This window comes from Meriones unguiculatus, chromosome 3 (genome assembly GCF_030254825.1).
Source record: "Meriones unguiculatus strain TT.TT164.6M chromosome 3, Bangor_MerUng_6.1, whole genome shotgun sequence".
Taxonomy (NCBI): Eukaryota; Metazoa; Chordata; class Mammalia; order Rodentia; family Muridae; genus Meriones; species Meriones unguiculatus.
Window position 1 is genome coordinate 90,288,307 of NC_083351.1, and position 60,948 is coordinate 90,349,254.

General features: G+C 46.8%; 1 protein-coding gene across 1 annotated transcript; it reads right to left on the reverse strand.

Annotated features, from left to right (window-relative positions):
• Positions 1 to 29,597: 29,597 nt before the first annotated feature.
• Positions 29,598 to 58,672, reverse strand: Hsd17b3 (hydroxysteroid 17-beta dehydrogenase 3). Its single transcript, XM_021649082.2, has 11 exons — positions 58,531 to 58,672; positions 56,899 to 56,945; positions 43,900 to 43,975; positions 41,710 to 41,817; positions 39,968 to 40,035; positions 38,369 to 38,404; positions 34,560 to 34,594; positions 33,262 to 33,343; positions 33,055 to 33,120; positions 30,445 to 30,594; positions 29,598 to 29,708 (listed from the first exon to the last, which is right to left on the reverse strand). Exons 1-11 carry the CDS (start codon positions 58,670 to 58,672, stop codon positions 29,598 to 29,600), a joined length of 921 nt encoding a protein of 306 aa, XP_021504757.1.
• Positions 58,673 to 60,948: the final 2,276 nt, after the last annotated feature.

The window sequence follows — 60,948 nt, forward strand, 5'->3', positions numbered from 1 at the left end:
TGGTGACTTGGCCTTCTGCAATGCCTTCATCCCAGTCTTCACACCTGTTCTCTTCACATCTCTCATCATCCCTTCTCCTTGCTCCCATGACTTTGCTGAGTCTCTCATTAACAACTGTTCCTCATTGGCTTAAGCAGAGACAAGAGGCTGGTGAATCCTGACTTTGCCTGGCTGTTGGCTCCCTTTTGAGGCACTCCGGACAAGTCCCTTTGGCTTACTTCTGTCACACTCAGCTGGAGAGCCGGATGGCAGAGCAATTCTTCCCCATGCCCCAGAAATAAGGAAATCTCCAAGCTCTCCTCCACGGCTGTAGCTCACCAAAATGCGTTTCTGTTGCCAGGAAATGCATCTTGTGTCAATCACTAGCTGGAGGGGGCCGCCTTGTGCAAAGCCAGAGTAATTCTTGAGGGAGAAGAAAATTGCCAGAAAGAAAGAAATGAGAACATGCAGGAGGCCATGTTGAAACAGTGTGTGTGTTTGTGTTTGTGTTTGTGTCTGTGTGTGTGTGTGTGCAAGAGAGAAAGGGCAAAAATAACCGTAAAGCCAAAGGAAGGGAAGAAGAGACACACTATGTACATGGGAGAATGGAACCTAGTAGAGGCTAGAGAGAAAGACTTAAAGAAAATGAGGATCCAAGGTGCACCCATTCTTTTCACTTAGCAGCTAGACTATGCAACAGGCATGGCACACCAGCTCCACACTGCCTTCTTGAGCAGCGACGCTCATCGAGACAGAAACATAGATGAGAACTTCACTTTCTGTCACTGTATCGGAGCACCAGAGGCCAGCTAAGCTGTAGGGCAAACAGGGTTATCTTGTCAGTGTCCACCAGTATTGATAAGCAGGGGGCAAAAATGGGAGAGCAAGTGTGTCACAGGGTGGAGGAAGCCCGAGAAAACTGACTCGGGTAAATTTGCTTTATAACTGTAATGAAAACCAAGCTATTCCCGTGACAACTAACCAGACTTGAGAAAAAGACAGGAATTCTTCTCTAAAGGCCCCACATCCCAAACACAGTAACTGTATGAAACACAGCCAAACTGTTAGTGCTCGCTCGCTTAAGGGTTTGTGTCGTTGATGTCAGAAATATGCTTAGGTGAACAGTTAAAGAGGCAAGACAGGAGGCTGGAGAGATGGCTCAGAGGTTAAGAGCACAGCTTGCTCTTCCAGAGGTCCTGAGTTCAATTCCCAGCAACCATGTGGTGGCTCACAACCACCTATAATGAAATCTGGTACCCGTCTCTGGTGTTCAGGTGGACATGCAGGCAGAACATTGTATACATAATAAAATAAGTAAACCTTTAAAAAAAAAAAAAAAGGCAAGACCGAAGAATATGACTTCTGTTTTTTGGCATAAACACATGCCTATGTGTATATAGACAAAGAAAATGGATAGAATGTTTTAAATTTTGTTTCTATTTATGTATAAGTGTCTGCATCTGTGTGTGTGCACATGTGTGCAGTTACCCACTGAGGTCAGAAGAGGGCGCTGGATTCCCTGGGACTGGAATTACAGACAGTTGTGACTCACCTCATATGAGTACCAGGAATCAGACTTGAGTCCTCCACAAAGGTAGTACATGCTCTCCAGTCCCCTACGTAAAACATTTTGAGTTCCTTAGAAGAACCCAGGGAGGACAGAGCCCACTTGGGACATTTTATTCCAAACCTTGATTACCTCCTGTTACCTCCAGACCTCACCAGAGTGATCTCTGAGATGAGGAAGCACAGAGCCGTGGACGGATGGATTCCATCTCTCTTCCTTTCGATCCTCTTGGGAGCAAATCTTGACTTGAAGATGTATTATGGAAATCAAAATGATCTGCTTAAATGTGAATTTTCCCTGGGTTTGCACATGTGTCATGTGGAATAATAAATCATGAACTCTCTACCATGAGCAGAAACATGGTGCCACTGTGCCTGCCTTTTTTCCCCCTAAGCATCTAGTTGTGGTTTCTTCATCAAAGTCAGAACTCCTTAAACTCTGCATTTCTATAACCATTTAAGTAAATCATGGTTCAGACAACAGTAAGTGACCACATGTTTTTCTTTAAAAAAATTATTTTACTATTATCCTGTGTTACATAAGGGTATTTTCCTCTAAGTATATAATATACTTTGATGTATATTGTTCATATATGTAGTCGAATAATATATCACATTCCTCCATACCCTGCTATCCTCTTCTTTCTCACTCCTTCTTCTTCTATAACTACCTTGTTTCTTGTGTCTACATGTTTGGGGTGTGTTTGTGCATGTGTGTGCACATGTGTAATGAGGAAGCCAGAGGTTGGCACTGTTTATCTGCCTCAATCTCTCTCCATCTTATCTCATGAGACAGTCTCCCACTCAGCCTTGACCTGTGCTGAAAGTGAGTGCCAGGGGTCCGCCTGTCTCTGCCCACCACCTCCAACTGCACCAGATTCTGCATGGGTGCTGGGAACTCAGACTCAGGTCCTCACGCACTGCAAGCACTTTGCCACCTGAGCCCTCCCCTGAGCCCCACTACAAGTTTCTCCTAACTCATCCTGCATCCTCATTTCTTCCTTGAAGCTCCAGTTCTATTTCGCCACACCAGCACTTACTCTTCCTCCCCTACTGAATGTGGATCCATGTGTTCAACACGCAAGGCAACGCAACCTCCCTGGCTACGTCAGTCCGGGCTAACGGGGACATGGAGATGGCCTTCACCTCACCTCTGTGCCTACCTGAACTGGGTTTGCTGCTCTTTGGGTAAATAACCAAACTAAAAAAAAAAAAAAAAGACAGACAGTAGATTAAGTGAGAATGTGCCTTCTCGAAAAAAAATTCGCTGTCGATAATGTGAAAATGGGCTTGTGTCTAACAGCTCTCACACTGTGTGAGAGGGCATATGGTGGGCGGACCCTGGCTTTGGGCCTCTCCCCCCATCAATACTATTTTTGGTAAGCAGTAATTCACACGGTTTTCTGGGAGTTTTTTGGACTTGGCTGTGATGTGAGACAGATGGCCTTGGGATGTTCCCACTGCGGGTGCCCCTAGGAGCTTGGGCTCCTGGCTGCTAGCTCTCCCTCAGTGGGAAATCTTCTGGGGAAGCTTGGCTGCCTTCTGATCTTGAGGATTCTTCTTCTACGAGAAGAATCTTCTTCTACGAGACCATATGCGAGACACCAGAGTAACGTGACTTAGGCAATGGCAGGAAGGCTGCCCAGCCAGCAGGCGCTACAGATGTAAAATACAAAACAGTCCTGTAGACTAATCAGACTAGAAATACCAAACCCTAAGGAGGATCCCCCCATGCCAGTGAGCAATACCAGAAAGTAAAAAAAAAACAAAAAAAAAAAATAACAAAGAGCATTTGTAGAATAGTTTTCCTTTGGTCCCAGATAGTTTCTTGAAAAACAGTGAGAGGAGGCTGATTTCTACCACCAGCCTGACACTTGAGCCCCTGCCCACTTTTGGCTACCTCCCCAATTCCACACATTTTAAAAAAATTCTTACCTGGAGACTGTGGCACCTTTCCAATGGGTCTACTTGTCTTAAGTGTTTCTACATTTCAGTATAGCCAGCTAGTGCCAGTCTGTGCCCAGAGCACAGCCTTTTATAAATCCTTATTCCGTCCCGGTGGAGTCTGTCGTCTCGTCACAGCTTGTAGAACCACCCATCGTTCCGTCTTATACAAGCCACTAACTTTTCAGTGGAGACCTCATGCTAGAAGAGAGCTGAGCAAGCACAGTCCAGGCAATGGGGAAAGACGCGCAGTTTCGGAAGCTTGGGAGGCCTTTGGTAAATTGGGGACTCCAGGAAGCCAGCACTGATGGCAAATAATGAAGAAGTGGGGTCTAGTGGCTCAGAATGGGGCAAGAATGAGAGAATCTGGTGGCTTGGATTAAGTGCCCCTAGAGAACCATGTCCTAAAACCTTGGTCACCAGCTGAGGGCACTATTGGAAGATGGGAGGACATTTTGGAGGTAGAGCCTAGCAGAACTGTACGTCACTGGTGGGGTATACACTGGAGCCGCATGCCTCTCCTGCCTCTCTCACTGCTTCTAAGCTGCTGTGACCTGAGCGGTTTTCCTCTTCATGCCCTCTTCATGGCACACTGTCCCACCACATGTGCAAAGCATTGTGGCCAGGGGACCATGGCTGAAGCCAGGAGCCAAGGTAAACCTCCTCGCAGGTTGTTGGCCCCGTATTATTTGCCAGAGCAACAGCTAGCTGACTGAGATAGCCGTGGATCTGTTCATGCAGCCAACGAGAAGAGCTTGGCTCTCTAGTCCCTGACAAATGTCATGCCTCCTAGGGCCCAGTCCAATTTTTGTTGGAAGATTCCAGAAGAAGCTGAGAGGAGAGTGGATTTCAAAAGGGGATAGCACAAGGGTGGGGGTTAGTGACTAGTCCAGGAATAAAAATAATAGCAGGGAACTGGCTGCCATGAGGGCAAAGAGAAGTGACGATGGGCACCTAAAGAAAACCAGGGAGCGTTTTCTGGTGGATTGGATGGATGAGGTATAGAGTACATTGAGGAGAGGAAGAAGAGAATCAAAACTCATTCCCAGGTCCCTGCCAGAGTTTGACAAAATAGTGAAGACTGTGGAGAAATGCAGGCTCCAGGACACCTTCTTCATGGTTGTGGATGTGGGAAGACCAAGACAGATACACGATACCTGATGGAGGTATTTGGAAGGTGATTAGCTTTACTCTGAGACAGAAGTGGAAATCTTAAAGCTGTTGGCCAATGAATAGGCTTTCAAACCATGATAATGAGAGGGGATGGGTTGGGGCAGCCCAACACTGAGACTCTGGTCAGCTGTCCTGCTCACAGCTGAGCGTTCTGCTTAACCCATATGCTACTGTCTTGAGGTATGGACCAGACTCCCCCAAGTCCCCTCTCTCTTATTAATCACAAGAGCCTCTTCATGCTGTCTCTTCCAACATGCCTGAAGTGTCTTAAGGACTTGTTTTGAAGGACTGTTTTTTGAGATTTAAAGTGTAGGCGAAGCCCAGCAATAACAAGCAGGGTGTAATCTTAGAAACCCAAAATGGTTTCCAGTTGCCAGAGTCCTTTCTAGATCCCCTTGTCCACACAGGAACTGTGATGGGGGCTAACAGCAGACCACCTGTCCAATCGCATATGATACCAGTGCCCAGACTTCCTGCTCTTCCTTAGAGATGTCTCTCCACACACACACACCAGGCCTCAGAAAGAGACTACATGGCAATCACAAGCCAGGCTAGAAAGGATCCCGGCTGGAAGGACGTGCTGAAAGCAGCAGAGAGAGATTGATGTGCAGCCCAGCCGCCCCAGGCATGTGTTCACCATCTGTCAGGCGGAGGGAGCCGTGCCAGCCCTACGTGGTTATTCAGTACTAAAAGAATATTCTTTAGTTTGACTGACACCCTGGGTAGCGTCCGCCAAGATTGCTGGGCTCTGGGATCCAGATGGGACTGAGGGGCCTCTACTCTCCTCAGGGAGATGCCTCCCTCCGGAGGGCCAGGCCACCCAGGGTACGCAGAGGGGGGCAGGGCTCTCCAGGGCTTGCGAGGAGAGTGTGGCTTGGCTCTGGATGGGCAGGCCTAGGCCTGAGCTGGGGCTTTTATGTGTGGCTGGGCTTCAAGGATGAGGAAGATGTAAGAATGTTCTCCACACATTAGCTGCCCTCCCCCAACCCATCCTGAAGAGAACGCTGATGCCAGCCTTAGGTCGCCACCCACAATGAAACAATCAAGTTTAGGCTTTTTCCTAGAAAAAAAAAAATATTATATATAGTCCCATCCATTCACTTCAAGCCAGACAAGAACAGACAGATGGACCCTGTTAACATCTAGGTTTCCCTCCCTGAACAGACCCTCCTCCAAGAAAGCCTATGCATTCCCATTGAACACAACCAAACCCAAGTGACTGCTTCAAACCACAAAATACAGACAGATCTGAGCTCTGCTGTGTCCAGGTAGAAACAGTCAAAGCCAGCATACACCTAGCCATGGGTCTTTTCCAGAGAAGTCAGTCCAGAAGCCTGGATCCCAAGTAGACTTTACCTGGAGCAGAAGAGCACCCAGCCTGCCTGCCTGCCTGCCTGCCTGCCTTGGGGTCTGATTGTTTATGCAGCAAGTTCCAACTTATCCTGACACATAGGTACACCCATTTCTGTTGCCACCATGGTCTCTCACACATTTATGGTGTTCTGGAGCTGGGGAAAAAATACCCTTGAAACTACAAACTTGAAAGGCAAACCAAAGGAGGTCTAACTCAAGCTGATTGTGATGTCAGGTTTTCACAATTAAGTGAAGCACCAGGCCTGGGGTCACACTGAGGCAACTTATGTAGGGGATCTTGGGCAGAAATGAACAAAACCTTAGGTCCCAGACAGAACAATCTCGGGCTGAAAGACAGCTCAGTGTTAAGCGCTCTCGCTGGTCAAACATCATGACCTGAGCTCAGATCTCCAGCAGCCACACGAAAAGCTGGCTGTGGCTGTGTGTGCCTGTAGGTCTCGCCCTGTGAAGAGCAGAGACAGAAGGGTCACTGGGGCTTGCTGGAGAGCGATCCTGGACAGCAGAAATACTCTTCAGGCCTCATGCATACACCTTCACATCAAGAGGGGGAAGGGTTGGGGCATGGGGAAGGAGAGAGAGGGTGGGGAGGAGAAAGAGAGGGAGGGGGAAGGGAGAGAAAGAGAGGGAAAGAGGTGGAGCTGAAGAGCTGGAGATTCAGTGCAAGACAAGGAATTGGGCAGAATGTGTTCCTAAGTTAGTTAATACAGAGCTCTGGGCTTTGTGGGTGACTGCTTTTCCTATCAGACTGAATCTAATCTCTCTAAAGAGAAATTGGCAAAAGAGCAAGCTTTAGCATTTGTGCCTATTTGATTAGTGAAAAGGGAAAGAATTCTACTCCATTGAGTCCTTCCGGCTCGTCTGAGTGCTCCAAGCGGGAGCACCCCCACCAGCTCCCCGAGCATGAGGCTGGAAACACTGGGACTGGCCGCGGATGCAACTCCAGGATGTGGTTGCTAAGCGTCCCCATGTCGTCCTAATGTCCCTTGAGATGCCCAACTTGGCTTTCACAACCAAATCTCACATTTTCCACCTTGTCATCAGTTACCCAAAGTGCAGGTCTGCTCATCCAAGTGCAGTTCCAAGAAACCTGCGTTTCCTTTAGTGCTCGGCTCACAGCTTAGCGCTCCCAGCGAGCTGTGCTCAGATGCGTCGGGCACACGTGCTACTTACACAAACACACATGGCTGTGTGCGTCACAGGGCAAACGTTCTTTCTGCCACGGGGTGGGGTGAGGGGAGTGAGAGCTGCTCCAGGGTGTTTCAGATCCTTGCCCAGGACACATGAGATAGCCTAGCACGCTAACGATGGCACCAGTGACAGAAGCTAGGACGTGTGAGTGCCAAGTAGCTCTAGAGTGAGGAAACATTTGCTTTTCAGGAGAACTCTCATTTAAAACTAATATGATGTGTTTTACCCTTCTTTCCTCCCTTCCTCCCTCCCTTTGGTCTCCTTCCTCCCTTCTTCCCTCCATCCTTTTCGCCCTCCTTTCTTTCCTTCCTCCCTTCCTTCCTTCCTTTTGTCTCCTTCCTTCCCAATGTAAGCATCATATGTTTCTTCAGCTCCCACCCCACCTGTTTTTTTTGTTGGTTTGTTTTTTGTTTGTTTGTTTGCTTGCTTGTTGGTTGGTTTGGGATTTGTTTGTTTGTTTTTTGAGACAGGGTTTCTCTGTGTAGACCAGGCTGGCCTCAAATTCACAGAGATCTGCCTGCCTCTGCCTCCCTGAATGCTGGGATTATAGGTGTGCACCCATCTGTTTTTAATGCATGCACCATATAGAGCTGGGGAGATGGCTCCACTGGAAAAGCGCAAGCCTGAGACCCTGAGTTCAGATCTCCAGAACCTACATTAAAACAAAACAAAGCAAACAAACAAACAAAAAAACAGGTGAGGTGTGTTATGTTGTGCAGACAATTCAATTGGCCTTCCCTTAGGGACCTTCAGGGTCCTGACAACATCCTATGTCAGTACCTATGTCCTGTGACATCATCTGGACCAGGTACATAGTGTCAGCCACTCCCACCTCTCTTGCTCTTTTGCTCTTTTGCTTTCTCTCCTCTCTCTCTCTTGGGTGCCCTCCCATGTCTCTCTCTGTCCCTCTCCCCATCTCTCCATCTCCATCTAATAAACCTCATTGGATTTAAAGTTGGTTGTGTGCATGGCATTTTTATCTAAATCCTAACAAGGGGCCCCAACCCCATTATTCAGGGTGCACATCCAAGCAGATCCATGGAGCTTACTGACTAGTCTAGTAAATCAATAAGTTCTAAGTTCAGTGAGAGACCCTGTCAGACAGATAGATGATAGATAGATAGATAGATAGATAGATAGATAGATAGATAGATAGATAGATGATTGATAGATAGATCAATAGATAGATGATAGATAGATGACTGATAGATAAAGTGGAGAGCAGCTGAGGAAGACACCTGTATCAACCTCAGCTTCTATACTCAGACATACACAGCACCCACATGCAAACATGCATACACATCTACACACACACACACACACACCATGCACCGTAGACTCTGCCACCTGAACTCTAAACTACCCCATAGTCCTGTCTTCCATGCCTCCCACCCACACACACACAAAAAGCCTAAATTTCAGACAAAAAACAGGCACTTGTATGCAAAGTTCAATGCTGTCATTAAAATTAATGACTAGAAACATAACGGAGAGTGTTTTAGAGAGAACGCGCACCTGTATCAGACCTTGAAACACTCAGACAGAAGCCTTGGTAAATGGGAGATCAAGAAGGAAATTAGCGCTGGGGCATGTATGGTTACATGCTGAAGACGGGTCATGTCTCACACTCACCTGCAGATTTATTAAAAGGGTCTCCCCGGGTGTGGGGAAATTATTCAGTCATGGTTTGCCGCACAACTGTGAGAACTGAAGTTCAATCCCCAGCGTCCATGTGAAAACTGAGTGTGGTAGTGTATGCTTGCATTACCACACTGGGGAGACAGACAGGAGCATACCTTGGGCTCGCTGGCAGGCCAGCCTGGCCTATCCAGGGACAAGTGAGAGACCCTGTCTCAGAAAGCAAGAGGAGCAGTGTCCAAGGAACAACACCCAAGACTGACCTCTGCCCTCCGCGTGCACACATGTGCACATGCATTGCTGAATGGCAAAAGCATGAGCAGGAAGCAACAGTATGCCCCGAAGACGAGGACTCTTCCCTAAAGGACACTAAGACCCACTGCCCTGACCTTCAGCACGGGAAGGCTCATCCCTCTGGGTCTTCTGTGGTTTACTGTCCCAGGAGACTTGCAGGGGCCAAAGGCCAAGTCGGAAAACCCTGGACTACACAGCCATGGTGGGACAGGAGAGTCTAGTGGTTGGGGCTGAGAGTCGGAAATCAAGGCCTGATTTTGCGACTTTCGTCAAGTAGCATAGCTTTTCTCTTTTCTTTTTGTAAAACAGGTGCAAGGGTACCTATCCTTTGGGCTTGGCAGGAACAAGAGACAACAGAAGGTATGCCCCAGGCCTATCACTCACACAAGTACCATTGGCCTCCAGAATGGTGATCATCAGCAAGGAAAGCTTTAGCCGGAGGACGTGAAGGCGGCAGGAGAGGAGCTTCCCCTGTGTTTGCTGTGGTCCGATGGCCGGATATGAGGGACCAGCACCAGCCCTCAGAAGAAAGGAGCCACTGGCCAGGACAGTCACTAAGTCTAGCTTATTACTCAAGGAAAGGGAATAGAGAATAAAAGCTATGGAGAAGGCAGATGTAGAGCTTCTGGGATCCTGGCTCTGCTAACACTTGCAGCGCCTCTCCAGGGTCAGTGTGAAAACTAGACAGGACAGTGTCAGGAGGGCGGCCCTGGCGCACTGAGCACCGCTGCTACAAATGTTAATGGTTTCGTGATGCAATGAATCCCTGGGGACAGGGCCGGTCAGCGGAAGTTCAGGGCTGAGGAATTTCGCAAATGCCGCATCAGCCATCCCCATGGTTTTGCTCCTCTCTGTCCTCGCCTTTCCTCCTGGGGTTTTGTGCTGACACGGGAAGCCTTGCCCGACCTTCCAGCGAGTTTACCCCAACCCACCTGGACTATTTTCAACATTTTCTCAGATTGAAATTCTTAAGCAGAGTGGCTTCGGAGGCCTCAGCCCACAGCCCAGGATGGGGGGGGGGTGCTTCTCCACCAGGGACGGCTGTTAAACTCGGCTGCCAGGTTGTTGGGAGGAAGAATCACCCGGAAGATGGGCCTGTGGGGTTATCTTACTGAGTTAATTAGCGGGAAAACACCTGCTCTGAGCGGCCCTGTTCCCTGGTATGGAACCTGGACTGTCTAAAAAGAAAGGTTTCTGCGTCCGGCATCCGGCACTTCCCGCTTTTCGAGCGTGGACCCGAGGTGTCTAGCTGCCGTGTCCTGCCGCTGTGACACCCTTGCACATGTGGCCTATAATTTGAACTTCTAGCCAAAATAAGCCTTCTCTTCGTAAGCAGAGTTTGAAGTAGTGTCTCCGGGAGCCTTAGTCTGGGTGGGAGGAGCAGGTGGTGAGCGGAGGCGCAGTCAAATGAGGGCTGGAGACCAGAACAGTGGATACAGTGGACTCGCCCGCTCAGCCGGAGATGTTTCCGCACGGGCTCACGCTGGACGGTGTGACGGTGGGTACCCTGCGCCCGTCTGAAGCCTGGGCGGGAGTGTCCAGCACGCCCTCCTCTGATAGGATGCCGCCCACGGGCTTTCAGCTACGTCCTCTAGCAGATTAAGGAAGGCCCGCCTGTTCCTGACGGGAGAGTGGATTTCTTTCTTTTAATCATAACTAGGTATTGGACTTCATATACATTTTTCAAGCTTTATTGAAATAGTCAAATAATATTTTGGGGATCTTTGCTTTGTTTGGTCTCATTTACTCTGTTAGCATGATGGCTACCCTGGGACTAAACTATCCTTGCATCCCCAGGGAACACCCACTGGCCACAGCGTATTACTCTTCATACACCACTGTGCTCTCTGCTACAAGCTGCCCGTGAAGAGACACAGGCCTAGATTCTCCCTCCTTTGCTATGTCCTTGTCACATTTGACTTCAGTGTGGAGGGTTCATTCTTCTATTTTCTGAAGAGTATCTATAATGTTGCTCTTCAACTTTCCTCATACATTTATGCTTCTTATTGACACCTGCTAGTTTTTATATCTGCCAATAAATGTCAGAGCAAAGAGAGAAAGCAAAGGGAAATCACTTCCCGGAAGTACCCACCACTCATCCCAAACTGCTGGACATAGAGGTCATTCTGGTCCTGGCCACCTCGACTGACAGGAAGCAAGCGATGAGGGGTAGGCAGAAACCCACACATGACAACTAGAATTTGACTCCTGGCAGATGCTCGAGGGCAGAACAGGATCTGTAACCATGGTCTCTAGCGTGAAAGCCTCAGTAAGGAGTTGCTGCGACCACTATGGGCTGTGAATTAATGCACTTTCCCAGTTAAAGGCACCTGAGACACTGAAATAAAATGTCTTTACCTGTTAAAAAGCATAAAAAAAATAAAAAATAAAAAACACCTCTGATGCTTATCAAGCCAAGCCTAAGCAAAGCAGAGACTGCTATGGTTAACGGCCTTCTGCCCTGCAGGGTTAGCAGAACTTGGCACATCTGAGCTTCAATTTTCACAACCTCCTAGAGCAGCAAGGAAGAGGCTGATGATAGCTAGGGACCACCCACGGTAAGAAATGTAACCCAAGTATCACCCAGAGGCTGCCCAGCCCTTCACTCAGGGAACTGGGGGCGGGGGGGGGCAGTAACTTAACACACCCCTGGAGGGGTAGCCTCAGTTCAAAGCATTCCAGGTGGAGAGCGGCAGAGGCGAAGTAGACATAGGTGCTCTCCTAAGAATGAGGCCTGGTTCCAACCCTCAGCCAAGTCCTTCTTACCACCTACTAAAAATAACTAGCGATACAATGATTGCAAAATATAGTGCATGGTGCAGCGGCTAGAGTGCTTGCCACGCAAGCAAGAGGACAGGAGCTTGGGTCTCCAGGCCCATATAAATGCCAGAGGGTATACCAGACTGCCCTGGATTTCTAGCCTCAGAAGGCAGAGACAAGGAAATGGTCTACGTGGCTGATGGGTAAACCACATCTGTGAGTTCTGGGTTTGACTGAGAGCCACCTCAAAGAATAAGACAGAGGATCAATCAAAGAAGATTCTCAACATCAGCCCAGGGCTTCTACACACATAGGCACCCACATGAGTATACACCACATACACACACACGAACAGAAGACAAGGAGGAGAAAAAGCACCCAAAAAATATGTGAGCTGGGTGTAGGGGTGCACACCCTTAATCCCAGCACTCAGGGAGACAGAGGCAAGTGGATTTCTGTGCCAGTCTGGTCTACAGAGGGAGTTCAGGACAGCCAAGACTACACAGAGAAACCCTGTCTCGGAAAACCAAACAAATAAAGCAAAAGATGTGTTTGGGAAGCCCTGCAAAGGATGAGCCCATCTGCGGGGCAGGAGGGAATGTGACGTAGGCATTGAGAGTGCGAGAAAAGCCTCCTTAGTGCAGCTGGTTCTCAACCTTCCTGACACTGCGACCCCCTAATAGAACTTCTCGTGCTGTTGACCCCCAAGCACGAACTTATCTTGTCGCTACTTCATACCTGTAATTCTGCTACTGTCGTGAATCATAATGTAAATATCTGTGTTTTTTGACGGTCTTAGGCAACCCCTGTCAAAAGGGGTTTTGATCCCCAGGTTGAGAAGGGCTGCTGGCTGCTATGGTTGGGCTAGGAATGGAGGCATGGGCAAGCTAGACCAATCACAGCCAAGCAGCATAGCCCAGTCTTTCCTCTGCTAACACCATGGAAAAGAGAGAAGTACGGGCTTCCCTGTAAGGGTTCCCCAAATAGTAAAATGAAGTCAGAGACAATTGTTGCTACTAGATACAAAAAATAACTTTCAAGGAAAAAAAAAAGCTATACTAAAGAGTGAAAGAGAGAGCCAATAATTGGGAAGAACAGAATATACTTAGCAAGCATGAAACTCTAGGGCTCTGGGTCCAAATTCTAGCACCCACAAATAACAACTAGAAATAAACAATGAAAACAGAAAGAGCTGGATAGAACTAATTGAGGTCCAGGAATCAATCCCAGGACCATGAATACAAACAAAAGATATTTGTTCAGTTCAGGAGGCAGCTCAGTTGCTGGAATGCTTGCCCAGCAAACAGAACCCTGGGTTGATCTCAGCCCTACAGAGAGCAGGCATGGTGGCACAAACCTGTAACCTGTCACTCAGAACAGGGAGGCAGGAAGATTAAAAGTTCAAGATCACCCTCAGCTTCATAGATGGCTTGAAGCCAGCCTTCAAAAACAAAACAAAACAAAAAAAAAAAAAGAAAAAAGAAAAAAAGAAAAGACACCTTCCTGACTGCTGGGTTTGATTTTTCCCAACCTAACCCTGGCTGGATGGTTTCCAGTCATCTCTATCACAAAAGCAAGGCCATCCTTGCCCTCCACTGTCTGGGCTGGGAAGAAGGGGATCTTCAGTATGTCCCAAGTGCTGGCCCCAACTCCTCTAGCCCTCTGATTTTTCCTAATGTCTTCCTTTCCCGAAGCACATCCCTGTGGTCCTGCCTCCAGACAGATGAGGGCACCTGGGATTGGTGTTCTCCCAACAACAGGACCCACAACGGCTTCAGGGTGACTCCAGCTGTGCTTTACCTCTCCGCCCTCTTGATTACTTTGGTTCATGTAGTTTGATTATGAACAGCGCTCATAGGCTCGTGTATTTGAGTCCTTGGTCCTCAGTTGGCGGCGCTGTTCTGGAAAGCTGTGGAACCTTTAGGAGGTTAAGCTTGGCCAGAGGAAGTGGTCATGAAGAGATCTGGCTTGAGTTTTCTAGTCCCAACATACCTCCCCACCACAATGACGATACTTGCTCTAGTTGTTGGGTGAAGTATATTGCCCTGCCTTTAAGTTGATGCTTGTCAGGCATCTGGTCAGAGGGATGAGGAGAGAAATGAATGTTGTGTCCTGTCATGCAGTTGTTGTTGTTGTTTTCTAATAAGATTTATTTATTTTATGTATATGGGTGCTCTACCTGCATTGACGCCCGCCAGAAGAGGGAATCAGTTCACATTGTACACAGTTGGGGGCCACCATGTGGTCACCGGAAACTGAACTCAGGACCTTTGGAAGAGCAGACAGTGCTCTTAACTGCTGAGCCATCTCTCCAGCCCGCAAATAGTTTTTGACTAGCCGTGATGTGAGAATGCGGTGAACCCTGGGGAATCCGGCAACTGAGGAAGTCCACATCAATGTCCTGGGTCACAGCTGGCCAATGAATAGAAAAAGGAATAAAGAAATTGGCCAATGGGGGGAACAAGAATCTTTCAGAAAATGACAGAAGCTATGAAAGACATAAAGCTGTGAGGTAGGAGACAATCCAACATCCCCTAGGATGTCCAGGAAAGGGTGCTTTTCCAGGGTCACCATGCTTTGAGCTGAGCCCTGAATGACAAGTACTTGCTGCCATGTGATTTTGGGGCAGGAGTGTTTCAGGTAAAGTAGGAGGCAGATAGAAAGGTGGAGACAAGTTGAGCAGGTCCATGAAGTACACAGGAGGCCAGGACCCTTGGAGGAGATGAGGGAGGGAAGAGTTGTGCTGTTCCCCTGTATGTGGGTAAGTGTTGCTCAAGTTTTGATACACTCAGTGGGATTTTCAGGCGTCTCCTTTGGTCAGTGGTATCCACACCCTCCCAAGATTCTTGCATTGAAGTCATAGAAGGAAGTTATAGAAGTCAGAAAGTCCATCTGGGTCACACGGGGACAAGAAGAGCAGAGCAAAGCAGCAAACTTCACCCGGACCCCACAGAAAAACTAGTGGGGGGTTTAGACAGGGGTGGCTAGACTGAAACTCATTTGTTCTTATTTATGGTGTTCTTATGCATGAGCATGTGTGTTTACTCACGGAAGGCAGAAGGGCTGTGAGATCCTTTGGAGCTGGAGTGACATGCAGTTGTGAGCTGACTGACACAGGAGCTGGGAACGGAACCTGGGGCTTCTACAAGAACAACGGGCACTCTTAAGCAGTGAGGCGTCTCTCCAGCCCGCCAAAGATTTCTTCCTCAGAAAGAAAACGTGTCTAGGTTATTTCTGTGCATGGTACTTGGTTGGAGCATGAGTCTCTGAGAAGACCCCTGTGTTCAAATTTCTGGTTCTGTTGCTCTCCTTGTGGAGTTCCTGTCCTCTCCAGATCTTCCCATTTTCCACTTCTTACATAAGATTCCATGCACCTAGAACCCCTGCACAGATGCAGCCCATGGTAGTTTAGTGTCCAAGTGGGTTCCATAGTAATGGGAAGAGGGACTGCCTCTGACATAATCTGATTGGCCTGCTCTTCGATCACCTTCCCCTGAGGGGGGAGCAGCCTTACCAGGCCACAGAAGACGACAATGCAGCCACTCCTGATGTAATCTGATAGACTAAGATCAGAAAGAAGGAGAGGAGGACCTTCCCTATGAGTGGAGCTTATGAGGGAATACAAAGTTAATAAAGTGTAATTAATAAAAATAAAAATAAAAAAGAAAGGAAAAAGAAAAAAAGAAAATGTGTCTATAGTCATGGCACAGCCCTGGTTCATCAGAGTTCATCAGATAGTTCGGCCATTCTGCAAGGACGATAAGGAACAAAAGCATTGCTGCCTGCCCTCCAAGCTGTCAGAGACCCAGACGCCAAGCTCAGCCTCTCTGGAACTTTGTTGAAAGATAAACGCTGATAATGCCTGCAGGTCATCTCCAGCAGCCAATGACCCCCAAGCTCGCTAGGAGGGGCTGGTGTTCCCAAAGCTGAGTCGACAGAAGCCAGAAGGGACTGTGTTTCTCTTCAAAGGAAAGCTGCTGCTGGCCACCCACCCCGGGTCTGAGCTACCTTTCAGTGGGTGCCCCTGCCCCCCTCCCAGAGGGAAAGCATTGTTGGAGCCCTTCTCTAAGAGGCCAGGAGGTCATGGACAAAGTCTCCTGCAGACTGACAGATATGGGAGCTCCATCTATTCGCTGTGGCAGAATCTCAATCTCTCCAAAATGTACCAGCGGCCGCACCATGTCCAGGACAGGGTAAACTTAGAACTCTGTCTGAATTTAGCAGTATGAGGGGTGCCTACTGGGATGGTCAAGCCTTTGAAGGTAGCTTCTTACAGGGAAACAAACAACACCAAGCCCACAGATCCCTATAACTAAACTATTATTAGAATGTTGTGGCGTCCCCCCAACCACACCAGTCACCTCCGTAGCTGTGGGCTCTGCTCCACAGACCTAACTCGCCAAACATCAACGCTTCCACACTGGGGACTGCAGGTGGAGCTCAGTTGGTGGGGTGTGTGCTTAGCAGGCGCCAAGCCTTGGGGTTTGAGCCCAACACCACCAAGACAGGGCATGGGGTGCACCCCTGCAGTGCCAGCCCTCGGGAGGAAGAATTGGGGAGACCAGAAGATCGTCCTCGGACACACAGGGAGCTCAAGGCCAGCCTGGCCTTCACTAGACCCCTGTCTCGGAAACAAGAGTGGCATCTGCACTGAACATGAGCGCTTTAGTCTCTGACAATACGACATAACAGCTCTTTATGCAACATCTGGTCATTACTTTTGTTCTTTGAGTTACCTAGGGATGGTTGCTGGCACTGAGGGATGAGTGTCACAGACGCTGAAACTGTTCACGCAGGGCATGTGACCTGCCTCTCTATAAACAGCGGGCGGGGGCTGGGAGTCTCTGTCTGACCCTACTCAATGATGCCTGTAATCAAACTCACAACTCTCTCAACAGTTTCTTTTTTTTTTTTCTTTTTTTTCTTGTTTTGTATTGAGACAGGGTCTCAAGTAGCCCAGGCTGGCCACAAATGTGATGTGCAGCCAAGAATAACTTGGAAGTTGTAATCCTCTAGAGGGCTTGGTGTATGATAGGCAGGCACTCTGAGCCTCAAACCCAACCATTACACCCAACTCCCCCAGACCTCCCAATCAAGGGGAAGCTAAAGGCTTGCGCACAGGCCAGCGTTCACACAGAGCCACACTGCCCCCTGGTGGTGACTAGAAGCTTTAACTCGCCAGTACCGCTCACTGGACAGGTTCTCACCAGGGACTCTATCACCTCCTCGCCTAAAACAATGTGAAACTGAAATTCTAATTTCTGCCTTCCTGAAATGTGGTGGGAGGTGGATTCCCGGCATCGGTGATCCAGAAAGGAAATATTCCAACCGAAGCGCTGTGGGGCGTCTCCTCTCCTGCTGGAAAGTCTGGTCCGCCTTGCTGGGTAAGTACTGAGAGGCTGTTCCAGCAGCACAGAATTGTAGCCTGTGCTGTGCACGACATGGGGCATTTGCAAAGGCTGCAAATGATGAGTGTTGATAACTACGGGGGAGGGGGGGAGAGCAGGGTTGAGAGCAAACGTGACTTTCTGGTTTCAATGGGATTTTCTGGGCCAATGAGAGGGTTTTGTAGGTAGATGTGCTCGCCCTGAAGTCTGAACCCCTGAATTCAGTTCCCAGTATTCACATGGTAGGCAGAGAGAACCAACCAAGAGTTGTCTTCTGACCTCCACATGTGCATTTGGTGCTCACGCGCGTGTCCACACTCATACCAAATAAATAAACGTTAAGAAAACAGGAGGAAGAGTGTCTTCAAAATGCCATTCCTTCCAATGCTTTCCAAGCCAGCCCAGTCTAGCCCTGGAATCTAACCGCTGCATTTCGGGTGCTCACACAGAGACACCCCAGCCCTGCCTGTGTGTGGCTCGGGGTCTGGGGCCAGCCTGGGAAGAATCTGCCCTTGAGCCCAGGCCAGCTCTCTGCAGGGCCCCTTCTCCTGGGTTCTGACTGGGTTCCCTTCACGTGGCCCTGCTCCGTCAGCGTGCCCGTGGCCCTGTGCCTCCTGGCTTGGCTGTGCTCCCAGAGTGCAGAGGTTGTGCTCTGTTCAGCGTCCCTCACAATTCCAAGTTCTCTGGCCTCTCTGAGTCCCATCCTCCACATCCCGAATAACACACCTGTTCACCCCTGCTGATCCTCTGGAGCCAGCTCCTGGGGTCAGTGGCTGGCCTGAGGGAGGGGGTACAGGCCATCCCCTGCTTACACTGACTCTGAGCATTGTCTTTTTTAAGATTTATTTATTTATTTATTTATTTATTACATATACAGCATTCTACCTGCATGTACACCTGCACACCAGAAGAGGGCATTAGATCTCATTACAGATGGTTGTGAGCCACCATGTGGTTGCTGGGAATTGAACTCAGGACCTCTAGAAGAACAGTCAGTGCTCTTAACCTCTGAGCCATCTCTCCAGCCCCTTTGTGGGCATTTTCTAAGGCAATTGTTGCACGCATTTTCCTTGAACAAAGAAACTGCAAAAGCAGTGGAAGCACAGGCAAACTTTATGACCATAAGGACAGAGTGGAGCACCAGGCTGCCACAGTCCAGCGAGCCTGCGGGAGCTGCTCCTCAGAGACAGCAGAAGGTGGCGGGTCTCCAGGAGGCTTCCGGCAGGTCTTACCTGCGGGGTACGCACAGGGTGGCCATGCTCCTCGAGGGCAGCATGCTTTAGTAGAACCTCAGGAGTGCTTTCACACCAGGCTTCCTTCTGGATCAAGGGCTTCCTCTCACTTAGAACCATAAGAACACAGGAAAGCAGCTTGGGAATGTGAGCCTTTCAGAAACGCTGCACCCCACACCCTTAGCTTCCCAGTAATGGGAAACCCCCCCAAAGGGCCGTCTAAACTCCGCTGCCACCAGACGACTGCCTGTCAATTCTAAGCCCTAAGGTAATTTTTCTTCTTCAGAAGCAAGCCGTCTCTTAGGCAGTGAGTGACACTTCAGCCACTGTCACCACACAGCTTGAGGCCTCCTCCTCTGCTGGCCTCACTCAGGGAGAACAGTGGCTGGACCTTACAGGCTGTCCCAGGTAGAGAAAATGACCCTGCACATGAGCTTCTCCAGGACTGTCCCATATTTCAGACCCGTGCTGAATGCTCTGGATCGCCTCCACCTCTTTGGGCAGATTTCCATCCAGCAATCATGCTGAGCTCACAGACTCCAGATGCCACTCTCTCTTTGATTAGCAAGGTCTGTCCTCAGGGCTGGCTACCTAGAGCACTTCTGCTTTGGCACAGCAAGGCCCTCAGCCACGTCTTCCTTCACACTATCAATGTCAACGGCCATCCTTTGAGATATCTTACTGCTTTCGTCTTACGGCTTCGGGAGAAGTCAGAAGCTGGAGAGCAGTTCAGGTAAGCAGTTCATCTCACCCAGATGCCAGCACCCTGTCAAGGGCCAGGCCGAAAGTGAGTTCCACAACCTCCCTTTTGGTGTGCTGAGGGACAGACTTGACTAGGTGTATTATTAGTCCAGGCTTCTGTAACAAAATACCACAGATTAAGCGGTTTATCCAGTAACAATGTATCCATGTGATTTATAAAAAGAACAGAAGAGGGGCGCTGTCCAAGGGAAGAAACAATGTAAGCTTGAAAACGGAAACCTGAAAACCCGAGTTCAATTCCTAGAGCCTGCCTATGGGTGGCAGGAAAGAACTGACTCCATAAAGTTGTTATCTGGACTCCACAGTGGGCTGGGGTACATGTCAACACGCACACACAAAACAGAAACATTCTTTTTTTTTTTCATTCACTATTAAAATGCTTTCCCCAGAACTTCGAAAGCTCAGCATCTTCGGTTTGAATCACGATCTGGGCTCACAGGCTTGCTTCTGTGCATTTGTATATTTTAAAGGAGGAAATTTCATTTGCACATTACAAATCCGCAGCCTCTGTGTTTTTAAAACTGGGTCTTGGATTCTGGGTGAAAGTCCCTGGCGACAGAACAACTTTTACTGATGGAAACGGAACCTGCTCGTTTCCTGGAATCCCGCAGCCTGGGTGGGAGGGGGATTGTTACAGACATTGCCATTCCCCCGAGCAGAACATCATTCTTCAGCCTCACTAAGATATAATAAATTACAATGTGAAGGATGGGGCCTGCTAAATGTAAACATCACCTAAGCCTGACTCCAGGCTCTGCATCACTGCCCAACAAGCGAGAACTAAGCAAAAGAAAAAGAGAAAAGTGTCCAGCTAACAACCGCAAAAAAAAAAAAAAAAAAAAAAAAAACACAGGTACTAGCTGAGAGCCGGCTCTGTAGCATATACTGACTGGAGCAGCTGCAGAAGCAAGTTCTTTCAAACCCCCAAGGAATATAAAGTTTTGGGCTGGTACAATTTTTGTTTCTGTTTTGAAACAGGGTCTCATGTAGCCCAGGTGGACCTCAAACTCTCTAAATGGCCAAGGATAAGTTTGAACTTCTGATCTTCTGCCTCCCCCCCCCCCGTGATGGCGTTAGAGGCAGTACCACCACACCTGGGGTTACACGCTGCCAGGACAATAACTAAGCAAGCACTCTGCGCCCGAGCAAACCCCTACTGCCCTGTTTGCTGCTACTTAAACTATGCTTTTGAGGTAGAAAGAAATGAAAAGTGTCTGAGTTTGTGGTGATACAACGGCAAAGCCGTGGCCAGTGGTGGGGAAATGAGTAGATGCTTTTCTTAGGAAACCAAGGGGCGGTGTCCTGAAGCCACAAGAAGAAACTGTTCCACGAGCATCAACAAGTAACAGCTAAAATATGAGCCAGAAACTGACCACATATGATTTCTCTAACCTTGTCAATCTCCATGGAGAAGCGAGACTTACTGGGGATGGAGATCAAAGAGTAAAGAAATAGAAAGTGATACCAGAAAACTCTGCATGCTTCAAGAAGGGAGAGAGAGAAAGAGGAGGTATTGAGTAACAATTACCTCTGAATTGAAAAAGTCCCTCCTAGAACAGGAGGGAAGCTCCAAGACTCAGGAAGTTAACAACGCTCAAGTCTCAGGAAGCTTCTGAAACTAACAAGATTTGCAAGGCCCATCCCCACCTCTACCCAGACCCTTATGGAAGCAGCAAACAGTTTCTAGGGGAGGAGACTCTGGCTAGCCCCAAAGTCTTTAAAAGAGACTCTCTTATCTGTCAGGTCACCTGCAAGTTGTGCAGAGAGCTTCGGTCTGCCCTCTCATGAGGCGTCACTCACAATGGGATGGGATTTGGTAATAGTGGTGGTAGTGGTTCATGTGATATATCAGCCTTTGAGTCATCCTTGTTCTTGCATGGAACCCCAACAAATTCACTGGTTCTCCAACATTGACTCTGACTAAATCTTTTTTATTTTTTCTGTTTTGGGGCTTATGTGGGGTGAGGAGACATTTGTTCACATCTCCCCAAGACACAACACATAACAGGTGACAGCAGATGAGGGATGGTGCAGACATGTGAAAGGAATCTCTACTAATGGCACAGAGTGGACACTTGGCATACTGTACAAAAAGCAACTCAAAATAGATCATAGATCCAAAGGTCAAATAGCAAGTTATAAAAGAGAAAGCGTTTGTCCCCTCGGGTTAAATACAGAATTGATGACTTTGACACCAAGGACATAATCCACAAAAGAAAGTTCTGATCAATTTAGGCTTTACCCAAATTTAAATGTTTTCTCCCAAGTATGCTGAAAGCTTGTGTGGGGTCAGTGAAGTGCCTCAAGGGTAAAGGTATTTGAGATCTGAGTTTGACCCTCAGAAACCACTCAGTGGAAGCAGGGACTGACTCCTGAAAGTTGTCCTGTGACAACTTAAGCATGTGTATCATCATGGCATGTGAAAAACTACACACAATAAATAAATACGTGTAATAATAATAATGAAGCTTGTAGAGCCTGGCAATGCATTTGAAGGGGATATTTCCTTTTAGAAAATCATCCCCAACCTTTATCCAGAACACTCTAGACTCTGCAACAAGAAAAAAAAATCCAGTTTTAAAATAGACTTAAAAGTTGACACAGCGTTTTATTAAAAATGCATGAATAGCTAAATAACAATAACAGCAAAATTCCTTTAAAAATCCTGAGTGAGCTGTCCCAAAAGCAAAAAGACACACACAGTATATACTCACTCATATAAACATACAACATAGGATAAACCCGCTAAAATCTGTACATCTAAACAAACTAAGCAAAAGAGAGGACCCTAACTAAAATGCTCAATCCCCATCCTGAAAGGCAAAAAGGATGGACATCAGAAGAAGAAGAAAACAGGAAACAACCTAGGAACCTGCTACAGAGGGCCTCTGAAAGCCAGAAGAAGAAAACAGGAAACAAACTAGGAACCTGCCACAGAGGGCCTCTGAAAGCCTCTGCCCTGCAGACTATCAAAGCAGACGCTGAGACTTATGGCCAACTGTTGGGCAGAGTGAATGGAATTTTAGGTAAGAAGTGGGAAATAGCAAGAGCTGGAGAGGACAGGAACTCCACAAGTTCCACAGGGAACTTCCCAGAGACTCATACTCCAACCAAGGACTATTCATGGAGATATCCTAGAACCCCTGCACAGATGTAGCCCATGGCAGTTCAGTGTCCAAGTGGGTTACATAGTAATGAGAAGAGGGACTGCCTCTGACATAATCTGATTGGCCTGCTCTTTGATCACCTCCCCCTGAGGAGGGAGCAGCCTTACCAGGCCACAGAAGATGACAATGCAGCCACTTCTGATGAGAACTGATAGACTAGGATCAGAAAGAAGAAGAGGAGAACCTCCCCTATCAGTGGACTTGGGGAGGGGCATGCATACAGAAAGGGGAGGGAGGGTGGGATCGGGAGGGGAGGAGAGAGGGGCTTATGGGGGGAAAGAAAAAGAAAAAAAAAGTTAATTATCAGCCAGGCACAGTGGCACATGCCTGTAATCCCAGCACTTGGGGAGGCAGAAGCAGGCAAATCTCTGAGTTTGAGGCTAGCCTGGTCTACAAAGTGAGTTTAGGAAAGCCAAGGCTACACAGAGAAACCCTGTCTGAGAAAAAGAAAAAAGAAAAGTTAATTATCTATTTGTAACCAATAGAAGTCTTTATGCTAGGTCTGAAAAAAAAAAAATGACAGTGCTGTTAACTACAAATTAACTTTCTTTTGAACTCACTGCTGAAGCCCCAACTGGCCATAGAAGATCTGTAGGCTGTGATGAAGTTCAGGCCTTTGGAGGGACTTTGCTGGCAGCTCCAGTCTCATCAGCAGTGGGATGTGTGAACAAAGAGAACCAGAGGGTCCTAGTCGCCACTCGGGGCCAACCTTGTCCCTCACAGGCCTCCAGCTGAGGCAAATGGGACAGCTTCTCACCATCCCTTGTCTAACTTTATCTATCACCTACAGGATCCACAAGCATGGGGGGGATCTTTGCTTTTAGTTACTATGCTGGGAAATAATTTATCACACCGCATTAGGAAGCCAACAAACTGGCATTCTTTGCTCTCGCTGACACCCACTGGCTGCTTGTTGGTGAGCACCCTCAGGTCTCTGCTGTGTGCCCTTTCGCTTCCCTGCTGACAGAAGAGGCACCACGTCCCCACACTTGTCAGTCTATGATTGACAGACCAGTTCTATTCATTATTATAGTTACATCATTGAATTAAAGTATCTAAAATAATGATGTCGGGGCATCAGAATAAAGTAATTTTGAAAACCAGAGTGAATACTTGGGGACTCAACCACAGCATTTTGTTGCTGCTTTTACTTTCTGTAGCTATAACGAATTGCCTGAGACCAGGTGTACATAAGGAATAGAGGTTTGTTGATTGCTGGCCTGAGGCATGCTGCCAGCATCTGCTGGGCATCCCAGGAGAGCCTTCACTTTTAAGGGGCCGCTTCCTTGCTGATCTGTGGGTTCCAGTGATTATGAGGACCGTCCTCATGACCCAACCACTGCTCACAGGCCTCACTTCCAAATGTCAGCATGACTTTGGGGACTAACTTTTCAGCACATAAATTCAGGGGTCACATCCAAGGCACAGACAACTAAATGAAAGTTAACATTATACACATTCAGATGGGCATGACAACTGTAAGGGATTGCTGAGGGGATTCTGAAGACTCAAAAGGGTTCTGCATTTTGATTGCTCTCAAATAGCACTGAGTTCTCATTCTAGCTTAAAGAATTCAAAGCTGTGTGCTGCAGCTGACACATTCTATGGGTATGATTTAGGTAAGAAAGGCAAGCTGTGATTCTAGGCAGTGGACCCAGAAGGAAAGGAAAGGGGTTGGCCCTACATCAAAAGATTGGCACAAGAATGTAATTTTGTATGTTTTAAGTTAAAATAAAACGTTTAATGTACCAACCCCTTGACCCAGTAAATCCACTCCCGAGGATAAACCTAAAAGAAATAGAAACATATGTCCACAGAATTCTTAGGCAAGCATGTTCATAGGCCTGAGTCCTGTTACCCTACACTGGGGAACCAAACACCCATCCAGAGGAGGAAAAGAGAATGAATTGGTGTATAGTCTTGTATGAGACAGATTCAACAGAAAAGGAATAAATACAATAGTATGGGGAACTCTCACAGGCATGACACCAGGTAAGAGAAGACACACACACACACACACACACACACACACACACACCACCACTACCACCACACACAAAAAAGCTCAGGCTTCCTAGTTTCAACCACACTAAAAGGAGACAAGTCCAGGACACTCTGGGATAATGGTAGTGTTTGGTGTTTTCACAGGCTTCGGGATGGCACACCTGTTTAGACATTCCTATCGCTGTAAAGAGACACATATGTCAACAATGAAAAGAGAAGGAATGTCAGTGTTTAAAAGATTTGCCTAAAGCCTCTGGCCTACAGGTTCCAGACTAAATTGAACCTGTTACAACACCTAATTCTCTGGACGCAGGGATGAGACAAAGTATCTGTGTCCGCAGCACTCACCGCTGTGGACAGCAGCAGCTGCTGGCTAGCTGGAGCTCGGGGGCTTCCTCTGGGTCTAGGATCATGCAACATGAAGGAAGTTCTCTGCAAACACCAGAGAAGCAAATGGAGTGTGTCACAGATTCTACTGACAGAAAACAAGCAGCCTGAAGGGAGAGACTGCTCAGCGCATAAGAGACTTGCTGCACAAGCAGGAAACTGAATGTAGAGCCTTGCACCCATGTTTAAAAACAAACAAAAAAAAACAGTTAGGCATAGCCATGTGTCTGAGACGCAAAGCTATTGGGGTGGAGACAGGAAGATCTCTGGGGCTTGCTGTCAGTCTATCTCCAAGTTCAGTGAGCAACCCTGTCACAAGGAAATAAAGCCAGGATAGCCAGCTTCTTCCTCTGGCCACCTGTATACCACTGTAGTCAACACCCATATCTTCTTCAGTCCCTCTCCATGAGCTCCAGGTGTCCATCGTTCCTGTCCTCTGTGCCAGGGTCACTGATGCACATGATGGGGTTTTCCGTAGGATCTGGGACCTTAAACTGGGTCCACATGCTTACGTAGCAAGTTCTTCACCTAACCTAAACCTACTGCACACAAAGGAACTAGAAAAATCAATTTATAGGCTGATGAGAGAGTTCAGCAGATAAGCATGCCTTCCACTAAGCCTGATGACCTGAGGTCCGTCTTCATGATCTGCACCGTGGAAAGAAAGAACTGGATTCTGCAAGTTGTTCTCTACTCTCCACAGAGAGGGAGAGTAAATAAATGTAGTTTAAAAAAATTAAAGTCAATTGATCGTGAGTGAAAAAACATAGTTAATTCTGAGAGGCGGCTTTTTTCTACTTTTTTCTATAGTTTCTGACCTACTTACTTGTTTGTAACTAAGAGATTTATCTTTTAAATATGGTTTCAATATAAGTTTATTTTTTAAAAATCTATTTGAAATCTAACCAATGAAAGAAAGGTCACAAAGCCAGCCTTCTTCCCTGAGTAATGAGGTGAGCTCAATTCAGAGAGACTATGAGGCTTGTCAGGTTTCTTTTCAGAATCTATGCCACCCTTCCTGTTCCTTCTTGTAATGAATGCACACACACACACACACACACACACACACACACACACACACACACACACGAAAGGGATTGAAGAACATCCTTTCCTCCAAGTTGGATTCTACAGTGAAAATTTGTTTCTAGGGCTCTAGGCAGAAGCAACCCCACAGTTTCTCTCCAAGACCAGTAGAGGGCAATGTGGAGCCAAGGCTCAGAAAAAAACGCATAGCCTAGTGGAGGACTGAGAAGGCCTGTCTTTGGCAGCACAGCCTGACTTAGGTCCCTCTGGTCCCAGGATGGCCATCAGTCAGCTTTCTCCGGCCAGAGCCAGCTAGCTGGCTTTGAAATAGAGTTCTCTGCCTCCCAAGCAGGCAGGTCCAACCTGCAGCCTCAAGGACACGTGTCCCAGCATCCCTAATACATCTAGACCATGACATCATGCTGTTATGTTAGTTCTCTGTTGTGTGACAAAACCTAAGAAGGAGGGCTCCAGGGAGGCTCAGAGTTCTATTCCATGATCAGCTGGCTGCACTGATCATGGACTGTGGCCAGGAAGAATATCATGGTGTGTGCATGGCCAGAGAAGAAACTGCACACTCACTTTCCCAGCCAGTGAAAGGGAAAGGTATGAGGAGACTAGCGCCCCACAATCCCCTTCAATGGTGCACTTCCTCCTAAAAGCCCTGTTACTTCTCGGTAGCACCACAGGCCGGGGGCCAGAGTTTTAACAGGTGAGTGTTTGGGGACACTTACCCAAACCATAGTAAGTGTGCTTTTCTATTGCTATGACAAAGCATTGGCCAAAACTTAGGGAAGCCAAGGATTTGTTCCATCTTACAACTACAAGGCCACACTGCATCACTAAGGAAAGTTGCAAAAGGACCTTAAGGCAGGAACCTAGAGGCAGGAACTGAGGCAGAGGCCCTGGAGGCCAGCTGCTTCCTGGCTGGTTCTCTGTGACTTGCTCAGCCTGCTTCCTTACACAGCGCAGGCCTCCCTGTCCTCGGGGGCATCAGCAGGAGTGGGCCAGCCTCTCCTACATCAATGATTAATCAAGAAAATGTTTCCAGAGATGCAGGCAGGCCTATGACCCTGGGGCAACCCTTCCACTGAAGTTCCTTCTAAGGGACTCCAGATTGTGTCAAGCTGACAGAAAAACAAAAACAAAAACAAAAAACTAGACAACACAATTAACCCTTTATCAATTTGACACACATGTGTATGTGAGCAAGGAGGAGCGCTCCTTACTGGTTTGCATTCCATGGCTGAACAAGTCTGCTTTCTTGTACAACCCAGGAATGGCACCACCCACTGGGCTGTGCTCTTCTGAGTCCATTGCAATTAAAAAAAATTTAAAGAAAATTAAAGAAAAAGTTTATTTCTATTAAGCCATAACCTTTCCTTCTTTGTTTATCCCAAACATCATGTTACTATCACAACACAAAAGAATACAGTCTAACTTTAAAAGTCCCTCAGTCTTTTAAAAGCATAGTGATTTAAAAATTCAAGTTATCTTTAAAAATCCAAAGTCATTTAACTGCAGACGCTTTTAAAATTAAAAACTAAAAAAAAACCAAAACAACAAAAAAATTTAATAGTTTCTTAGCCAGGCACAGTGGTACACGCCTGTAATCCCAGCACTCAGGGAGGCAGACGCAGACAGATCGTTGTGAGTTTGAGGCCAGCCTGGTCTACAATTCGAGTCCAGGAAATCCAGGGCTACACAAAGTAACTCTGTCTCAAAAAATAAAACAAAGCAAACAACAACAAAATTTTCTTACACCAGTCACAGTAGTTCAAAACAAACCAAAAATTCAACACTGTAAAAAGCTCAGTGTTTTAGTTCCACTTCTCTGGCTCTGGCATCCAGAACACACACTGCTTGCCCGCCTGTTACTGTCCTTGGTGGTCATCTAACATCCTGCCATCTCCAATACGCTAGGATCTCCACTACAACTGAGGCTGCCCCTTCACCAATGTCCACCTCAGGGACTCTAACCCTGCCACGTGGTACCAACCGCCAGCTTCTCTCCATGTTGTCCTCCTAGCTTGCAGGGTCCATGATGTTAAAACCAGTACCCTGTGGGGAGACTCTTACACATTCCAAGTTCAGCTGCCAGCTTGGCATGCAGCCTTGGGCCGTCTGGACCATAGCTTCTGTGTGCTGACCCTGAAGGTGCTTCCCTTATGCTTATTAATCTGAGCTAACTCTTCAGCTACAGCCAAGCACCACCAACTGTCCCAGTGAAACAAAGGTTTCGCCTCAGTGGTACAGCGCTCTTGTTAATAAGCTGATTCTTCAGCCTCGTCTGATAAAAAGTCACGGGTTCTTAGTTCAAATATACCACACACATGGCTCTGATAGAATCTTTGCTTCCCCTTGAAACTTCATGAGCCAGGCCACCACTGCGCACTTTTCTCAGCATTATCTTCCAAGTTCCCACAAAACAGCTCCATAAGATCCAAACACTCAACATTTTCCCCAGCCCAAAGTTTCAAATGCTTCCACAGTCCTCCCTAAAAAGACATGGTCAGGTCTGTCACAGCAAGACCCCATGCTCTTGGTACCAATTTCTGTCCTAGTTTGATGTTCTCTTTTTGTGCTAAAACTAACTTGGGGAGGAAAAAGTTTATTTCGTCTGACATCTCACAGAAAACAACCCATCACCAAGGGAAGTCAAAGGAACTGAAGCAGTGAGCAAGGAGGAGCGCTCCTTACTGGTTTGCATTCCATGGCTGAACAAGTCTGCTTTCTTGTACAACCCAGGAATGGCACCACCCACTGGGCTGTGCTCTCCTGAGTCCATTGCAATTAAAAAAAAAAAAAAAAGCCTCAGATTCGCCTACAGGCTAATGGAGAGGATTGGTGTGTGTTAGGACAAAACTTGAGTCTAAGATTGACTAATTAATGTGGCACATTGCATGATCCTATACATTTATACCCCTCCCGCAATTGAGAGGTATCATGTACGCTTGCTTGCCATTCTGGGGATGCAACCCTTGGCCTCATTCATGCCAGGTGAGTGCGCAACAATTAGCTGCATTCTCGGCTGGAGATTCAGGCAAGCTACCGTCTGCCTGGCTCTTGTGGAAGTCGTGTGCACTCAAAGCCCCGTTTTTGTGCCTTACCCACAGATCCATCTCTCTAGCCCCAAAGCAATTTCTTGAAACTTCCTTCTGAGCTCTTATCCTTACCAGCACAGTGTACATAGACTCTGCTTTGAAAAAAATACACACACCTGGTGATCTCATTGTTGAAATGAAGACACTGGCCCGAATCGGCTGTTACCCAGTGTCCTGGACCTATGAGAAGCCATATTTGAGAAACTGTGGTCCGGGCCCACAGAGGTCCTGGTGAAGTTCAGCAGCAGCAGGTATTGTTTGAGTCTTGAGTTCTACAAACAGCTATAAAGTGGCCCTCTAGCTGAGGCCTTTCTCAGTGTTCTGAGACTCCAGGTTTCTTTCCAGCACGTTTATTATGTTTAGCATTACCCTTGATGCCAGCCCCACCCCCTTTCATAGAAAACATATCCTATTACATCCCAGCTTTTCCTGAGATCACCAAACTCAAGCCACAGTGCTGTGTTCATGGCACAGCAGGCTCCCTTCAGCAGGGCGATGACGTGCTTCGCCGCCCACCCGCTACCACCAATGAAGGTTTCTGGATCACCCCTTCAACCCTCCCTCCAGCCCCACCTCCCCCCACCCTAGTCCTAACTCTCACCCCACCACTCCCTATCTGTTGCTGATGTTGTGCTTCAGGTAATCTGAGTATTGTGTCAGGAGGAATCTTTGGAAGGTGCTGCTATAGAAGACTCTGGAAGGGATCAGGTTCAGAATTATTGCCTGGAACAGGAAGAAAAAAAAAAGTGCATCTGAGACAAGAGCAGAGCAAAGAAATTACAACTCAGACAGTCTGAAGTCAGTTGTTTACAGATTTTTTTTTTTTTCTGAGCAGGTCATGTAATTTTAATGTTTGAGGTGTGACACTCCACAAAGGTAAACTCCTTAGACACCCAGCATGTCCCTCTAAATGCCCTTTGACCATCCTACCAGGGTCATTCTGAAGGACACGTTCAAGCAAGGGGGCCCACTCTGTGCCAGCCAACTCCAACACCTCTTTTTTGCCCTCTGGAGCATTTGTTATTCCTTCCTGAAGCCCCCTTTCCAAAGTACCTTGTACTCTTTCTATCATGCTTTCTTCCCTGTTCATTTGTAGCAAAGGAAAAACTGATTAACATCTCTTTAGAGGCCCAACTTTACTGAAACACGAAGCCAAAGAAGGCGGGAGCTACTACATGGAAAATGCAGGCATTTGTCTCCTACCCAGGAACTTCCGGGGACCACTAAGTGGAGCCATGCTGAGCAGAGAAGTAGAGCTTCAGGGTTGTTTATAGGCTGAGCACACAGGCTTACTTTCCCCTACTCCTTTTGCTGGCTATACTGCAGCAGGCTAGTCCTGTGAGCTTGCAGTGAGAGAAAATGGCCGACTGTCCCACTAGCAAGGAAGAGCAAGCCCCACCCTGAGGAGGATGCTGGCCAACAGCCTTCTTCCCTTGCTTTAAACGAAGTCACTGATTACCAAGATCTCATGAGCAAGGCAGCCACAGGTTTCAGCTCCAATCGTGACGTATTTCAAGGACTCCTTAACAAACTCATCAGCGGTCTTGGTTACCAGGTTGGTATTTAGGTACTTGGTCATTGGGGTTGAAACAGCATAAGGGGTCAGCACCTGCAGAGAAAAATGAAGAGTGGGACATATACCCCAGCAGAGACTGAAGCAGGAACAAACATTTCGCCATCATGCCCAACTCCCTTCTGCCTGCGAAATGTTCTAAGCTCCTTGATAAAAGACACAAGGCTGGCTGGCATGAAGCTGGAGAACAGGGGGTGTGATTGCTCAAGAGGAGGCCTTAACTGCCCAGGTCAAGGTGCTCGAAAGCAGGGCAACCAACCGGGAGAAAGGGCAGGGCAGCAGTTAGAGCCATCTCTCAGGGAGGGCCAGGGGGAAGGGCCTGCCTGAGTCCCTGAGTTCAACTCCCAGAACTGCATTCACAGATGAACTCAGAATTGCAATAGAGACAAGCATAAGTCATTCAGCATAATTTTATCCCAAGTATTGCATTGAATGGATTCATGCAATAAACACAATCAGCCAGGAGAGGTAGCACATACCTACAGTCCTGGGGCTGAGGCAGGAGACTCAAAAGTTCAAGGCCAGCTGGGCTAAGCAGTAAAACTCTGCCTCAGCAGACACATTTACTCACACTCCTTTGAAAGTCAAGTATAGTTGCACACCTTGTCTGGCAAAGCTGAACGAGCGAGGCCCCTACTTCTGACACACGTAGCCAAAGCTGGAGCCCCTTGAGGGACTCTGGACTTCCTCCCTCGTCCCTGCTTCGGGTCCTGTACAGAATCTGTTCTGCTGTGGTGGGAACATAAACCACCACACTGATGGTGCCCTGGGCATCCAGGAATGTGCTTCCACCCGTGTCTAAGCCTGTTGCAACCTGCTGGAGGACTTGAAACCAGGACTCTGATGTTACTGTGGATGCGGAGACCTTCAAATCTTCAGTGTGTGGGGGACCCAAGGCTGTCAAGATGGCTCAGGAAGTGAAGGTACTTCCTGGGACCTCATAGTACAAAAAGAAATGGACTCCTCTGACTTCCACACTTGCATATTTGTTCTCTCTCTCTCTCTCTCTTGCTCGCTTGCTCTCTCTCTCTTGATGGTAACCTAAAAGGTAAGGTGCTAATAAAGGCCCATTTCATGGATGGAGAAACTGAGGCTCACAATTTAAGCAAGCTATTCAGTATTTGTTGACATAACTTAGATGAAATTCAGAGCCAAGGGAACAAGAGGCAACTCAGCTGGTAGGAGCTGTCTGGGTTGCCCTTAGACTCTGCACATATGCATGCACACACACCCATTCATAAACAAACATGAGACACATACACACATGCTCACACACACACGAACATATGCACATACATCCACACATACACGTAACGTGTACAAAAAAGATGCTTATTTCATCTCTGTAGTATGTCCTAAAAATGCCTTTCCCAGACTCTACTGCTAAACCAGGCGCATGTAAATCACTGACACACAGACTGTCTCATCGCAGCCCAGACACGGTAGTGACAGCCTGTTTCAGTCAGTGCAAGTAGTCTCCACAATGACCCTGTTCCTCCTCCCACTACCCAAGGCCAGAGTGTTGGGGTGCCTGTTCAGCTGGAGTCCACTGCTCACCCCTGCACGAGCTGGGAAACCCCATCTGCTTTCCTTCCCTCCAACCCTGCCCACATTGAAAAACTTTAAACAAAGGAATGGCGCCAGAAGCTCAGTTCTGCATTTCTGGCCAGCTGAGGCAACTGACCAGCCCACCCGAGCAGTCCCGGCTCCTGGCTAGCTAACGGGTCATCACCCCTTGCCTGAGAACTAGAAAACCTCCCTGCCATAGCCTGGACCCCCAGCTTCCTCAGCCCTGTTCTTTGCCTGGGAGCAGCATCTAATAAACCTGCATTTATCCACTTTTAATCTGCTCTGATCTGTTCTAAATCTGCATCACCGAGAAAGAAAAAAATCCCTAATAGTGCCCATAGCCTACCACAGGTCAACACTCATCTAGGGAAGATCCCCTTCTTTCCCCTAGTCCCAGAACAGAGCAAATGCCCAGCCTCCTTTTTCTTCTCCACATGTCAGAGCAGGAACAGAGCAGACCTCGTCATCTAATACAGTACCACACAGCCAAGGCCAATTGTTTTCCAGATCTCACATAGCCCAGGCTAACCTTAAACTTGCTGTGTGGTAAGGATCATCCTAACCTCCTGATGCTCCTGCCCTGTCTTCTGAGATCACAGGAGCGCACCACCATAATCGTCTCCACACAGTGTCACTGATGAAACTCTGGGTCTTGTGTGTACTAGGCAAGCACTTTGCTGAGTGAGCTCCATGCCAGCCTTCCACAGCGTCTGTGAGCAGCCTCATCCATGCTCAAGTCCCCTCCCCAACCAACGTCCAGAACAAAGGGGGGCCAGCAGAAATCTCAGCAGCAGGAGGGGCTGTGGAGGCAACCGTCGGCCTGGTCTTGGTCAGGGGGACCTGATAGCACCATCCAGCTGCCTATGCACAGTCTGTTTTGCAAGGGATGATAAAAGACCACCCAGCCAGCCACGGCTCCCACCTCACCTGAATAATGATCCCTTTATCTCTGTATTCCATATGCAGGGCCTTGGAAAATGTGCACACAAAAGCCTGCAGTGAGAGAGAAAACACCTCAGGTCCTAGAGTTTGTTTCCTCTGGCCTTACAGCCTCCCCCCACCTCGGGTTCCCAAGAGTATCATAAATCCTTCCTGCTTGGAGGAAAGAGGAGACTTGGGTAACTTGTCACTGACCTTGGAAGCCGAGTACAGGGTGTACAGGGGCCAGGGACATAGGGCCACCCCAGAAGAAATGTTCAAGATGAGACCCTTCCGCCTGAAAGGCAGAGGAGCAGAGGCGAGGCTGTTGGCTCCTCCATCCCACTGAGGGCTGGAACTGTCAGAAGCCACCCTCCAGGTTTCCATGGCTCATGAGAGTTGGTTTTGTAAGAATTGTGAGGGAAACATTCCTCACTGTCTGAAGGAGGACGCTATGTAGTGATGTCACTCTGCAGTCATGTGACATAAATGGCTTGGTACTCTGAACAGCAGCCCTGTTAGGACAATGGTCTCCCTGCCAAACTTCAAAAAGACAAATTGGCTCAGTCATAGGAAAGGCAGAGCAAACTCTCTAGTCTCAATGGGACCACATGCTCTGGTCCCTTTGGGCTCCCAGGGCTGACCTGTCACAGCAGGACATGTGTCACGTGGTGAAAGCAATCTTAGATGGGATGAGCTCATTCTGACACCCTATGTTCTTCAAGGTTTTTACCTACATCTTTTGAAATTCAGTATTTTTTGCTTATTGCATTTTTTTGAAACATAGCTTTGTTGCTATATAGTCCAGGCTAGCCTCAGCCTTACTATGGAACCCAGACAGATCTTGAATTTGTTTGTGGTGATACTCCTGCCTCAACTTTTCTCATTACTGGGAAAAATTGAATCATCCTTAATCTTCCCAGTTAGATGCCTGGAGTGGGGTAGCAAGAAACTGCACATTAGAATACAAAGCTACCCCTTTCTTACTCTAGAAAAAATTAAGCCATCAACTATTTGCTCTTAATGAATAAGAGGTGATGAAAACCAGCCCCTAACAACTGTTATAATAGGGTGACACAGAAACAGACTATTGGAGAAACTGAGGGGGGCAGTTACCAGGAAAACAGAGTACTTGTTCGAACAGAAGATGGAATTCGCAATAAAAAAAAAAAAAAGACATTGGCTTAGTCTGAGGCCAACTTGCTTCTTTCATGTTCAACATGACTTAATTTTCTTTTAAAGTCAATGTGTTTTGAAATGGTTGCTCTCAGTCTCCCTCTAAAACATGTTACATTTGACCTTCACATATGCACACATATGTGAAGAGCTGGCCTGGGCCTGAATGAGCTGTTTTACCCTGTAATCCCTGTGTTCTGTCTTCATAGGTTTTAACCATCAACTGAAACAGCAGCTTGATGGGACCAAGGCCCTTCCACCACCATCAACTCCCCCAGGCAAGGTGGCTGCCAAGGCAGGAAGGCCCCCGGGCTCTGTCCTACCAAGAAACGCCTTACCTTGATTCCATGTGTTTGAGAACAAGTTGTGTCATCTGTAAGAGAAGGCCAGGGTTAAGCCTTGACAAAGCAACTAAGTAGCAATGAACAGGGTCCTTGGAGGAAGTTGGGGAAGTTTAATCTTCCCAGATGACCTTGAAAATTGCTGGCAAACCTTAGAGGCCATTCTGGCGACCTGAGAATCTGGCTAGAAGCCACAGCATGCAACCTAGACAGATGGCGAACTGTCTAGCAGCCTCTGGTTTCTTCCCCATGAAGCCTCGCTGGAAACAAGCCAGCTGGAACAGGGGGCATTGGCTTAAGGTGGAAGGATCTATTTCTGAGTTCTCAAGACCTCCCCATTACCAGGAATGAAGGAAAGGTATGCCAGCCATCACACACTTCACCCATGAGTCAGAACTGGAGACTCGCAGAACACCAAGCAAGACTCTAGCATTTCCTATCTATCTCCTGCATTCAGCCTTCTCAGTGCAGATCTGAAAAAGGGGGCAAGAGAAAGCAAGGAGACCAATGGCCACATGCAATGTGCCCCCATGCCTATTTTGTGGGGACCCTGCAGCAGCTTTGAGAGACTCTCCTGTCACATACAGCAGTCCTCTGTGTCAGCCCCAGAGAGCATCCAGATGTTCTTCCTACGGCTGGGGGTGAGGCTGTGGCAAGGAAAACTCAGAACTCTGTTAAAAAAAAAAAAAAAAAAAAAAGAACAAAACTGCCTCTGCCTCAGAGGGAACTGAGAGAAAGATTAGACTGAGTCTCATGCACTCAGGGGTACCACTTCCATCTTGCTGGACACACCTGAGCAGCCTCAGTGTTTCCCATGTGAGTTTTCTAGCCTTAACAGGCAAATGATCTCAGTTACACAGACAACATGGGACACCACCAACGCCTGCCCCAGAGTTCCCAGGGTCTAGTCTCTGCTGGTGAATCTTCGTCAGTTTGACAGGAGCTGAAGTCCCGTAAAGACACACATCTGGGTGCGTCTGTGAGAGTATTTCCTCCCACCCTGAGTGTGGGAGGCACCATCTCACTGGTTGGAGTCCTGGGCTGAATCAAAAGGACAAGACTCCGTGCTCCTCTCCTTCTGCCCCTGACTTTGGACACGGTGTGAGCCCTGCCTCATGCTCCCTCCACCCTTCCTGAGACTATACAGTCCTTCACCACAACGGACTGTACCTTCAAGCTGTAGCAGAACTAATCCCTTCCTCTCTCAAGTTGCTTCTATCAGGGATCAGGGGTGGGATGTGTGTTCTTGTGTGTGCATGTGTGTATGTTTGCATGTACCCAGATACACATGCACATACCTCAGAGACCAGAGGATACGAGGAGTCTTCCTGCATCCCTCTTCACCTTTTTCCCTCCAGACAGGGCCTCTCACTGAACCTTGAGCCCATTTGGTTTTTCCTAGGCTGGAAGCCGGCAGGCACCAACAATGCTGTCCCTGCGTCCCAGCCCTGGGGCTACCGAAATGTGGGTGCTAGGGCTCCAAACACGAGTCTTCGGAGCCACTTCCTCAGCCTCCCTTGCACAGTAACAAGGAACCTAACTGTGAAGCCACTCTCCCACCATCTCAATCCTTCAGACTCTTCCATCTCTGCCCTTGGCCAGCAAGCATGTAGACTTGCTTGTACAAACTGCTCTCAGATGACACCTTTGAAACAACTAAAAGCTATGGGTCATGCTTCCAGCCAGCCAGGCTCACAAGTGTATATTTAGAAGCTGACTTTTGGGTTATTTTCTTTGTTGCTTAGAGAATTTAGTGTCTAAAATAAATAAAACTCTTTAAAATTACAAACCAAAGCATTTCTTCACAAAAGGAATCAGAAGGTTGTCAAATCTCTTTGGGGGAAACCTAGCTGATCAAATACCCCAAGATTGGAAGATCAATCTTTAAAATAATGTAAAAAGGTTTTAATGGCAAGGCTTCAGCAACAGTTGATCACATAAACCTTAGAGCCACATCAGCTGGGGCCTTTAAAAAGCCACCGATTGCTCAGCATATAGCATCTATAAGCACTGGATAATAAGCAAAGCAGGAAGCTGTAACATGCCAGTGTGCCGACAGAAAAAGCAACCAATGCCAGAGCCTCGGTTGCCAGCCCAGCTCTGAAATAACTGCCTGGGAGACAGGTGCTGGCCAGCTTTCATTCCTGATAGCAGAAAACTCCTCCATAACCAGTTTATGTCTCAGCCTCTGAACCCACGACTTAGTCAACCCACGACTCATGGCACTCTGCAAGTTCGTGCTTTGCTTCACCCACAGGTCTGCTGACTGCCGAGAAAGATCAACAGGGCTACCCCATATAGCTGTGAACTTTGAGGACAAGCCAGATGCCCAGCTACAGGCTAAGTTGGGCAAAAGGCTCAGAGCCCGTTCAGTGTGCAGCTCGCCGGAGAGGACAGTTCAACACACTCAGAGGAAGGGGAGGCTTTTTGTCCACACTAAAGCACCAACCGTTCACCATGTCACGTGGAATCTGGCTGCATCCATTCTTAAGCAGCACCTGTTTCTAAACCGTCTTTCCCTTTCTTCTTCACATGCAGGTATAAATGGGCTAGCTTTGAGGGAATCACAGCATAAATGATTCTGCAACCGACACAAAGGACCAAGAGCTCGATGTACCTAAGACGTTGCTTCATCCAGTACGGTTGTGCATCTCTGTGTGCTTGTGGTTGTGTATGACGTGAAGAGTCAGAGGACAACCTCAGAGTCCTCAGGCACCTTCCATCCACCTGCTATCATGCCGCTGACCCACATGCTTGGAGGGATCTGCCTGTCTCTGCCTCCTGTCTCACCATGCCTGGGATTACAGGCACATAATATCACACCTAGGGTTTAAATTCAAGTCCTCAAGGCAGCTCATGTCTCCCCAGCTGCCCCATCTAACACTCTTGTAATGGATGCAGACTTGGAAATTCAAGATGGTTGGACAACTGGTCCATGAAATCCAACTACTCAGTGGATGAGCTGAGCTTAGAGCAGAGTAGAGGGCTCCCAACACCAACCTGTAAGGGTGCAATCTCAAACCCTGAGCAGTTATAAAGCCTGAAGCCAACACAGCCTATGGCGAGATTAACTTAAAACTAGACATAATAAGAGATTAAGGAGTAATGATAAAATACAACAATTATAATAATAAATGGTAATAAGGACTGTGTGAATGTGGCCTCTGGTCTCTTCCTTAGAGTAGAGACTCTTTCTTTTAATAGTCTGGGGCCATGGCTGACCAGACAACTAAACCACAAAGAAGAAGAGACCACTGGGCTGAGGCTGCTCAGGAGTTCAGAGGAGGCACTGCTCCTCTGGAGCACCGGAGCTCATCCCGAGAACCCAGGTCAGACAGCCCACAACCACCTGTAACTCCAGCTCCAGGGGATCTGGCACAGCTGGTGTTCATATGCATCTACCTACCTGCGAGTATACATGCAATCACATAGTTTTAACATAACAAAATCATCAATTAGCTAGATTTTTAAAAAAGAAGAAGAGCCTACTCTACAGATGACTGAGCACCACAAACACTGAGCGGGCCTCTGTCCTCTTTCCTGACGTAGTGAATGGAGACAACTAAACAATTAAGAAATATTAATTTTAAAAGAATTGTTCTGAAATCTGAGAAGGGTCAGTATCTTCAGGCATGATGTAGTCCAAATGCAACAACAGGGCTCAGATCCTAGAGAGAATGAGCCCGCTGGTGAGGACAGCAAGACAAGACCAGCCCAACCCAGCCTGTGGGCAGGGACAGTTTCATTTCAAGGAATGTTTCAGCCTCTGTACTTTAACAAGCTTAGCACACGCGCTCACCACGTACCTTGACTACGGAGGTAGTGTTGCAGTGGATGAGACTCTGAAATAAACAATGAGACACCAGTCAGCCAGTCCTTGGAGAATTACCCCAGGAAGAGTCGCGTGGGCAAACTCCCAGGGGTTCCATCTTGAGCACTCCGGCTCCAAGCTGAGGCTCAGCGACATCTGTCCTGGGGTCCTACCTGTATGTGAGCCTTAGCAGGAGAGCTGCCTTGAAAACCTTGGAAGTAATAGGATCGTAGGGTCAAAGGAAGATAGATAGCCCCTGATTTCTGATGGTTGGACTAACTTCTGATGAAGCAAAAGCAATGTACACACAATAGAAATCACACTTTATTTAAGTTTAGAAAGGGCAGTCTCTCCAGGGACAGTGGCATGCGGTCTGAGACCCTTCTGCCATGCTGGACTGTGGTTGCATCCCATCAGCCTGAGACCCAAACCCATCCTTCCCTAGCATGCCATGTCTGGACCTGGGTTGGCCAGGAGCTTAGACGTATTGAGCCGTTTGTCTTTTACTTTGGATATTTTCAACTACGGATAGGTTTATTGGGGGGAACCTCATCATCATGGAGGATAGTGTTGGCTTCAGCAAGAGGAAGAAGGTTAGCACGGAGGGTCTCAGAGAGGATAAAAGGAGGATAAAAGGGTGGACAGTCACATAACACGAATGCTGGTTCTGGGCTACAGAAGCCAGGAAAAGAAAACACTGGTGGAGCAGGCAAGCACAGGGCTGACTAGCAAGCTGTGAGCATGGCTTCTGTACACAGCCCTCTGCCAGGGCTACACTCAGAAGCCTGAGACTCCCACCTGGACGGGCTGCCTCCACCCCGCTCCACATGAGGGAATACGCTACTCCTTAACCAGCCCTAGGGGACTGTTTCCACTCAGGTATGTTCTGAGACATAACTGGGAATAAGAAAGGAACAGAGATACATAGATACATGTAAGAAATTGTCAAAGGGAATACCTTAAAATTAGAGTAAAACTTTAAAATTTTCAAAGAAAAAATATTTAATAAACTAGATTTACTTAACTAATTTAACTTTTTTTTTCAAAAACAATCACATGTGTACTGAACATGCAGAGACTTGGATTGCTTTGTCTTTTTTCTGTAACCACTATTAACAGCTGTTCTCACACATTCCCACCACATTAGAGATACGGAGCCTTTGGGAAGACGCGTGCAGCCCGGCACTCAACATGATGCCATTTTATCAGCAACTTGGAGGCTCTCAGACGTCAGTATCTAAAAGCGTCAATGCCCTCAGACACTGTGGAATCTAGACTTCCCTCTCACTGAAAGTTTGAAACATTTTATCACATAGGAAGACAGATATGGCCAAAAGCTGGCTGCTCCCATGATACTAGAGCTATGAATTTGTCGGGCAGAACTCCCCCTTTTAGGAAGCAGAGCACAGGTCTCCAGAAGCACGGTCCAATGCTTAGGAAGTTCTGATGGGCAGAGAAGAGCAGAGCTGATAAGGCAGTCACCATGCAGCAGAGTCTGGCCTGATGAAGTTCCCGTTTGTTTTCCTTAGTCCTGGTGATCAAGCCAGGGGTCCAAACCTGACCGGGAGACAAGCAGACACAGGCAGATGCTCACCTGGATCTCACCGGGTGTGTTCAGGAAATGGCTTGGGAACAGGCTGGGGAGCATTCCAACATTGTTGACTGGCATAAAAAGGCAAAGCAAAGGAGGTCAGAACTGGTGGGAAATCTTCCAACAGAAGCATGTAGAAAGTGATTCCTCTACACGGGTGCTCATTGCAATATGATTTAATAACAACAAGGAGAGTGAACACAGGCTAGGGAGATGGATATTTAGGATAATAAATAAAGTGAATAAAGTGACTCGCACACAAAGATGGGGACCTGAATTTGATCCCCAGCACCTATATTAAAACAGAAAGGAAAGCAGAAGGAAGGGAAAGAGAGAGGAAGGGAGGAGAAGAGGGAGGAAGGAATGAAGGAAGGAAGGAGGGAGGAAGGGAGAAAGGAAAAAAAAAGAAAAAAAAGGGAGGAAGGGAGGAGGAAGAAAGGGAGGGAGGAAGGAAGGATGAAAGGAAGGGAGGGAGGAAGGATGAAAGGAAGGAAGGAAAAAAGAAAGGAAGGGAAGAAGGAAAGAAGGAAGGAGGGAGGAAGAAAGAAAAGAAGGAAGGCAGACAGACAAGTAAAGAAGCTGGGCACTGGAGAGCTGCTCATTGTTAAGAATGCTTGCTGCTCTTGCAGAGGACCAGAATTCAGGTCCAGCATCCACACTGGGTGGCTCCCAGACACATGGCAGCGCACAGTATGATCTTAGCACTGCTGGAGCTCAGTGGACAGTAAGCCTGCCAGATCTGTGCGCTCCAGTTTCAGTGAAAGACCCTGGCTCAAAATGGAAGGTGGGGAGTAAGAGAAAACACTGACTGGCCACTGGGCTCCACATGTACACACAAACACACACACACACACACACACACACACACACACATACATACGCACACGCACACAGTGGCTATTTAGAATTTCAAGGCATTAGGAAACAAAGTGATACAAGGGTTTTGTTTGTTTGTTTGTTTTACTGTATACTATTCCCTTGACTTTTGATCTCTTCCTCTGCCTCCTGAGTGCTTGGACTGCAGGTGTGCACGCCGTGTTTGGCTGTAAGGTGCTGAATGGAACAGGCCCTCCACCAGCCCAGCTGCACCTCCAGCTCTGTGTTTCTGGTTTAATGCTGCAAAACAGTATGTAGGTGCAATCCCGGTTCTGAAAGTCCCCATTTGTCCCTGGAATGATGTGTATCAAAATGCTGTCACAAGTTTGGGGGACTTTAAGATATTTGTCCTTCATGGGTTTAACCATCCTTTTCTATTTTTTTTAAATGATGCACTTTTTATATTTTTACTTGTGAAAATATTATTATGGCTTAAATTTTATGGGAAATTTAAAATTCAGGTCTTACTCTCTTCAATGTAATGCTGACAGCATGTTCTGCATGTGGCTGCAAGATCTTGTCTGTAAATACAGAAAAACTTCTTGATTCCTGAGTAAGAAGCAAGTTCTTTTATTCCCCTCTGTATGTATTGAGTACATGTATGCCATGGCTCATGTATGGTGAAAAACTCAGTTCCTGCCTTCCACCGTTTGGATCTAAGGGATCAAACTCAGGTCATCAGACCTGGTGAGAGGTGTCTTTAAGCCGCTAGCCATCTCATCAACCCCCTCCCAAAGGGGGCTTCAGTGTTCACTTTAACATTACAACATGGTTGTGGGTTTCGTGTAAGCTAGCACAAAATAAAGTATCACTGGATGATTATCATACTTATGTGTGACACCAATATTTGGACTTTTCAATTTACTTACCTAAAATTCCAATTTCTAAGCCCTTCAGTTTTTCCTTAATATGGTCATAGATGTCTTCTCTGGTAAAATCTGCTTGTACAATCTTCACACGGCTTCCAGTCGTCCACTCTGCGTGAGAGATCACAGAAATTTCTAGCAAGTAGACGTACAATCAGCACTCTTGACTGTGAAGCTCCCAGCATTAAAAACACATCTTGTGAGACTAGATAGAAGGTTCATCAACTAACGGTACTTCTGCTCTTAAAGAAGACCTGAGTTCCAGTGCCCAGTGCCCACGCTGAGTGGCTCACATCCCCGGTAACTCCACCCACAGGGCATCTGACAGCCTCTTCTGTATCTTCAGGCACCTGCACACATGTGTGCATACACACATTCACAATTAAAAATAACAAGGTAATATTTTTAGAAAGAGTTAGAACTGTGCTTCTCAAAGCTGCATCAAAATCACTGGGAGTCTTGTTAGATAATCCAGATTTCTCTCTCTACCCCAGAACTGCTGGTGTAGACACACTTGGCTGAGCAGACTGGTCTCCACAAGCCACCATTGACACACACTCATCTTTGAACCCCTGGAGGAAGGCTCCACCTCACCAGTCTGATGCTTCCGCAGCTCAGTAGACTCAGGTTCCCTGAGCAGACACAAGTATCTTTTGCACGTGTCCTCCACAATCCACACATGTGGCAGCTTGTCTCCCTAAAACCCTGAAGAGTAGACACTCTTCTTTCCATTTTCTAGAGCAGCAAACTGGGGATCAGAGCAGCTGACTAACTTGTCTAAGGGACCTATTCATCACTCCTAAGGTCAGGGCCTTGTCAGCTGTTTTGTGCTGACTTGCCTGGGGAAGGTGTTTGCAGGTAGCAATAACTGCTGCAGGTAGGGTGTCCCAGTGTCTCTCTGAGAAGTACCTCAGCCCTGGGTCTAGACTCTGATCCTCTGGATCAAGCAATCATGACACATAGCATGAGAGTCAGGGTTCCTTTAATGTAAAAGACATGACTTGCTTTCCCAGAACCTGACAAACAGCACATTTAACACCACGAGGAAGATACTCGGGAGTACCTGGTCCTAACTGGAGTGACTTCTGATATCCAGATGCAGAACAAAAGCCAAACTCACCAGTTGAGGGCACTGGGGCTCCACAGTTTGCCTATGTGGCATCCACCCCACAACCGTTTTCTATTCTGAGTCTCCCTCAAACAAGACTGTTAGGCTTAAGTCTTCATAATGAAAGATTCATGCCTTTGATAAACTGGCTAATTATTAAACTTAAAAATTACTAAAAGTTGAATACAAGGATTATGGTCATTTTTACTAAGCAAATATAAATTATTTAAACTAATAAAACATTATCTACAAAATATGTCTTTTAGGGTTGTACTATCGTACATAACCTCTGTGACTATTCACGGCAGCCCTCACTCATATTTCTTTCTTTCTTTAATAATTTATTTATTCTGGCTGGAGAGGTGGCTCAGAGGTTAAGAACTGTTGCTGTTCTTTCAAAGGTCCTGAGTTCAATTCCCAGTAATCACATAGTGGCTCACAACCATCTATAGTGAGATCTGGTGTGCAGGCAGAATGTTGTATAAATAATAAATAAATCTTTAAAAAAATAATAATTTATTCATTTTTAATCTCATGTGCATTGGTGTTTTTGCCTGCCTCGTGTCTGTGTGAGGGTGTTGGATCCTCTGGAACTGGAGTTCAGACAGTTGTGAGCTGCCAGGTAGGTGCTGGGAATTGAACCCATAGCCTCTGGAAGAGCAGCCAGTTCTCTTATCTGCTGAGCCATCTCTCCAGCCCCGTCTTTTTCTTTTGTTAATGTGATGACCATTAGTTAACATTCTCTCACCCTCCTACAAGGAGAAAAAAAAATGGACATGAAGAACTGACACGGTTCCTGGCTTTAAAGGGAGAGATAGAAACTAAGCCAGCTGAGCAGGGCTGATTCTGAAGATGACAGCCCAGAGAAAATGGCCTCCTGTGCCTAAGCCTCTTCAGCTTCACTTGGCCACAGAACTCAGTGCGAGTGACAGCCTTGTCTCATATTTTGTCCTTCTCTTTGTACCCTGGGCCCCATGGTGTACAGAGGAGAGATGGCAACCCAGGCTGCAGGCAGCAGATGTCGCATAAACAGGCAGGACAGTGCCATGCCTGGCCAGCTCTGTCCACATACCTGCCTTACTCACCAATCTCCTCTGCAACAGCCTGGAGCTTCTCCAGTGTCCGGCTGATGAGTACAATGTTAAGCCCATGTTTGGCCAGCTGCAGGTAGGAATGGAAAAGACCAGAAAGATGTTAAGTGAATGGGGGGCCTAAGAGTGACAGACCTGTTTGCAGCCTGAGCCGTCTGCTGCTTCCCTGGGCTAATGTAATGGAAATTCCGAGCCCTGAGTGAAACAGCCACTGTGGGTGAGGCTGAAGCCAACTGTGTAACTGTCACGTTGTGTGTCTGTCACACGGCCAGAGCCACCATGAGAAGCCTTGTGTGGCCCACTGTCTGAGAGCGCCTATCTGAACTGGTGGGATTCACTCTGGCCAGGTACAGAGCCTGGTGGTTGTACCTCAGTCAGAGACTAACGGGACCGAGATTCATCAGCTGAGCTCACCTTCCCGGCCAGCAAGCCCCAAGGTTCTCCTGCTCCCCACCTCTAGTGCTGAGATCACAAGCATGCATAACACCGTCCAGCACTTTCATGTGTGTTCTGGACTCAAATTCGGGTTCTTGTGCTTGCATGGCAAGTGCTTTTATGACCGAGCTATCTCTCCACCTCTTTCTAAGAACCACTGGGAGGCCATCAGGGAAGAAGGGCTTATATGCAATGCAAAGGCACTCTGAGCTCCGGTTACCTTCTGACAAAGCATCTCAGAGAGCTTCATGGTACCCAGAGACTCAAGGTGCACATCAGAGACTATTAGACTCCGATTTCTGGATGTTCTGTCTAATAATATTCAGGCATTTAAAAAAAAAAAATCTTCCTTAGGCCCATGGCCCTGCACCTGTTTGCAATTCCACAGAGCTGAATTTTACTTCCTGGCAATAAAATGATTCCTTAGTCATTCAATATGAGTTACCATTCTCCTTCCTTCTTTAAAACACTGATTTGAAACTGTCCAAATCTATTTTCCCAAAGTGCAATTCATAAGACCCTGATAAAAATCCTTTCACTTTTGCAGTTCTGAGTCCAGACTGATCATTAAGGTTTTTACCTGGTGCTGGTGAAACCCGTGTGAGAGGGTTCTCAGAACCCTGTAGTCTTGGTTATGTCTTCCTTACATAGTAAGTTGTGAAGGTGGATGTCTCAAGAGAGCTGCTAAGATAGAGCAGGCATGGCGGGCTAGGAGAATGCTCAGTCGGCAAAGCGCTTGCCACACAAGGAGAAGGACTTGAATTCAAACCTTGGTGCCCATGTAAAAAGCCAGACACAGCAGCACCACCAATAATCCCAGTGCTGGGGAGAGTGAGCCTCGAGGTCAGTGAGAGACCTTGTCTCAAAAAAACTGGATAGAAAGAGACCCTCGGCATCAGTTTCTGGCCTCCACACACATGTTCATACACGTGAGTATGCGTCTGCATACACACACACACACACACACACACACACACACACACCAAATAATAGGAGATTATAATATGTTTCTAGAGAGAGAACCAAAAGGCCAATGTTTGTGATATTGTGATAAGACAAAAAGTTTACATCCACTTCTTGCACCCAACTGGCACAGAGCTTCTAGGCTTGAGATCTTTTGGCTTGTTGGGGATGATAAGAGTGTCTTTCCCTCTGCATGAGAGAAAGATAAGAGCATTACTCTGCAAAAAACATAGATGGCAGGAGCATCCCTGCTTCTTCCTTGGGCTTGATCCCTCATTCCTGATCCCCTGAAATCCTTGGAATATTCTAAGTATTACGTGTACCTCAGCAGACCAAAGAGTCAGCTGCTGTCTGCAGACCCTGATAGCTTCAGGGTACAGGGTAGAAAACTGTATAACTTTGGCGTGTGTGTGTTACAACAAGAGCAAATGAAAGCAATGAAGACCAACAAAAAGAAAAGAAAAAGACATCTCTGTTAATGTCAATCAAAATCAGCATTAAAGTAAATAAATATTGCTAGAAATAGACATCTTTATGATGGCTCCAGCCTCCTGGAGACATACGAAGCCAATCCTAGATGAAAAGCTTTACATGAAAAGTTAGAACAACAGGAGGTAAAAAAGGCAGCAGCCCGGCTGAAGGTTTTAACTGCTGGACAAAGCAAGCAGACGCTTGGCAGGAAAACAAACTAAATAAACCATGAAGACAATAAGCTGGCTCTTGGGAACACATACAAACATGAGACAAGGGTCTGTCCTCTGGAAGCTGTCTCTGTGTCTCTGTGAAAGACTGGAGAGAGGGATCAAGCATTAGGAGCATTCGCTGCTCTTCCAAAGGACCTGAATTTTGTCTCCAGCTCTAGGAGACCTTCTGGCATCCACAGACCCCTGCACTCATGTGCACACACTCCTTCCCCAGCCATAGACATGATTTAAAAATAAATGTTATATATAATATGTTACATATTATACATTATATATTATATATATATACATGTGCTGTTATATGCATATAATCATATATAGATAACATATGCTCCTTTTAATTGACACATAGTAATTTTAATGTAACTTTTCAGTACATGTGTCCAGCGTGTAATGATCACCTCTGGGCCCTAGCACATCTGTAATCTCAAATATGGATCATTTGTGTTTCAAATATGCAAAATCTCTCTCCAATTTTGAGATAATCAATGAAGTTGTTATCAAAATCCCTGAACCTTTTTAAACTCACAGGCCCCGCCAGCACCAGAGCTGGGGCAAAGAAGCCAGATAAGGGTGCTGGGTTCCAGTTCTTTCTAAAGCCATTAGCCCAAGAACCTCTCTGTGCCCCAGAGCTGAGCATGGGGCACAGGACATGAGCCTTGACATCAGCCAAGATGAGTGAGAGAAGACTCTCCTCTCCTCCAGGCTGCACCAGGATGGCACAACAGTGCTGCATGCAGCCTCTTCCTCCCTGAACACACCTGTGGAAGGCAGTGAAGGGCAGAGTGAAAGGGAGAGACCAGCAGGGAAGAGCCTCTAGAGACCTTTTAAAACAAGAAAGGCCACCATCCTCAGAAGAGGGACAGAAAACCAGCAAGCCTTAAAGCTGCATTGAGCAACACAAAAGGATTCTCCGAAATGGGAGGCACTCTTGATTTCCTTGGGAAAAGGGGGCAATTACTTAGTAATTCTAGCCAGGTATGCTGTATGCGCCTGTAAATCCGAGCACATGGGAGGCAGAGGCAGGGGGATTGCTGCAAGTTTGAGGCTGGCTTGAGCTATGTGGCAAAACTCTGCCTCAAAAACAAACACAATTTTAATTGAAGCATATACACCCTGAAGAATCTGTCTTTTTTTAAAAGTTATGAACGTTATTCTTAATTTTTCCATTGAAAAAGAACATAGTAAAATAAAACAGGCTGGAAGGATGGTGTGGGGAGGCAAAGCCATTGCTCTGCAAGCATGAGGGCTAAGTTTGGATCTGCAGAATCGTGCAAAGCCAGACCAGGTAGCGCACACCTGTAATATTGCTCACGCAGCAAAGCTGAGATGAGATAGTTGGTGGAGAAAATCAAATCCCTGGACACTCCAGCTAGCTTGGCATACAAAGCATCCAAGATACCCTGTCTCAAGCAAGGCAGAAGGTGGGGCCAACACTCAAAAATGTCCTCTGACCTGCCACTGTGGCAAACATTTGCCTGCATGCACACACACCTGCACAAACACTCATGAGCACACACTCTCGCATACACACATGTGCACACAGAGACGAACACACATACAGGCATACACACACATGAACACACTTATGTACACACTTGCAAACACACACACACATAAACACACACATGTACAGACACAGAGATGCACACACATACTGTGGCAAACATTTATTTGCACATACACCCCCGCACACTCATAGGAAGACATTAAATTAAAATTTTATTTTAATTAACGAAACGAAACACAACAGTTGAAAGGTTGGCAGGTAGTTACGGCACTGCTTTAGTAGAAACAGAAAGGGGCAGAGAAATGGAGGCTTCTGAACCTGGACACTAGCTCTAGAAGAGATCCGAGCAAACATCCTCACACGAGAGTCCCAGCGAGCACCCACAAGACGGGGGAGGCTGACGGGACACTGGCTGCACTGCCCGTGGCCCTGTCTCTCCTGGGGTCCTCTCATTTTCTGAAGTGGGGGTGGAGCCTTCCTCCTGAGTCCTGGGAACTCGATGAACACTATATTTCATAGTGCCAGGACTATGTAGAGAGACTCAAAAAAAAAAAAAAAAACACAAAAACAAGCCCAGAGTGGTAGCACACGCCTTTAATCCCAGCACTCCAGAGGCAGGAGCAGGCAGCTCTCTATGAGTTCAAGGCAGGCCCGGTCTGCAGAGAAAGTTCCAGAACAGCCAGGACTCTGTTACACAGAGAAACTCTGTCTCAATAAATAAATAAATAAATAATAAGACAATAAGATTATAAATACATATTTTAAATTGTCCCACAAAGAGGATTCCAATCACAGATTATCCTCTGGGTAAATTCTACCAAACATTCCAAAAACCAATCATTCCAAAATTGCATAATCCTTTAAAAGAATAAAAGGAGATCAAGTTCTCTCTTTTTGCGGAATGCCTATAACCCTGGCACTTCAGCCTCTCTAGAGAACAAACACCATCATTGATTAATGCTGACCACCAGGAAACACAGCCTCGGCAGTTCCTTTCTCAGGGATGTCGTCAATTTTCATGCCTGTCCTGAGACAGGAACAAACATAAAGGAAAAACGTGAGTTTCTCTTGACTGACGAAAGCATAACTAAAATGGGACACCCTGGAATGCTCTTAAAGAGTGATAATGGTGCTCTACAACACTAAAAAAATCAGTGGACCACATTCAGCATGAATGATTTTTAAAACAAGGCCAGATAGAAAAGGTAAACTGGGGGTTGGGGCAGCTGCAGTCACACAGGCTGGATATTGAGCTTCTCTGCTGGGATAAGACAGACCTGTTCAGAGCCAGGGAAAGAGATGATGGTCTCCAAGGCCAGGGCAAGACAATTCTTTTCCTTGTGTTGGTGGCTTTAATGCAAGGATGGACGCTGGGCCATTCCCTGCAGCCACCAGGAACATTGCCCTCGTAATGGTGACTGTTCTCGTCTGCCACACTGTACTCGGGGGCCCTCCTAGACGCTGGGGAGTGGCCCTCAAACCACCCAGGTAAAGAGGATGAAAGAAATGACCTTGCATAGTGTTTTTTGCTTCTGGAATTCCTTGGCCATCAACAACCAAGAATACATATCAATGTGGCAAAAAGCTGACTCTATATTTCAGACTATAGTCTGGTGAATAAGAGACCTCAACTTCTCCTGGGTGGCATCAGATCATATCAGTCTCATAAAAAACAAATTGGCAGTGGAGTACAATATGGAAGTTCAATACTAGCTAGCTAGAGGCTTCCTGATAAGGTGGTACTCTTGGCTGGCACTATAACACAGACATACAGACACACACCACAGCACAACAACAACTGAACTCAACTTTTAAGGGCCATTCCTGAAGGCTGGCAACAGGCGTGCGGTTTCCCGGAAACAACATACCACAGAATCTTTATTTGGCCTGTCCAAATGTCCACCCTAGGATCACAGCTCCCCAAAAGAGTAGAAGAGTCAAGTACCTCACACTAAATACACTCTGTGGCGTGTTTTGAGATGGCTTCTCAGAGAATCTGCAGACCTTTGAAAACAAGCCTTTCCAAATGCTGTCCTTTTGTAAAAATGAACAAAGGAACTGAGTAATTAATTATTTAAGAAAAAAATAAAAACAAGGGGCAGGAGAGATGGCTCAGTGGTTAAGAGTGCTTACTACTCTTGCAAAGGATAGGAGTTCAGTTCCCAGCACGTACATCAGATGGCTCCAACCACCTGTAACTCCAGCTCCAATCCAAGGACGTCCATGTGTACATTAATGTACACAAACATGACACACATAAATATTCATAAAGGAAACGAAGATGCGGGCAGAGGCCTTCTTGTCTCTCTCTCACACACACACAGGTCGAAGTGTGACAATTCCCCAGGGGAGACCTGGAAGACCCTCATCTCTATCACCAATTCCCTGCCCGGTACCATCTCTTTATGCCCTGCATTAAGTCCAGCTGTCTTGTCCCCTTGTGGGTCTCTTACATGCATGGATTAGGGTGGTTTGAGATCCAGGTTCTTCTGCATGTTATCTGACTTTGTCAGTTTATCTCACTGACTGAAGTATCGAGCCTTCTAAAGGAAAAGGTCTCTTTAGGATATAAAACACACACACACACGCACACACACACACAAGAAATAATTGAACTGGGGGCAGTGGTGGTGCACGCCTTTATTCCCAGCACTCAGGAGACAGAGGCAGGTGGATCTGAGTTTTGAGGCAGCCTGGTCTACAGAGTGAGTTCCAGGACACTGCGTGTGCGAAGGGTGGGTCTAGAGGCGTGAGAGAAGCTGAGAGCAGGGTATAGGGGCCCAGGGCCCTCACTCCTGCTCAGGGAAGAGAGGCTAAACCTACAGGGTAAATTCAGACACTAGAGCTTGCCTCTTCTAGGCAGGTGCCGCAGCTTTAGTTCTCTGTCCAGGAGAAGTGAGACACTCACCCTGGAAAACCTGGCATATGCGGTGGTTTCTTTACTCAGAGCAGACTGAAAAGTTTCACCACATGGCTGCAATGTGGACAGGAGGGAAGGAAGGAAGGAAGGAAGGAGGGAGGGAGGGAGGGAGGGAGGGAGGGAGGGAGGGAGGGAGGGAGGGAGGGAGGGAGGAAAAGAGGGAAGGAAAGAAGGAAGGAGGGAGGGAGGGAGGAAGGACACTCACCAAAGCTCCAGACAGGAAAGCACCTTCTAAGAACCTTCTAAATGGTCCCAAGTTCTCTTGCTACTGTTGCCATGTTTCCAATATCTTTATCTACATATAATTAAGAGTTTTCTTTGGGTTTATTTTTTAAAGAAAGATTTGTTTGCTTTTATTTTATGTATAGAAGTTTTTTGTTGTTTTCTTTTTATCTCTTCAGATCAAAAACATACACAGAACTATTGCCACCCTTCTGGGAAACGCAAACTGAAATAGGATTTCACCAAACAGTTTTAAAAATAAGACAGCATTTAGAAGGAAACACCGTAAACCCAGAGTTATGGCATTTCTGGACTGATGACGCCGTTCGGAATCCCCACCTCCACCGGTACTGAGAGTTAGAATCTGTCACAGAGGTAACTGAAGAATGAAGGACTTTTGTATCCCAGCTCACTTCATCGGCTTCGTGAAGGGGAAGCTGTCTATTAAATGGAAGACAATTTGCATTTCTAGCACAAAGGGTGCTCTTTGCCTAGTGGGCTCCAGCCTCTCCTGGGTGGCGCCTTTTCCTGGGCAGAGTTTCCACGCAGCATGTGAAGTGGTCTGGGCCAAGAGAGGGCTCAGACGGCACTGTGCTGTCTGGGCGGCTTTGTCCCCTTTGTCTGCTCAAGCACAACTCAATCTTACTATGAGAGAGTCTGGGCTGATGGGCCCCATATGGGGACTTCAGCCCCCTTTCAGAGAGTTAAGCCCCCAGAAGCAAGGGATTTCCCAGAATGCACTGCCTGCCGGTCCGGCTCTCTGCAGCAATTGCTGGCTTGAATGGGGGCCTGGGTCAAGGAAGGTGCTTGTGGCTGCTAATCTATGCCTGGTGGTTGGAGCAAGACAGGGCTTCCTCTGTGTGCGGGAGAATAGAAGACAGGGCTGGAATTCAGGTGCAGATGGAGGCGACAAGGGCGTCCGAGGCAGAATCCTACCCTGTGCCTCCCAGCCCAGCCCTTCTAAGGTCTTGTTTGACCCACACACACACCTGCTTTGGTTAATACTTGACATTCCTTTAACAGGACGCAAAGCCTCTCTGACCACTTTGAAGATGAATGTGGATTAAACTAAAATGTGCACAGAACAGGCTTCCAGAAAGCCGGAAAAGCACATTCCCTGATTCCCGCCATTAAGCACTACCTTGAAATTTCCAGAGTCATTTAATTAAGCAGGAGCAAACCAAATCCCAAAGAAACTCATTTTCTCTGATCAAAGGATCAGAAAGGGGAAAGCCTAACAAGAGAATTAGTGAGAGTCTAGGCAGGGACTGGGATAAGGCTGGGTGTGTCAGGTGCCTTGCTGTCTGTACAAGCATGAGGAACAGAATTCCCAGCCTGGATGGCAACGAACGTCCGTAATCCAAGAACTGGGGAGGCAGAAACAGGTGGATGTGCAGGATTAACTAGCTAGTTCCAGGTTCAAAGAGAGACCTTGTCTCAAAATACATACATACATACAAATACATACACACACACATATACGATAAAATTTCTATAAGACTGATAAGTAAACAGTTTACTTCTTGCTGCAGGAACTCCGTTAGAGGAAACAATTATCACAGTCAAAGAGACTGCTGGAAGGAAGCATCAACACAGAAGCTAGAATATAACATCTTTTTTTAGAATACAACTGCTTTTTGCTAGATTGACAAAAACCTTGTGGGTGCATCCTCAAGCCGGTGTTTCTTTTCTTTAGTTTTCTGATTTTATTTTATGTGCATGGATGTTTTGCTGGCATGCCTGTATGTGGTGTTCACGGAGGCCAGAAGGTGCTAGAGTCCCTGGAGCTGGAGTTACAGGCAGCTGTGAGCCACCATGTGGGTGCTGGGGACAGAGGCCAGCTCTTACAAATAGCACCAACACTCTCAACCCTGGCTGTCTCTCTAGCCCCACGCCTGTGATTTCTATGATACATTTTGATATCCAGAACTGCCAAGACCAACACCAATACACAGTCTAAGAACACAAAACTAATAACATGTAGGATGCCCACAGAATGCACATGACACCAACCTCTAGCCTCCACACATACCCACGGAGTCAGCACACACACACACACACACACACACACACCCCACAGGTAATAACTACCCCATCTCAAGTATACACCTTAGAAAAAGAACTATGACCTCAGCCCTGACCCCTCAAAATGGCTCCCATCTGCTTAGGAGGCCTACCGTGTAGCCCTGTCCTAGCAGTGGCAAGGAGGAAGAGCTTTTAGTGGACACCAAGTGGGAAACCTGGTCCTTTCCTCAACTGAAATGTCAGTAAAAACCTGTATGAACAGATTTAAGTCAGACCCAGATTCCCATGACGTCTTACCAGAAATGTCCAGGACCCAATAAAAAAGTTTGTTTTTTTACTTAACATACAAAGAAGTTTTAGTAAGAAAAAGATAATTAGATGCCTATATTTTAGAATTCCATGACAATACTTTCAAGGATAAAAAAAAAGTTTTAACAAGAGGGCTGGAGAGATAATTCAGAAGACTTCCCAATACCACACCAGGCCACTCACAACTAACTGCCTGTAACTGCAGTTCCAGGGGATCTGACGCCCTCTCCTGGTCTCCTCAGGTACCTGCACTTACACAGTGCTCACACACACACACACACGTATGACATGCAAACTTAAAGAATAAGAATAGCTCCTTTTAAAGAGTGCCTTAAAGAATCCTAGTGAACACACGAAAAACAAAAGTTTGAGGGGGAGAGTCCTATCTGTTTGGTGAGGAAGAAAAGGAGGAGGACAAGACAGGGCCATGTGTAGCCCAGGCTGGCCTCAAACTGAGTACAATGGTCTTGAGCTACTGATGCCCTGCCTCCACTTCCAGGATAGCAGGATCACAGATATGCAACTGCTTTTGCCAAAGTGGCTTTACCCAGAGGTGACTTTGGTAGTAGAATGGGATGAACCAAAAACAGAGCCCAAGAGCGTGTAAAAGTTGCCTCACACACGGGCCTCTCAGAGATGCACGTAGGCAGTAAAGAGGCCTGACAATCCTGTCCCAGAAGAAGCAAAGAGGACAGAGCTAAAAGGGTATTCAAGGAAGTAACAGACGTAATTTTCCAAGTACATGACAAGACAGAAACCCAATTTCAAGAGGCTGAATGACCCTCAGGCAGAACAGCATCAGAGAAAGTTACACCAAGACATGTCAGAACTATAATTCTGGCAACTAAAAACAAAGAAAACATACTGAAGGCAGCCAAAGAGAAGCAATACCCTACCCACGGATGAAAAGCAACTCAAAATCTATCAGACATGTCCCTGAAAATCAAGGCCAAAACCAAGCAGTACAGTGTTCTCTTCAAGTGCTGAAGGGAAGGGGCTGTCCTCTACAAACTCTACACCCAACCAAACTATCCTTCAAGAATGACAGGAAACGCAGAGGGCACATAGTGAAGAAATCAATGAAGACTTTCCCTAAGACCCACCCCACCCCCCACCCCCAAAAACAACAGCAGCAGAAGTTCTCCAAGCAGAGAGGAAGTGACTAAAGGGATGTGAGACACAGTGAGAAAGAAATAACAGAATGGGAAACACAGGTAAGGCCCAGACACGCCCCTCCAGGACAGCTTGCTCCAGGCGCCAGATCACGGTACCCAGACACGGGGCAAACCTTAGCTACTCTGCAGGCTTCTGTGAAGGGGGTGTATGTTTGTATTCTTTACTATTGACTTTTGATTTTTATTTGTTGGTCTCACGTAACCCAGGACGACCTCAAAATTGCTATGGAGCTGAAAGCAACTTCTGCACATACCTCCCAAGTGCTGAAATTACAGGCATACGCTGCCACAGTTGGCATGTCAGTACGTATGTTATTTGGGAATAATACAGTTGGAGGATTTTAACTGAAGTATCTGTTCTCCACAGTGTGGGTAACCCTCATGCCCAGATCTGGAGCCTACCCCTCTACCCTGCAGACTTGAACCAGACTAAAGAATAATGTGAACCAATTTCTTTTTTAAAGATTTGTCTCCCACAAAACATACATATGCTTGCTCTAGCATTCACTCTCTCTCCTCCCTCCTTCCATTATTGGTTTGATTTCTCTAGAGAACCCTAACAGAGTCTCCAGTGAAAGAGTGAGAGAATGTATGTGAAATCAAATGTCCGAAAAGGAAACAAAATTTTAAATTTTATTTATTTTTTAGTTTATGTGTGTGGGTATTTTACCTGTCTGACTTTTCTGTGCTCCATGCGCATGCAATACCCATGGAGGCCAGAAGAGGGCACCTAATCCCCTTGAACTAGAGTTGCAGTTGTATGTGAGCCACCACATGGGTGCTAGGAACCAAACTCCGGTCCTTGGCAAGAGCCGCAAGCGCTCTTCAACGAGTAAACCCTCTTTCCGGCCGCAGAAATCATAATTTAAACATTTACTACAAATAGGAGCTAAACGTAAAACGTTCTGTATGTAGCATTCTGCCCTCCTCGCCCTGTCTAACACTTACAGAAGCCCAGGGGAGAACTCCATCATCTGCTGACATAGATTCTGCCAGCGACGGCCAGAGGCAAGCTCTGAGGACTCAGACACCCGGCCGGTTCTCCGCCGTGGGGTCCAGACCACATTACGCTAACCCTTCTTCTCTGGAGCAGCAGTTAGCAGGAAAGAAGAATGGAATCTCCGAAAGGGAGAAAAGCCTCCTTGAGGAAAGGTTGAAAGCCCAGAGGAAAAAAAATTAATTAACTTCTTAAAAGGACACAAGGAAATATGAAAACGTTTGTACAGAAGAACAAAACAAGAATTAGTCAAGGACAGAACAGAACACGAGGCTCGCAGAACTCCCCGACGCGGGCAGTGACTCAGCCGCCCAGGGGTGGCGTCAGCTGCCAGAGGCTGCGGCAGGTCCTGTCAGGTGGGGGCTGCCACTCTGCCCAGCCCCCGGCTCCTAACTCCTCACCCTTGCTCTACAAGACGGTAAAGACAGTAATGGCTTGGGCAGCTTGGACTTGGGATCTCCTCTAAGCACAAATAAAGAAAGAAATGGGAAAAAATAAGTTGGAGATAATTTTTGACATAAAAAAATGCTAACAACTAAAAATAACTTTAAAAAATAATGGTATGTGTCACATGGGGTTTGAAAGTTATGAATATCTGTCTCCCCTGTTTAGGAAACTTACTCCTTCCATTGGAATTTTAGGATCTTATTTATAAGCACACGCTGTCTTGGTGTGGCTTAGGGGAGTGTGTACATGAACTTGGGCCTCACACATGGTGCAGGTTCACATGCACATGGGTGCGTGTGCACGTGGAGGCCTGAGGTTTGCACCAGGTGTCTTCCTCAATCCTCCTCTCGTTTTCTTACCGTTTGCTTACTGCGGCAGCCTCTCCTGCTGGAGCCACACCTCGCTAAGCTCACTGCTTAGTCAGCTTGACTGAGGGAGTTCCCCGTCTCTGCCCCTCCTCCAGGGCTTTGACACAGAAGCTGCACACGGCACAGCTGGCCCACAAAAATACGTTTGAATCAGCATTTTCTCTATTTGTATGGGATAAATAAAAGGGATTGATGGATTGATTGGCTCATTTTGAGACAGGGCTAGACCTGAATTCACAGAGATCTTCCTGCCTCTGCCCCTCAAGTGCTAGGATTGAGGGTGTGCACTGCTATGCCAGGCTGGATTTACATTTTTAAGGGTGCATTTAAATCTCTAAACACCATGGTGCAATTACAACCATAAAACACCAAATGCCCCATAAATCCCTAAAGTTTAAGTGGAGGCACAGGCCCCTTTGAATGCCACTAGTTTGCTGGCCAGCTGGCTGGTTTTAGACTAGAGAGATGGCAGTTGCTGCCCTTCCAGAAGACCAGAGTTTGGTCCCTCACACCACACAGGGGGCTCACAACCACCTGTAATACCAGCTCCAAGGGATCTGATGTCCTTTTATGGTTCCACAAGCAGACACACACAAACACATAAATTAAATCTTTCTTTTTGTAGGTGTCTAAGGGGTGAGATTGTGGATTTTTTAAGTCTACTCTCATATTAAAGGTATTTTATTTCTTAAATGAATGCCTGTATCATGTGCACTCAGGAAAGTGATGTGTGGGGTTGGTGTCCCATGAAAACAAGGGAGGCCATCCTGGAGGACAGCTACAGAGCTAGACCGGCACAACTCACCTGTAGTCTCAGCTACTTGGAAAGCTAAGGCAAGAGAACCCTTTGAGGTCAGCCTGTGAGACGCGGCAAGACCTGGTCTCCACAATCCACACCATAGAGAGCAGCTGCCTTACCTCAAATGAATAGGCTTTCCCGATGCCATCGCCTGCTCCAGTGATCACTGCAAGAAACAGCGACAGCTTTGATGCACCAGAATGCATCTTCCGACATCTCCTCACAGCTGTATCTCTACATCTGCATCTAGAACTCCCAACACCACAAAGCCACATTTCCCCACTCAAAAGTCCAGCCTTCGGTAACCCCAACAGAACGCTAGAAGTGAAGGGTTTTTCGGTTTGGTTTTGGGGACCAGGGGTTGTTTATGTGGTTTTGGGGGGAATCTGAAAACACAGTCTGAAATGCAGCCAAGCGCGAAGCCAGCAGGTATTTCAGCCAGGCTTGTTAAGGCTCGGGGCGGTGCAGCCTTACCACCAAGGGCAAACGTGTGCCCGGCTGTGGCTTCACCCCTGCCCTGTGGTCACCCTAAGAGCGCCTCAGAGTTCCTTCTGAAGAGTGACTGGTCTTTCCCCTCCCTCACCCATAGGCCAGCAGCCTCCAATGTCTGTGGAAGATAGGGAACCAGCAAAGAGGACACAGGAATGTGTGTGGGGGTGAAGGGACCTAAGGACCTTGGAGAATTATTCCTACCCAACAATCCCACAGGCCTTCAAACCCCTCATTCTAAAATTAGAGACAGATCACCATAATTCCAATTTTCACAAGCCACTACACATATACCTGCAACTGACCTGAGCACCAACAATTAAAGGGCACACTTTTTTTTTTTTTTTTTTTTTTTTTTTTTAGGTCACACTTTTTTAAACAGGAAAATTAACCAAAAAATCCAAGTTTATTGAGCATGGCTCTCAGTGTGCCCTCCCAGTATTTTCAGCCTGGTTACTGGGCTTCTTGTCCCTCTCTGGATTATCTGTGCCTGAAGACATCCCATATTTGCTCAGGATAATGCTATTTCCTCTTAAACTTTTCACTCTGAAGCCACAGTCTCTGACTACATCTTCCCGGCTCTCTGGGGAGTAATCCGGGGGGCTAAGTGGGCAGCAGCTGTGCAGAGGTCAGGGTATGCTCGGTAGGGTATTCAGCTCCACACCACACACACTCAGGTGGCTTAGTAAGGCTACATGTGCACACACACACACACACACACACACACACACGTGCACACATGCACACGTGCACACACAGTGTAAGAAGCATCAATCAGAAATCTATAAGTTCATCCTAAACAATTTCTCATATGGTCATTTAAAAAAATCTATCATACAGTTTACAGTGTTGCCAAGTTTAGTGAATAAACGCACAGAATGCATTTTCAAAAAATAAATTAATATTTGAATTTCAATTTTTTTTCAAACACCTTTTATTTTGTTAAAATGAAAGCACACCAGCCCATGGTTTAGAAATATGTACAGGAGAAGTCAGGTGTTTCTGCCTTAATTATAATTTGTATTATAAGGAAAACTCCAAAAAGAAGAAAATCTAGCAAAGTAACAGGCTCATGAGTGAGAACTGAGGGACAGTCTCTTCCCCACTCTCTCCCAATCCATACCTTGATTTTCAGACAGTTCTAATTCCACTCACACTGTCTCGCCACCCATTTCATTTTATGGGAAGTCCCAGAGCATTCTGAGACATGAGAATAAGGAACAGGATCAATCAAATCAGCAAGACTCAGTGAGGCCTCTTACCTGCCCATTGTCCCATGGACTGCAGGAAAGAGCTTGGGAAAGCCTTGCAGTAGCTCAGGAAAAGGTAGTGGGAGAACTTCATGCACCTCACCAGGCAGACCAAGCACACAAGCAACCCCACGGAAACGAAGAGCTGCTCCATGGCCTCCTCTGAAGCTGTCTTGCCCAAGATGCTGCTGGAACCTGGCCCTTGCCCCCTGTGTGACTCCCAAGGCAGGCAGCCTGGGGGCCTGCCAGATCTCCTTCCGGGAGCACTGGGTGTGTTCCATGTATCAGGGGCATTTAGATTAGAGTAACTTCTTTATGTAACCTCGCAATTCATGGGCTTTTGAATCAAATATTCTTACTAATATCTTTACAGTATGGTTAGGCTTTTGTGACTGTGGAGTATGCTGAGTAAGACTTAGCATATATACATACATATATATTATATATATACATAAAATAACAATTAATGGAAAAAAGAGGCCATGCATTTGAAAGAGAACAAGGAGGAGTATATGAGGGGATGTGGGGAGATTTCCTCTATGGTTGCTGAGCCAGATTTTGAGATTAAAGTCACCACTGCAAATACCTGAGCTAATTATCCTAATAAATTGATTGTCAGCTGTTAAATAATAAATTGTATGTGATACTCCAGGAGGAGAAGTAGAAAAGAAGGGATGTGACCTTGGAGAAAGCGATACAGTAGCCACTAACTCTATAAAATCAGATTTAACTTTAAGATAATTTAAAATTTAGCTCTTGAGCTGTACCAGCTGTTCCTGTACTAGGTGGCCACTCTGATTTACATATATGTCCATGCAGGAAGTTCTACTAAACCCTCAAAGTTTCCAAGCCATTTAGTCTTTAAAGAAGTTACTGTTGCCAAAAAGTGAACCAAAAACTCATCTGAGGCCAGCACTTGCTACTTTGTAGGTTCTTCTTTCCTCCATCCTTCTCAACCCCCTGACACTGGATGAGAGAGTGAGAGGATGGAGAGGAAAGGAAAGAGATCCCTGAATAAAGTCAGGGGTTGGAAAGGAGACAACATTATTGTTAGACTACTTCCTCCTGATTAGGGGTTCCAAGTTCCGTAGGGCAAGCTTGATCTTCATTGTCAGGATATCTAATTTTTTCTTATTTCTTCTTTGCATATGACAACTTAACAAACCTCAACCAACAGTGACTAACAGCATCCAACAACCAACCAACAACCATCCAACAACCAACCAAAAACTATCCAACAAGCAACCAACAACCTATCACACCTCTTGGGGCCCTAGCATTTAAATACCCTCCAAAAGACCCCTGAATTCCCAATGCCCCACAATAGAAGAAACTATCTGCAGCTGGCAAAATCATGCCCTACCAGAGCACAGGGCACATCATAGCCAGCTGTTGCTGAAGCAGCCCTATATCCCCACACCTGGGATTAAAACAAAAACATATTCTTATAATAGTGCTGTGTTTTTTAAAGAAACCAAAATTCCAAAATTGTCACTGCATTCCCCTGCTTTGTGTTTTAAGCTGCTAATTGTGCTGAGTGTAATGGGAAAATATAAACAGAGACATTTTCTATGAACTAAGTGCTTTTCAGGTCAGTGGCCAAGGTTTTCAGACCTCTCCTGTTCAGTTTTAATCTTTATAAGTTTTGATGGTATCCACAGCTTTTCATTTTCTGTGGGAATATAAGTAAATCTGCATCCCCAATGCAAAACTTTTGCAGGCTTCCATTCTGATATTAACACTCATCACCACGAAAAGTGGAGCAAAAAGGGCAAACATCTGTGTTTAGAACACACTTCTCAGGGTTGGATGTGCAGCTCAGTTGGTGGAGTGTGTGCCTAGCATGCACAAAAACCTATGTTTGACTCCCTGCACTGCAGACACTTGTAATGACAGCATACAGGAAGGGGAGGTAGGAAGATCAAAAGTTCAAGATTATCACTGGCTACACTGTGGATTCAAGGCCATCCTGGGCTACTTGAGACTATGGGAGGAGGGAGCCAGACAGAAAGAAAGAAAGGAAAGGAGAAAGAGAGGGAGGGAGGGAGAAAGGAAAGGAGGGAGGGAGAAAAGAAGGAAGGGAGGGTAGAAGGAAAAGAGGGACGGAGGGAGGAAGAAAGGAAGTGGGGAGAAGGACGGACTGGAGCTCAGCTCAGGACCTATGGTCATCACCACCTAGTGGGCTGAGTAGACATCCTTTCTTGCTCCTGGTTTAGAAGAAATCCTTTCCACGTTTTCATGTTTGGTATAATAGCCACTGCTGGTTTTCATAAATAGTTCCTATTGTGGTGAGGTCTGATCCTACTGTTCCTAATTAGTTTATGCCTTTTAGTCATGAAGGATGTTGAATTTTGTCAAAACCTTTTCTATATCCATTAAGATGATAACATAATTTGTCTTCATTCTACTTCTATGCTGTTTTACATTAAT

Coding starts and splice junctions, on each gene's coding strand:
- Hsd17b3 (XM_021649082.2), bottom strand. CDS start 58,672: ATGGAGCAGCTCTTCGTTTCCGTGGGGTTGCTTGTGTGCTTGGTCTGC. Junction 34,595..38,368: donor ACACTACCTCCGTAGTCAAG/GTACGTGGTGAG, acceptor CTTCTCTTACAG/ATGACACAACTTGTTCTCAA. Junction 33,344..34,559: donor CTCAAACACATGGAATCAAG/GTAAGGCGTTTC, acceptor TCTGCCTTTCAG/GCGGAAGGGTCTCATCTTGA.